The sequence below is a fragment of the Python bivittatus genome, unplaced genomic scaffold (genome assembly GCF_059951505.1).
Source record: "Python bivittatus isolate LINGU-HERP-01145 unplaced genomic scaffold, Pbiv_v1 ctg000580_np1212, whole genome shotgun sequence".
NCBI lineage: Eukaryota > Metazoa > Chordata > Lepidosauria > Squamata > Pythonidae > Python > Python bivittatus.
In genome coordinates, this window is record NW_028277087.1 from 11,283,362 (window position 1) to 11,344,309 (window position 60,948).

A 60,948-nucleotide genomic window follows, 5' to 3' on the forward strand; every position below is an offset into this window, starting at 1 on the left:
AAAACAATGCAAGCACAACCCGAAAGAAAAGCCCAGCCTTGCTTGCTTGAAATGCCCTATGGACAACCTTCAGGAGAAAAAAATATGTTTTCATGGTACCCTCAATCTCTGCTTCTTTGAATGGATAATTGGCCACTTCCCCAGCAGCTTCGGGCAGCAGCTGGGAAGGAGGAAGACCGTCCATTTCAAGCACACTCCTTGCAGCTTGAAGACCCTCACCAAGGTGTCCTAGACCCTCACCTAGATGTTCTTTGTTGCCCTTTTTTGTGGTGCTGGGCTGCCTATCTCAGTTGGGCTTCACTCCTACCCTGGGAGAACAATCTTTGGGCATGCCCAGCTGCGGAGCCTTGGCCAGTGTTCCCCAACTCGAAAGGCTCATAATCACAGCTGGGTCTGCCTCCTAGGTCACCCTCAGTGTTAGGTCCTTTGGGGGGCCTCCATAACAGTCCCCCTTCCTGGGTTCCTTCCACCTCTTATTTCGGAGGAATGATAGGAGCCTGTTTAATGGCCCTGGAGGAGAAGAGTTGAGTTGGGAAGTGGTAGTGTGGACTTTGTTCCTTGCAGAGGAATGATGTTGGGCCAGACTTCAGCAGGCCAAAGGCTAGTGGCCTGGCATTGCCATCTCATCCATAAGCATATTTTAGGGCCTGCCAGGTGAAGCCTGGGAGGAAACATTAGACTGGACTTTCTAGTCTTGCCTTCTTTCCCCTCCTTCATATGCAGAGTTGAGTAATCAAAGGTGTGGAAATCAACATTTAGGGACCTCCACCATGTGTGTGAGTCACTCCTGGTCCACTACACATCCCCTACAGTCCACCAATTTGTACATTTCAATACTTCTTTAGGGGTTTTGTGGTTGTTTAATAGTAATAATAATTAATTAATAAATATTGGACATTGTAATACCTGGAGACAGCAGAATAGAAGAGAAAGAACTGGAGAAAATCACAAAATATAAAGACCTGCAAATAGAAGTAGAATGACTATGGCAAAAGAAAGCAAAGATAGTACCAATAGTTCTAGGCACCTTAGGTGCAATCCCAAAACATCTGGAGCACCACTTGAAGACCACTGGCATTGACAGAATCACCATCAGTCAATTGCAAAATGCAGCTTTGGTTGGAACAGCTTACATCCTACAATGATACCTTTAACACCATCAAACAACATCCTTGGGAAGGACTCGATAGGTGGATAAAAATGCCAAATCCAGTCTAAACATCTGGCTGACTGTGCAACCAACCATAATAATTTATAACATTTATATGCCACCCAACTCCCAGTGACTGGGCAGTTTGGACATGGAAATACCAACCTCCTAGAACATCCATTCAGCCTTCCACAAGATCAATATTCCCACGCCCAATTTCCCAGCCAAAAGAGCCACAAGCCACGTATGGTTTCTTTTGCAGGCAAAAACAAATGGCAATGGAGTCATAGTCTTCAGGGATTGGACAGAAGAAGGGGTGTGGTCACAACAGACTTACATGGCCAATAGAAGCCAAGCAAATTTGGTAGAACAAGTAAGATTTTTGAGTGAAAGTAGAATTTTTAAGCAGTAATTGAAGGTGGCTGGGTGTGTAGGAAACTCAATTATTTAATTATGGGTTGTATTATGCAAAAGAGGGCTTAAAATTTGTAATCACACACAAATGATTTCCCATTTCAGGATCTCCTTCACCCCCAAAACAATTCAATGAAGGCTTTGATTGGATTTAAACTCTGCATTAAGCAAACTACCTGTTTCAACCATGAGCTTTTGAATAAACTATAATGATTTGGCTCATATATATTGTTAAGCCATGATTCACAGACCACCAATGACTAAACTCACAGTAGAACCCTGCTTGACTGATAAAGCACTAATTTAATAAAATTAAAATCAATTATAAATCAGAGGTGCATGACCTTATTCACTAGAGCTTTCTGGCTTAGCTGAGTTTATAGTTCAGCAAATCTCAGGTTGGTGACTCGCACTCCCATTACTACCAATAAGCGGAGCTCTCATGCTTCCTCTGTAGTAAGAGTTAACATTTTCAAGTAATAGTTACATTACTATCAATGTTTTTAGCTCTCATGCTCCCTCTGTTGTAAGAATACAAGCAACAGATAAACAGTTGCTTGATGAGGATCCTTGTGATATTAGCGAAACTACTACCAGTGTGGGGAATGACTCTATCCATTATTGGCCTTGTAACTGGTGTGTAGCACGTGTGGAGGTGTACCAGAATCACAGATTCTTTGTCCATTGTTTACTAATGGATTAATAATTAAAATGTTGTTCTTTAGGTTACGTACAAAAATACAATTGAAATGAAAAGTGATGGAGATGGAAGTAATTCTGAGTCAGCATTTAGCCTACGGGACTCAGAGATGGTTGTTCTAAATATTTGAGTTACTCATACAGTGAAACCTCATTTCTGCCCATTGAGATGAGATGTAATATATGAGGTATGTGGTCTACGTTTATTTTCTCCCTTGGATTCCAACTTAGGGACTGAGTGTTGGTAATGATGGCGTTATAAGGAAATGATCAGTTCTGATGAGGAAGATCTAGGCTTGCCTTTGGGAACCACAATAAAAGACACGGTTAAAAGCAAATTTAGCAAAAGGCTCTGGTCACGATCCTGGTGCAACAGGAAAGGCAAGTTGAAAAGTGGGGATTAAAATATTGTGGGCAGGTAAATTAAATAGACCTTTTTGAGCTGCTGATGGAGCATATGCTTGACATCCTATGTGGTACAATGAGGCTGGGGTCTGCTGTGTACGCTTGCAGAGTTTTCAGGATTGCCTTAAGGGTAACCTAACAAAGTAATAATAGGAGACTCTCTCCAGAGTTTTCAGTGGTCGCTTATTGGCTGCTCATAGAGATCTGAGTAGACTGCAGGCTTTTAACTGCTGTGCCACAGTAAAAGCTTTATAAATTTGCATTGGCCTTATGCTGCAGATAGGAAAGCTGAGGGAAAGTAGACAACGCTCCCTGAGTCATGTCTATAATTGGCCTTCTCCAACCTGAGAAATCATACAATATGTTTATTTGATCATGAAGATTCATTCACCAACTAGCAGCCCTTCAAATGTGCTACGTTTGCAACTCTATGCCAGAGAGCAGGTTGTCACAGGACCCCTGAAAACTGAAGACTGAACACTCACAGGTTGGGAAAGGCTATGTTGTACTGACATTTGAGATTTTAAACAGGCCTGTACACCAATAGTTTTTTCTTAATGTTAATTACTGTGATTGGCTGGATCTTCATTATAATATCCTACTGACTTTCCTTCAGTTGGCCTAGACTCACATTCTACAGTCTGGGATACTTTGGATATTTTGGGAAGGGGAAGGACTGCAACTCCCAGAATTGGCTTTTAGCCGTGCAAGCTGGGAATCTTGGGAGTTGTGGTCCTCACACATCTGAAAGACATCAGAAGCCTGGTCGACAAGATGGAGTCATACCTGGATTGTAATAATCAACAACTGTTCTCACTCACAGGCTGCCTAATCTGTTTCTGGTTCTTGTCTTTGCCTGTCACTGCCTTGTCCTGCAAAGCTTTCTCTCTGTGTCTCGCTCTACATCCCTCAATGTTTGCCATACAAGGCGATGGACGAGGGTCTCACCAGTTCCTATGGGACAGATCTAATTTCCACTGAGCTTCCAAACAGAGTTCCGCTTCTGTTGTCTGGCCCAGCGGCAACTGTTGTAGATGCAATGGACTGGCAAAGGCTGCTTCTGAAAGCCCATAATAGCAAGATGGAATTCTGAGCAGAAAAGCTATTTGAAGCAACTGGAAATGTGTTCGAAGATACTCCCAGTTTCTCATTTATAGGCCATTTGTCTAAGGACACCTTGGAAGACCTTTTCCTACATTTTTTCAAGGAAGTGGTTTCTGAAAGGAGACATCTTAGAACTTGGCCTGTTTCAGAAGCCAACAAGCATTTGGGCTGCTTACACTCAAAAGAGTTTTTTTTTAAGGAATAACTAATTTCTCCTGGGCTAATTCTGGTTCATAATTCTTGCCAACTATTCTCCATTATTTTACAGATATGCCACACAAGATGCAATGAAAATTCCCACGATGAAGTCTCACTATCAGTAGAAGGGAAAGACTGCTCTAAGTTATTACAGATACAGTCAATAGGTACTTCCTTTCTGTACAAAACTTTATCCAAAACGGGGGGAAGCAATCTATAGCTTTCAGTTGTGACTGCAGATGTGCGGGTTATAGTCCTCAGCAGTCCCAGCCTATGGTGAAATATGCCAGGAGCTAATAAGCAGCAGAATCAGCGCTAAACTGCAACAAAAACGGTAGTGCAATCTAGGCTCCGATGGTTTTCTAAGGACAGAAAAATAACCCTGTTAATATAGATAAAAAACACTGCAGATTAACATTTTTAATTCCAACAACAGTCAACTGTTTATCATACATCATATTTAGACCCTTTATCTTAGGACACACATGGAAAAGTCACCCGCCTTAGATACTAAGAGGGATCAACCACTTCCTCTTGCTGCTTTTGAAGACAGCAGCTGCCACAAATGTATGAAAATGGATAATTTTAGCAACTAATTTTAGTTGGCAGTAATTATTATATTCCTGGAAGGCTGATGGCAGTACCCCTTGAAATCCCCAGATATAGACATGAGACTGTGGAAAGTTGCTGCCCAAGTGTTATTCTGAATGTGACCAAAGGGAAAACTATTATGTGCAGGCCTGTAAAGTAATTGTACCAATTTTATTTGCTTTTAAGTAGATTTAAATATAAATGAAATAAAACTCAACTTCACCTTGACCTGACACACCACTAGTTTGGAACTGGGGCCTACAGCCAGGGCCTCCATGGGGGGGGGGGGAGTAGAAAATGTCAAAATGGCAGCTGCAACCATGTAATCCAAGCCCCATCCCTTTTTGTGTGTGTCAGAACACACACATCCCCCACCCTCAGTGGATGCTTCAGACTTGTGCTAAGCTGTGGTATCCCCCAGGAAACAATGGGTTCTCTGGCTGTCAGGAATTTTTAAAAAGAGGATAGACTAAACTGAAACCCTGAAGTAGCCGCCCAAACACAACAATACCATGGAAGAAGCTGGAAACACAGAGATTGTTCTTCTGAGGTCAGCTTGCTTTTATTTTATTCAGGAATTTAAGGAGGTATACATAATGATCCCTCCTGTTTTTCCTCACAATAAAATCCCTATGAGATAGTAACTGACCCAAAGTCACCCAATGAGCTTCCATGGCGGAAGGCAGAACAGAACTAGGTCTCCCTGCTCCTGGTCCAGCACCTTAATCACTACACCACCCTGGCTTTCTCCTTATTTCGATCCAGAGATTGTCATGACCACAAAGTTGTCATCCTAGAAGGATCTAGTTGTCTCATTCTGACCTGGGGTGCATACCCCGGATTTCTGAAAGTTAAGTTGCCTCCCCAAACCAGCCCTTCTTTTAACTGCTTGACAATGGCCGACAAGTTTTGTCTCCAGCCCCTGCATTCTCTTTTGCTCCTGCTGGAAAGTTAAAAATGGAAACAGTGCTTTTCTTTCTTTAAAGAAGCCAAGGCCCAAATAAGGTGATCCCTGAGTGCTAAAGATGCCTGGATTGACTGAGTTCCAACTTATCTCTTAGAAAGGTTGCCTGTGAAAGAACAGGGAGCCACCAGGGACACAGTCAGACTGTAGCACAGCCAGAAAGCTCACAGAGAACTTAAAGCTATCTTCAGTTGCCCAAGTGCCCATTTGTCTCCACGTTGCCTCCAAGTGAAGGCTAGCCTTCACTTTCTCTCTTCTACATAAAAGCACCTGAAGCCACCTTTACTTCAAACTACAAAGATGGAGGCCATAAAGAAGAAGATGCAGATGCTGAAACTGGACAAGGAGAACGCCATTGACCGAGCGGAACAAGCTGAGGCAGACAAGAAAGCGGCTGAGGACAAGTGCAAGCAGGTGAAGGGGCTGCATGTGATGTGAGCGACAGAGAAAAACGTTCTCATCATTTGCTGGGTATTCATGCAGTGTTTTCTGAATGTGCTGGATGTTGCAATAGTGGTATCTATTAGTTGTGGTGCAGTTACTGGAGTGAATACTTGGTGTTCCCTATAGCCCCTTTTCATTTTCTGAAAGCAGGACTTGTTCAGTTGTGTTAATTCCAGGCTAGAGACTGAAGGCTGAGGAAAGACAGATTCCCCTTTATTCAGCGGGGCTTACTCTCAGGTAAATGTGTTGTGTGTTTGCTGCATCCTCAGGAAGTTTGAGGCTGAGATCAAGTCATCCCTCATGTTCATCAGCACCAGATCATTCTTGGTAATTAGACAAACCTTGTCACAATCTTTAATTTTTAGGTATAACATACTTCCCACAGAGTACGGAATTATTTTGAAACATCCCAACTGACCCTACCCACCCTGCCCTCAGCTTCCCTAAACAAGTGTCTGAAAGGACTGAAGGGAGACTGAACAGCTGTCTCCTGTTTTATGTGAGGATGGATAAGGTCATGGCTGGATATAATGGAAGGAGGATTAAGAAGCGCTTATTGTAGCCTTCTGTAACAGAGGGAGAGCACAGTTTGCTCACTATCAGGGTTTAATGCTGACCTTTGGGGCCAGGGCTCTGGCATTGCTGGTGGGAGCTGTGTTACTTTCCCTCTACAATACAACTAAAATGTTGCTAGGATGAAGTTGTTGCTTCCTTCTCAACTCCGATGGCTGCTTCATCTGTTTCAACTATCAGCTCTGTGTGGCTTCTTGAGCCAAATGAACTATGAACTCACATAATTAGATCTGGATCCAGGCCTGATATATGTTTTCCTGTTGTAATGGATACAGCTGACATGAACAGGGGTTCAGGACAGGTAAACCACATCTCACAAAGTTATTCCTATGCACAGCATGAGGGTACAGGCACCACCAGGTAGGAGTTAGACATCTCTGGGCCCAAGAATGGGCTTCAGATGTGGTTCAGCCTCCTATTTTCTGTTTTTAGCAAAGGAGTAGTATGGTAGACAAGTTCACCTATTGCAAGAACAGATAATGTGATTTGTTTGATACTGGTTTACAACCCATTGTGGTTTGAACACCATGATTTACTTAGTATCTGGTACTTTCCATCTCAGCACTTAGCATTTGGCAAGATCCTAGCTATTCTGGCTTATTCACAAAGCTTGGTTATAATGAACCATGGCTTACAGCAACATATGAACATCTGAACCTAGCTAGTATATAAACTTATGAACATATGAACCTAGCTAGCATATGCCTCATTGTCTGAGAACTTTTGAAAAAGCATGATATATCTTTAGGGTGCCAATATCAACTTTGCTTCCTTCTTCATTGCTGGAGCAGTCTTGGAAGACATTGCTCCAACGTAGGGTTTGGACAAATTTCTAGAACAGCAGCTGATGAGAGAAGACTGTTTCTCTTTGTTGGAACCTGAAGTCTCATGAATAAAACTGACTAAGATATAGGGCCTTTAAGTAGCATTTTGATGATGGTACAAGCCCCAAACCTGAAAGTTCAATGAGGAGTACTTTTTTTGCCTTTCTCTAGGGGTCAAATTTTCCTAGTGCATCAGAAGACAGAGAGCAGGACAAAGCATTCTTTCCCAGCGCCCAGGAGCCAAAGAACAGCCCATCACATTATCGCCAGCCAGCCACTAGATAACAGAAATTCTCTTCAGAAGAGGGACAAATTGACACCCACAGCATGCTCAACATGATATAAATAGCTGCTTTCAGGAAGCAATATGGATTTATATGGAAAAGTAGAAGGAGAGTGGGTGCCATTAAGATAAGAAAGGAGCATATTTTGGCCACTCAGTCTTGGAAAAAGTGACCCTATAAGCAGCCAAATCAGTAGCTGGGTTCTTTGAGCTAATAAAGCTTTTGTTTGTTTAACCATGGCCTACAGAAAAAAACATGGTTAGATAGGCTCACCATGATTTACAACCCAAAATAGCTGATTGCATACAATATGCTAGGGCACAAACAAGTAAATCAGGTTATGGGTTAGTGCAATGGGTGAACCCAGCCTCAGCCATAAAAATAATTTACAGACAATGTAAATGCATGGGATTGTGCAATATGGTAATCCAAATCCAAATGAATCTTAGCTATCATATGATTTGTTTGGATTCGGATTAGCATATTGCATATGTGTGAATGTGTGAATTCAACCACTAATAATATTAAGGTATAATGTGGTTTGGTTTTGGTTTAGTATGATGTGAATTCATCAGCTGGTTAGCATCTGCAAACCAGATAATTATGGATTGTTCAATAAACCACAGTGGCTGGGGTTCACACAATATACTAACCCTAAACCAGTGTTGTCCAAACTTGGCCACTTTAAGATGAGTGGAATGTTGGCTGGGGAATTCTGGGAGTTGAAGTCCACTCATCTTAAAGTGGCCAAGTTTGGACAACACTGAACTAAGCAGTATCTGCTAATGGCTAACTTTGATCTCTGTGTAGGTAGAGGATGAGCTGGTGGCTTTGCAGAAGAAGTTGAAAGGAACAGAAGATGAGCTGGATAAGTACTCTGAAGCTCTGAAGGATGCACAAGAGAAATTGGAACAAGCTGAAAAGAAAGCTACAGACGTACGTATGGACTTTCCATGGGGACTTTTGGAGAGGGTTCGTGGGGAAAAGAGATCTGGGGGGCCAGTGAGGTAGAAGAAATGGCTACTCCACAATGGATAAACTCTGAATCTTCCAAGGACCTGTACCAGATTGTACCTACAACAATTTAATAGAAGATGGCAACTACCACAATTCCCATAATACAAACTGTAAGTTGCAGTGAGGCCAGAATACAGGTAATCCTCACTTAACAATGGTAATTGGGACGGGAATTTCTGTCACTAAGCAACACCGTCATAAAGCATAATGTCACATGACTGTGCTACTTAGTGATGGCAATTCCGGCAATTCTAGTAGCTGTTGTTAAGTGAACCTTGTGCCATTGCTAAGTGCAATGCTACATGGTTGCCCTTTGTGACCTCCTGCCAGCTTTCCCATTGACTTTACTTGTCAGAAACCGGCAGTGAAGGTTGCAAATGGCGATCACGTGACTGCGGGATGCTGCAATGTCATAATTGTAAGCCAGTCACCAAGTGCCTGAATTGCAATCATATGACTGCAGGGATGCTATGATGGCTGCAACTATGAGCACCTGTTGTAAGAAGCCCTCATTCAGTGCCATTGTAACTTTGAACAGTTGCTGAATGAGTGGTTGTTCAACAAGGACTACCTGTATGGTAATTCTCCCAAAAGTTGAGACCTGAGCAGGACATTGTTAAGGCTCAGTAAGACAGAGAGAAGGAATACAGAATTTCTAGAAAACAGCTATCTTGACCAGACCAGAACTGCATCAGCCAGGGCACACTACTGGTACAACATGCCAGTGTTAATTGGAGAAAGTACACACATTCCCCCCTTCAGATAGAAGAGGATATCTGTGGCTCATGGTTGAACTGTGGAGTTCTTGGTGCTCTCTAAGCTTGATTGTTTCCTTGCAGACGTTTCATTACCCACACTCTGTTGTATTGATGATGTTACCTAGTCAGGTAATGAAATGTCTACAAGCAAACAACCAAACTCAGAGAGCATCAAGAACTCCACATTCTCCCTGCTGATGCGCAAGCACTTTACTTCAAAAGCAATGAAACAAATACACTTTCCCACTATCCTGCTAAGATCTACACCCAAAATTACTTATTTGTCTAATTCATTTCAAAGCACAGATGACCAAATTGTGGCTTCCAAGCTTCTTTTTCTGCAGCTCCTTGCAACTGCACTATTGACATTTCATGGGGGGAAAAAACTGCTGCAAAATGGAAGGGTGACCTCCCACAAATTGGAGCAGAACAACCAAAATAGATGTGTGAACCAACAGAAAGCTTCAGCAGGGGAAGCAAGCAAGCTCCAGCTTCTCCATCCAAAACCACCCTGGAAATCCCAGCCCCACCCATTTACAGAGCCTTGTCCACTTTGGTCATTGGTCACAGAAACTGATATTGTAATTTGTTTTAAGCTTAACTCTTTAAAGCATTTGCACTTTGCTCCTCAGCCTAAAGGCTCTTGGAGCTGTTTCAAGAATCATAGGAGCCAAATGATCCCTGCCCTTGGCATATGGTGTAAAAAACTAGGCACAACCTGGAAGGAAATAAGATAGGGAGGGAAGAGGAAGGAAAAAAAAAAAGATTTTTCAGATACCAGTGACTTCTGTGTAGGAGACCCAGCTGGTTACAGTAACTGTGAGGGGAAGTGAGAGTTGCTGCCTACTTTCTCTTACAGCTTATTCTGTCTGAACTGAAGACTGCCAAAAGTCTTTGCTCTACTCCAACATGTTGCCTTCTAAAAATGTGTACAAGATGGAAAATTCTGTTTAGTGGGAGGATGGCCCCTCTTCCATGCTTTCTTTGCTACCCAAGGAACACTGCCTTGGTCCTGCTCTCTCCCTTTCATTAGCCACACAAAGCAGGCCAAATAAGCCCCCTTGAAGGCTCCATGTTGGGGGAGAAAAATCCACAGGAGGAGGTCTAAAATGGCTGGCAAAGAACTACTGTTCTAATAGTGGATCCATATATGACATTAAACAATGGCTTGTTTGAGCCAGGGTACGCCGAACCAAATCTTTATGATTTAGTTTAAATGTAGATGCTCCCTCAAGGTGAACTTGACTCCTGGTGACCATAGAGCCAATAAGGGAGGGACAAAAGGAAGATGTTCCATGATCCTCCTATACCAGCTCTGCAGCTCCAGTTAGGACTGTGTTCACACAACATGTTTAACCAGCTTAGTCCTAGTAGGCGTATTTGTAAGCTTCCTTTCTTTTGCAATTTAGTATGCTATAAAGATCTAGCCCATTTTGTTGACTTATGCTTCAGTGTACTATGCACTCTCAGGACCACTAGAAGCATGCTGTGCTAACACAAGCTATGGTTGCCTTTCCAGGTGGATTTGATCCTCCAGCTGGGTTGTTCTTGGTGTGCTTCCTAGGCATCCTTCCATGTGTGCTACTGAACACCACAGGGGGTTGGAGTAATCTTGTTTAGAGTTAACTCGAGGGTCACATATTTCCCTGATCTTTTCACATAGAGAGAGGGAGTGTAATGTACTCCTAATTAGGCAGAGCGCCCTCCGTTCGGGCAGAAACGTCTCTTTCCACAGTTGGGCCTTGAACGAGGCATGAGCTGAAAGCGAACTCTTGCTAGACCTGACGACGCGGAGACAGACAAAGCGCAGTCCGTCTCCAGTCTGGGACTCTCATATTCCCAAAATACCCAGCCGGCGCGGAGCCCCTCCCAGCACGTCCAGGTGGGGCAGTCTGGACTGCCTTATTTCTGCCGCTCAGCAGAGGTTGGCCGAGAGAGCCACAAAGGATGCGAGAAGACGCACAGCCGTTCCCCGCACGCTCAAGCCCCACCTCGCTCTTCCGAAGGGCTGCAGAGCGTGTTCCTTTTGGCTCGGCCAGCGGTGGCCACGTCACAGGCCCGCCCTCCAGCGGTGCTTACGTCAAGGCCCCTCCCCAGCTGCTTTCCTCCCGCCAGCACCGGAGCCGCATCCTGCCGCTGCCGTCGCGGCCCACGTGTAGCTGTTGCGCCCGTTGTAGGGACCGGAGCCGACCCGACCCGACGCCGCTAGGATGGCAGCCACTACAGGTTCGCTGGAGGCGGTGAAGCGCAAGATCCAGGCGCTGCAGCAGGAAGCCGATGAGGCCGAGGACCGCGCCCAAATCTTGCAACGCCAGCGCGACCAGGAGCGGGAACTGCGCGAGAAAGTGAGCATCGACGGCGGGGAAACCTCTCGGAACTCTCTCCTTCCGAGCGCCGTCCTCTTGCTCTGCCTCTCCTTCGCTTTCCGGCTTCTCTCCTCTCTTCCCACATCCTATCCCGGCCATACCGCCACCACAGCCTGGATATGCCTTTTGCCCGTATAAGGCAAGGCTGGAGGACGGGCGGACGAGGGTGGAGCCTGCCCGGCTACCGCTGGCTTCCACGTCTGCCAGGGCGGCACCGCCGCCTCTCTCTTTCTTCCGCCTTTCTCCTGCATCGCAGGGTCTGTCCAAGGCGCTTTATCACCCCCCCTCCCGTTCCCCCCCCCCCAGCGTTTGCCCCCGCAGCCCGAGCAAAAAGCGTCGACGTGGCTTGATTTCCCGCTCCCGCTAAATTAATTTAGGATCACGCTGCACCAGGCCTGGCAGAAAAAGGAAGCTTTTGGAGCGGGGCGCTTGCAATGAATGGTCCAAGCACACCCAGATCTGGCACCCGCCTGTTTCCCCCATGTCGCCTTCTCGGATGGGGTCACCCTCTCGGATGGGGTCGCCCTAAGGGCTGGGGGGGCTCTGAAGACGAGGACTTGGATGACTTGCCTGGAGAGGCTCTCAGTTATGGTCTGTCCCTTTTTGTCTGTCATCTTCCCTCTTTCCAAGCAGTAGGAAGCCCAGCAAAGGAAAAATAAAACAAACTAAATCTCTCTGCGTCGGTCCCTCTGCCTGCCCGCCTGCCCGCCTTCTTCATCTTCATCTGATCTGTCTTAACTTTTCGGTTCCATAGTGGCTTATGGAGAGGCGGCTCTTCCCAGCCTCTTGCCGGTTCCTTGATCTGCAGTTGGAACATTTACCAGATCCGATGGACCTTATGTAGACTGAGCTTATGCGCCAGGAAGGGAAAGATCTTCCTCTCCTTCTCTGAAACTGCTGTCCTTCTCCTCTTTCAACGTGCATTAATGATTCTTTCTGTGCCTGCAAGGTAGGACTGGCTTTTAACTCTCTGAGTGTTGAGTCTGCAGAGAAGTTTCTCTCAGGAGGCCTCATAGGAAGCTGACCGAAGTTGAGTTTCAAGAGGGGGGAGGCTGGCCGTTTTTGTTTTCACCTGTAACTTTCCAAGAGCTTTTCTCTTCATGCAGTTTTGTGTCACCTCACTTCTCTTCCCTGAGGTGTTTGCATTTTAGCAATGGAGAATTTCTCTCTTGTTCAGGCTGAAGGAGAGGTAGCTGCTCTTAATCGCCGGATCCAGCTGGTGGAAGAAGAGTTGGATCGTGCCCAAGAGCGCCTGGCCACAGCTCTGCAGAAGCTGGAGGAGGCAGAGAAAGCAGCTGACGAGAGTGAGAGGTAACAGAGTGCTGGTCTGGGCTGCATGGATGGGGAAGTGCTTAGTTTCACCTTTGGCAGCAGCTCTTCCAGCCACCAGCGCAGCTAGCTGTTTGTCAGTCACCAATGAAAAAGTCTTGGTCCTCATTCTGACTCCTTTAGATGACCAGTGGGGATCAGCAGTGCTTTATTTCAGTGAAGGATCATTTATTTAAAGTTCATATAATCAAATGAGGATATATTGCCCGGGTGTGCCCCTAGCCACCCTGACTATAAATATTCTGTAAAAATAAGGAACAAAGGATACTGCGGCAAACAGTGTAAGCTTAGATGTGCCTTGACATGCTCAGGACAAGGTCAGTATTTGATGCTGGGCTTCAAGGCAAAAGGCCAGAACTTCAGAGTCAAGGGGGGCTCCGAGCAACTCTCCAGTTTAGCTCTGATTGCATCTCTGATCCCAGTACCAGCCTTGTAAAGTTGCAGGGCACCCACTATTTTTTATAACTTTTTCTCCCCTGATTTAGAGTTAGATTACATGGATGCAGACAGACAGCTGCTAAGTTCTATCCCTGGCCCTGTTAGCCTGTTTTGCTTTTTCTTACTATGAGGCGGAAACTAGAGATTGACCATCCATGACCTGAAATTTGTATGTGGCTCCCAAATGCTCTGTACTGCTACAATATAGTGACAAAATGCTAGTAATCAGCAGTGTGATTTCCCCCCAACATTTAAGTATTAGAATGTCTTTCTCCCCAAAGTCTGGAAAAGCATAGAGGATAAATCTTGAGAATGCCAATCATGCCTTTCAAAGCTACGAGAAGAATGTGTACCATGAAAAGTCGGTCTACTTTGGCTTTAAATAGATCACTTAAACTTTTTTTTAAAACTAAGTCGAGAGGGTAATGTGTTCCTAAAAAGTTCAGAGGAATCCAAAGTGGCCCAATAAAAGTGACCTTTAAAAATAAGACAGCTTAATGAAACGAGCAAAGAATTACTTCCTTGTAAAAGGAAATCAGAGCTAGAGACATTTGTATACTAAGCTAACTTAATCCGGTACACTATCAGCTTTGCTCCTGGTTTAGCAAATCTGTATTGTTAGTCTTAAAGAGAGTCAGCTAAATTATCTTTTAAAAAAAAGCCATGACAAGTCCTGACAAGAGAGCTGAGGAATGAACAAGAACAAAGGTTTTATGTGGCTTGGTGTGGCTTGCTTTGGTGGTTGCTCCCAGTGCTTTCAAATTTTCATGGGAAATGTAAGAGGGCAGAGGAAGTTTTGCACATATTTGGTGGTACTGTACCTTGTTTAAGAATTTTTCAGGGAAAATTTTCACAGTGTTAGGAAGTTGCAGGAGATTAACTACTGTTGTCTTCTAATATACTGTTTCTCAACCTCAGTGACTTTAAGAAGGGTGGACTTCAACTCCCAGAATTCTCCTGCCAGCAGGAGTTAAAGTCCACGCATCGAAATGTTGCTGAGGTTGTGAAACATTGCTCTAATAATACAGCTAAAAGAATTATTAACAAAGTAAGGGAAGCCCAGCTTTTTGCATTCTGTTTGTTCTGGGTTGCATCTGTTGAAGCACGGTGCGGGCTGTATACGTTCTGCTCTGGGTCATGTAATGGAGGGGGGTGCTTACCACACAGCAAGTGTCAGCATCCCAAACCTCTGATCCCCTTGCCTTTCTCATAGGGATGCACTGGGGAAAGTTTTTTGAGGATTTTTTTTTTCAGAACCCAGCCTGACCTAGCCAGTTTTCAAACTCAATCTTCCTTTTGCTGGCTTCTCCCCCCAACCCCAGATTTAGTCCTGTCCTGCTCCATTTTCAGAGAGTTCTGCCAGAAAGACAGATGGATGACTCCTGACCCCTTTTATGCAGTTTCCTTTTCAATTCCTTTCATTCTGCTGTTGGAAAGATTAAAAAAAACCAGATGACTAGAGATTATATGGTAATGGTGACTATATATTAACAGCCGCTACAATTTTGATAATCACATTTTGTGGAGCAAATATTTTACTATCAGTTGATTAATAAAAAAAAGTATGAAATATAATTCTAATATTAGTAGCTATAACTTGTTTTGTGCTTAAAAAATGAAACTGAGAAAAAAAATCTAAGCTCTGTTTAGAGATTATTGGAATATGTATTGATCTGGTATAGCTTTCCCTGATGTGGCTGCTGTCCTGATAAGTGAACCTCAACGCCTAGAATTTAAAGGAAACATTTGATTTATACATAGGCTGATTTATACGTAGGGATAAAAAGTATTGTATACATTTTATAAAAAACACAAATGAGCACAGTAGTAGATTTTAGAAGCATTATGCACATGAGCGCTTATTTAAGCAGAAAAATGTAAGAAATACCAACAGCATATCATAATAAAGCATAGAGGGAGGTAGAGATGCAGGAAGCCATCACTATAAGGTTTGGAGCATGGGCAGACTAGCCAGGACTAGTTCCATTATATACACATAATTATGAAATATTTATAATATCTCCAGGGGAGATGGGCGGCATACAAATTAATTAATTAAATAAATAAATAAATAAATAAATATGCTTTGCACAGCATTTTTCCACTTGTTGAACAGAAAGTTGCTATCCATGCAGGACTGTGCTGCCTCATTGGTCTTAATGGATGTCCCAAATGTGGGTCCTGCCACACAACATCTGTAGAGAAGCACACTTTTCCAGAGGGTTTACAATATACTTTTGGGTCCTTCCTCAGAGGTATGAAGGTAATTGAAAACAGGGCTATGAAGGATGAGGAGAAAATGGAGATTCAAGAGATGCAGCTGAAGGAAGCCAAGCACATTGCTGAAGAAGCTGACCGCAAATATGAGGAGGTGAGGCAGCGATACTGGGAGGGAGGCTCTGCATCTGGGAACAAGGGTGGCTGGGCATGGCGTATGTTCCTGGGCATCTAGCATGCTGCAGGGCATTCTGACAGTCTGAACACCTTTGAAGGCTGGCAAGCACAGTTGCCCTTAAGAATCGAGGAAAAGGCTGTAAACTCAAAATGACAGTTGTCACTCCATGTCTTCCAGCCTGTTTTGGTGGAATCACAGCCCAGAGGTGAAGCTCCTGTTTTTCCTGCAGAAGGCCTTGGGTTCAGTTCCTCCAGTTTAAAACTGCCTCTGGCAGCATGTCTGGGAAATCCTTGCTCTGGTTGAAAGATCTGGAGCAACAGATAAAAGTTGGCTAGACGGGGTCACAAAGTGGGCACGGATTAAGTATTGGTATTGGTATTAAGTAGTTTCTCAAGATCTTGAGCTGTTGTTTCAAAGGTAGTTATAATTAACAAGGTGATAATTAACAAGGTGAGTTTCAACTGATGCCCCTAATTTTCATTTTATTTTGAGTAAATTCCTGTCCTTGTGAGCTCTGTGATTCACATGCTCTCTTCGGGATGGGTTCCAGTCTATGTTGCAAATTCAGAACTCAACATTTCAGTTTAAGCAGAAGAACAGCCCTAATACATCAGGCCCGAGCATTCTTTGTCACACAGTAACCAACCAGGATCATTGAGGAAGTTCAAGAACAGGATATAAGGATGATCAGCCTTTCACCCCTGCAGTTTGACTCTATGGTATTCGGGGGAAATGCCAGTTTCATTTAAATACCTGTTTGCTATTTTTGGAGTACAAAGGAGTGCAGATGTTGACCCTAATAGATGCTTTATGTCAGAACTATATTCTGTGGTGCATACATTGATGATTTTATGGTCTTTCTTCAGGTTGCCCGTAAACTTGTCATTCTGGAGGGGGAACTGGAAAGAGCTGAAGAACGAGCTGAGGTGTCTGAACTGTGAGTTGATCATTGCTTGTCAGAAATCTGATTAAATCAAGGAACTCATTAGTTACCTGCAGAGTAACTTCTAAAAGTGCTTGAGGGCATCCAGAATCACCTTTCCCAACCTGGGTTCTCTAGGTACCCTGCACTTGCTGTAGTTTCTGGACCACTCTTAAAGGCGAACCCCGTATAGAGCACTGCAGCTAATAATTAATGCTGTTGGACACAGGCTGATTGTGCCTCTCAGCCGACCATATAGAGTTTGAACTCTATTCAGAACATGTAAGTTACTCAATTGCCAGACCTGAGAGTTGTCTCCCTGTAGGACTATAGGTTTACTTGGTCGTTCTTCAGCTTGTTTGCTCTCATCTAGTCAACTATGGAGCCCAAGGGCTGGTCTTGGATGTATGTGGCCACAGCTGAGACTCTTGAGTTGTATGTTGTCAGCATCTGTCTCTCTCTGCACCTATCACTCACCCCATTCCTGAAGGACTCTGGCAGCATACAGCAAGGAAAAAATCATAATCATGCACAATCATAATCCCCCGAATTAATTATAGAAAGTGAACACCCCCATACAAGACCAGTAGGAGCTAAAGGATTCCTGAAACAATACAGCCTTGACTTCCTTAAGGAGTACTCACAAGATGAGGACTGCACATATTTTGGGGGTGAGAGACTTCTGTAAAGTAGGGGCTGCCACAGAGAAGGCTGTCATCTAGCCCATACCTCCACCCTATGAAGTTCATGAGAGGAGAGGAACTTTCAACAGGCCCACTGTCAATGACCAGATGGGCAGATTATGTTCCAGTGCCTCCTGGCTTCAAATCCCCTAATAATGGTACCAGCTGCTTTATATAGGTATATTAAGACTTACAGTACCCTACGCCTAATTATTAAATGATCAAGACACCAAACATAGTTCCCCCAGTACTGGGCTCTGAAATTGACTCTGCTTTTAGAGCAGACCACTGTCACATAATGTCTCTCACTCCAGCCTTAAAGGCCCAATCCAGGAGGTCCTCAATTTTCATGATCTCAAAGATTGCTGAGAGATCTCCCTCTTCCATTCTCCCAGTAGCAGTCACCTACCAGGATGACCAGGGCTGATTCCATTCCCAAATCATTCTAATCCAGAATAGGTTCAGGTAATCCCTAACCTCTAAGAGTATGTCTTCTTTTAATGCACACTGAAATCTCATATTTTCACTCAGGACCTTTGGGGTGGCTGTTACATGGGAATGATTTTTAATTTTCCCCACACCCCATCTCTTGAAAACGTTTTATGTTTTCATTATGTTTTGAGATGTTTACATATAAGAATGCTGGATGCAAATGAACTACAAAATAAGTGAAGCAATAGACCTATAAAGAGGTTCCCAAAGCTGGGGAAAGCAAAGGCTTCTGATGGCAATGATATTTTCATTTAAATAATAGAAGAGGAAGAGCTGACTGTGGTGGTTTCTCTTGCTTTGTGTAGGAAGTGCAGTGACCTGGAAGAAGAACTCAAGAATGTCACTAACAACCTGAAGTCCCTTGAGGCTCAGTCAGAGAAGGTTGGTGGTTCCTAACCTTTTGAGGATTAGGAATTGGCTTTCAGATTTTTTTAAAAAGATGCAAGAATAGGTGGGATGGATAGACCTCTGGATCTTATAATGAACCACCAAGGTGATTTCCTTTCCCCTGTATTCAGCTTTAGTAGCCTGGAGCTTTATCCTCTCTGCTGAGACCTATTAAGAAGAGGATGACCAGTAGCAAGGTGGATGGACTCAGTTACAGTGGTGATGGGTGCACCACTGGAAGACTTGAAGAGCCAGGTTAGGGATAGATCATCATGGAGAAGAACTAGCTATGTGGTCACTAAAAGTTAACACCAGCTTGATGGCACATAACCAGTTGATCAGTCTCTAGTGGGGCCTCAACTTTTTGAGGGGAGATACTAGTAGATGAATAAAAATATAAAAAATAGTAAATAATATCTACTGGTTGTTTGCCTATTGTAAAATACATCAACAGGCCATTCATTTGATGCTGTTTCCTCCTCATCACTTCAGGGTAATAAAGCAGCAGGGAGAAACATTTTCCTTGCCCATGCAGCTGACATCATTAGTACAATTTCACGCAAGGCTGTTTTGATCTTTGCTTTGAAACCAAACAATCAATGCCTGGAAAATATCATTTGGAGGATGAGTTGGCAGGTTTTCTGTGCAAGGAGGTTTAGTGAAAGCCAATATACAGAGGTTGAATGTTGAACCAGGTTCAAATCTAGGGTCAGCCATGGAAGGTCACCGAATCACTGTCACTTGCCCCAGTGAACCGGTGGAATGGAAATACAGTTAGAGAAGAGAGTGCTATATATATATATATATTATTAGCTGCTTTCAGAGTTGGATAGCATCTTAAAGCCAGGGGAATGCACTTAGAAAAAAATCTCAGCCACTGAGGTTATGTCAGTCTTGTCCTTGGAAATAGCAAGGCTGTTTTATGGGAGATTGATTGATTGATTGATTGATTGATTATGTGCCATGAAGTCAGTGTTTACTTTTAGTGATGAGATAGATAGATGTTCTCCAGGGTGTCTTCCAACAGTACACTCTTTGCCACTATAATTGCATCCATCCATCTTGCTGCTGGTTGTTCTCTTTCCTTCTACCTTTCCCAACATTATTCTCCAGAAAGCTAAGTCTTTGCATAAGGCGTCCAAAGTAGGATTATTTGAATCTGGTCATTTGTGCCTTGAGTGAGAACTCTGGGATATTATGGGACATTAGGTACATTTAAAAACTTTTGTTTGTTTTTAGTAATGGTTTAATGCATCTATTTTGCTTCTTTAAGTGAAACAGGAAAATAATGTTGCTGAAATTTAGTGGTGCAATATGGGTGGTGCAAGGGGCTCAGTAAAAGTTGGGTTGGAGACAGTGTGTGTCCCTGGGCTTTGCATTGACCACTCTATCTCAGAAGAAGTCCAGTATATAAATGAGAAATGAGATGGTTTCAGTTGCTATTTTTTCTGCAATCTCCCCCCTCCCTCCTCTTACAAAAGAATGATTAATGTTGACCTTGTTTTCACAGTACTCTGAAAAAGAGGACAAGTATGAAGAGGAAATCAAACTTCTGACTGACAAGCTTAAGGAGGTGAGTGAGGCCAGTGATCATATTGGGTTGGAGATGGAAGGAGGAAAATTGATGTTTGATCAGTAGTACAACCTTTTCATTGCTTTAATGTCTGTTCTTAGGCTGAAACACGAGCTGAGTTTGCAGAAAGAACAGTCGCTAAACTGGAAAAGACCATTGATGATTTGGAAGGTATGGGATAAAGCTTTTGAAGTTTGGGATAGAAAGCTCTTACAGGGCACTGTTTGCATTATTGCATTTTGGAAAAATGGCTTCTAGAAGACTTTTTCCTATCCTAGAGAGCCTAATGACAATCTCATTCAAGGTCTCAGTGTAATTTAACACAGTACCTGAGGATAAGAATAACTAAGATTTAGTTAAATCTCCACATTTCTCACCCTTGTCATGAATTTGATTGGTTGGTCTTTAGGTGAACAAAGCCCTTTCTTTGCAATTTGCGTAGAATTATTGTAATAATGTAATTGAAGATCTAAGAGCTCATGGTGGCATATATAGTACTGAATAGGGGAGTGCAAAATGTTTTGAATTAAAACTGTTTTGAATGCAAATTGCCCTGTTCCAAGGCCAAAATAGCTGTCCCAAGTCTAAAATATCCTAATTTGATCATTTGGAAATGTTTTATGTTGAAACAACCCTTTGGGGCATAAAACATTTCCAGAGAGATTATGGCAGATCAGTGTAAGCAGTTCAAATTCAGAATGTTTTTCACATTCTTAATATTGAACATTCAATCTTTGAACCTTCTGAACCTTCTGTTGCTGAAATCTTTCAAAGCTTATCTTGCATTTCTGTGTGAAGTATCTGTAGTGCTTCGTTTCTGTGTTTAATATTTCTTTCTTTCCCTTTCTCCATCTCTTCCGCCTTTCCTTGCTCTGTGGCAACACCACCTCTGAACTTGCCTATGCTCCTGTTACTTCGGCATTTCATCCTGCCTTTCTTGCCATCCTTTGCCCTGCAGATGAGCTGTATGCTCAAAAGTTGAAGTACAAAGCCATCAGTGAGGAATTGGACCACGCGCTCAATGATATGACTTCCTTGTAGATAAATACAGTGGGGCTTTCTGTCCTGCTAGATATTCCTACTAAGAATCTTTTACTTTCTTTGCCTCTGTGCGTTTTCACAAGTCTTTTTCTGTAAAAATGGGCTTCAATTAAAAAATATATATATCTGGAATGTTCTCTCATTTGCTTTCTTTTTCTGTTTCTAAAGTATAAGGCATCTGTTCCTTGTTTGCTGTATAAAATGATAGTCTGTTTAAGTTAAGCTTGATCACTAATTCAGCAGAACAGTACAGAGTTGGAGATTATTTATGTAACTTTCTCCTAAGAATATTCATTTTCCATTTGGATCTTATATCACTCCAATCAATGAGGTCAGGCGATTTCTGGGGATAGATCTTATACTTTTTCAGATATAAGATCTATCCCCAACTAACTCCTACACTGAGCAGTAGGTTGGGCTTAGATGACCTTTGAGCCCCTTGCAACTCTATGACTCTTGCTGAACTCTTAAATCTTTCACTAATCCAGTTCCTTTAATAAAGGGTTGTGAAACCTTTGCTCCTCCAGATGTTGCTGAGCCAGACATCCTGGGTGTTTCTTAGTTGAATTTCATGATCCCAGAACAGGTTTCTCTCCTTCATCTGGGATTTTAGATGAATGTATTAGGCATAAGAATAGCATAAATTTGAGGGAAAGTGTAATTGGAGGAGTACAGCTATGTTTTTAAACAGATGCAACTAAAATTGGTCAGATTAGAACCAGTCCTGTTCTTTGAAATTGTTTTTCTTACTATCTTTCCCATTCTCACCAGAAAAACTTGCCCAAGCGAAAGAAGAGAACTTGACTCTACACCGAACGCTGGATCAAACCCTCAGTGAACTGGGCAGCATATAAATCTCTGGGGGAAGCACCCCAACTCTGAAGGTCAAGAAAACCCTATCAGTCATGTTTGGAATGGCAGCTTCTTTTCTGAACCCACCTCTCTTTCTTTCTTTAACATCATGCAAAGAGCAAATATGGGACCAAATCTTTTCTTCCCCACCTTTAAATATTAAGGCTTTAGGCACAAACTGAATGTAGGCTTTTGTTCTTACCCTGTCCCACATTGTGAAACTGGAAAAGTTGTCTACTTGTATCTTTTTTTATGTGGGCCCTCCCAAAGGTGCTAGGCACATTCAGTACTGGAAAAACACAATCCACGTGATGTGTTCTGTATACAATTGCTTATTGCCAGTAGTGTGGTTTTCATGGCAGTTTGCAGTGCAAAACACATTTGCCCTATGATGATGTGGGTGGATTCTCTGTGGTAGTATTTTTTCCTCGGTTTCATTAAGCAATGCCACAGAATCTTTTCTGCCCTAGATTCCTGGGCATGAATGTGAATAAGGGATATTTCCTTGCAAAAATGTAACAAAAGACAAAGTAGCCTGCACATTCCATAGGAAGTTCAAGGCTGGAAACACATTTCTATTAGTACAACTGGAAAAGGGAGAGTTCTCCCCGCCCCCCTGCCATCCTTGCATATGCCCTCAGTATCTCCTCCAGAGCAGATAGGGGACAGGGGCACAGTAAGGGGGAGACACAGGGCTAAACTGTTCTCTTGTGTGAATGGGCTTTCATTTGCATAGCACTGGATTCCACGGTGGGTGCCTTAATTATAAAGGCTACAACTGTTTTTCTAGTTTACAGCAATGTTCCAAATAATATCCTTTTGGTTCATCTCCTTGAAGATTTCAGATGCAGGGAAAAAACCCCCCACATTTTCCTATTGGTCTACTTCAGTGTGCTCTGATAGGAAAAGAGTTGCTTGTGTTTTTTACTTCTGTATTTATTAAATTCTGCAAGGTGGGGAAAAATTACCCAAATCAATCTGTATTAAATCTTTCTGGCTCCTGTAAGTGTATCCTGTAACATGATTTTTGATCTAATAATAATTTTTTAAAGTACATATTCCTTGATGTGGGCATTCTTAAATAAATACTAAAATGACATTCAAGGATGAAAGCGGCACTGCTAAACGGGATAGAAGAGAGGAGGGAAGAGAAGGATGTCTGATGTGAGGCTGCTGTTCAGCTGCTGAACAGAACATGAACAGGAGGGGAAGAGCATGTAAAGGAGACCCGTTCAGTAGCCAGTTTTTGAGTTATGGCTTCAGTGGCTAAAACCAGCACCTTGTACTGAATCTGGAAAAGATGTATTTAAAAAGTGTGCAGCTCCAGGCAGTAACTGGGAGCACCATTTTGTAGCAATTGGCATAATCACTGCTTTGCAAGAGCAGACCTAGAGAGAATGTGTGGAAATACTGAACAGTGTAATGAAAGAATGATATGCATTAGGGGCAATGCCTAATTTTACAAGATGTGACTGGCAACTCGAACACACAAATAGGCAATCTTTGTTTCTACTGCAATAAAAATTCTGGGCCACTCAGTTCAGCCTTTTAGAATCATGAACCTCATGTCTAAAACAGCTTGCACACCCAAATTTTAATTAGAATATTACCTCCTTTGTTTTAATGTGTCCCATCCATTTCTTCACAGTAGATAATCAGCAGTCCAGGACCACCATCAGAGAATCAGAAGTGTGCAATGGTGATTCATATCAAAATACTGAAAGGACCAGGCTCTAGTACAACGCACAAAATTAGAACCTTCATCTCTCAGCACAGGACACTGAGTGGGGGCAAGTGAGTAGACAAGTTCTACTTGAAAGCCAGGCTGACAACTTTCAGATTCACCCCAACGCTTTTCAGACTGCATTACTGATGCATGCTTTAGGGCTGTGCAGCACTTTGGATGGTGCAGAAATGAGAATGCAACACCTGTCTGAAACACCAAGTAGGTGTGTCTTTTCCTAGGAAAAGGAATGGCTGCTTATTGCAGACAGGTACTACTTTTACACTCTCGCAGACCCTAAAGTGGGACACAGCCCTAATGCACTTCTATACCGTATGCCAAGAGGAGAATCCTAAATAGGATCCACAGGCCTGAGTCTAAAACCAATTGTAGGAAGATAAACATTAACAAGGCCATAAAGTTCACAAAAACTACAAAACCAGAAGAAGCACATACATTTCCTGAGATACAATCTGAGCTTACATTTCACTTTAGAACCAAGATGATGTTTATCCTGCCTGTACATGGAGCAGGCTTCAAGTGGTAAGAATTAAAACAGTCTGTTTCAAAGTAGCCAGCTTATTTACAGTTTCAATTAATTTCATTTTTCTGTAGTGGTATTTAACTTTCAAATATGTATAGGCTCACTCTTAAAATATGTGCTTTTGATAATTTTATTTAGACAAATTTTCATTATTAAAGGCAAATCACTATCCGGGGAATGCGGTGGTCCTTCCAAGAGATGAAGCTGGGAATCGTTAGAATTCACTGTCTTTTACAAGTAATATTTCATAGGAAGTGTTTACATAATGGGACTGCATACGAAGAGGCTGGAGAAGATGGTACAGCCATCAGGTTGGGGTGTTTAGAAATGAGGGAAATACGCTGGATGAATGTTTTGGCTGCTGTAATTATTCCCTTAGCATGTACTTGTAGTACTCTTCTACACTGCAGCAATCAAGTTAGAAAACAGGTACGCAGAGTAACTCTCACCCCAAGCATTTAATTGTCCTTCTCATGCTGCTTTCAGCAACAGAATCCCGCACAAAACTTAAGTGTTTTGTATTTGTCTGATCGTGTTTATAATTAGTTAAGGACTAATGTGTCCTTTTAAGTTCTTAAATATGCAATAATATAGTAGAAATAACTGATGCAGATCTTAAACAGCTAACTGCCAGTTACCTGAAGTCAAGGAACAGATACCATGTATCTCTTTAAAAGCAAAAGCTTGACCAAGAATAAGAAGTTACAAGAAAACAGCAATTCTGCCAAATGAATTCCAGCTCAAAACAACTGTCTGTGCTTATTCCGGAAACAAAAAAAGATTCTGTAAGAAGAAATGTTGAGGGAAAAGATGCTCATTTAGTCCAGCTGACTTTGGGGATGTCATAATGCTCTGTCAAAGTATCCAAATGTCTATTAAAATCCTAGGAAAGAAAAGAATATAAATTGGAAGCAACAACTCATTACTTTACAAATACAGAGTACAAATATCCTTTCAGAGTTCAGACTCAGCAGAGATCCATTTAAACAAAAAATTGTACCTAAAATCCCCCTGATTTCAATGGATCTAGTTTGTATGTATTCAGCCTAAATTAATTCAAAATAAGAAACTTTAAACACATTAGACACAATTTTCCTAACAGCCTAATCACAAGGATGTACATTTGGAAGGAAGAGGGAGAAAAGAGCCCAGAAAATAATGCGATGCTAAGTGTAGACTGGGACTGGGAGAGATCCACAACACCCAATAGGCATGGAAATTACTACTACTACTACTACTACTACTACTATTATTATTATTATTATTATTAATTTGACTTGTCCCTGCCCATCTCCCCACAACGGGGGACTCTGGGCAGCTTACAACAAACTAAAATCAGCAATACATAATTAAAAGATTATAAAACCAAAGTTACAAAGAGAAAGATAAAAAGGCTAAAAAATCCAAGAGGCCGATAGAGGCCACACCAGGCTGCTAAGGGGCCAGCCAACCCCATATACAAGAAATAGTTACATGTCTCAAGGTCTCTGGTGTAAAATACAGAGTATGTGGAACGTATCTATTCTGTATGTGCAAACCCCACTGAAGAACCTATCTCACTTGGCATGAAGTGAAGGGAGTGAGAATTGATGGTTGCCCAAGCTCTACTGAACAACTTGTCTTTGCCCCCTCCTGCAAATATTAAGTTGGCCCTTTCTTAAATTTTTGGAAGCTGGTTAAGAATTGCTCTTCTGCTGAGATTTCAAGGAGGAAAAGGGGATACAATGGGGCAATTGTATCTCATGCCAGTTTTTAGTTGTGTGATTTTTATTGCTGGTTGTGAATTGTTTTAATGGTGGTGGATTTGGATTATGAAACTCAGTCCTTTGATTGGGGCCACATATGAATTTTAGTAAATCAATACATTTCAAAAGGAATAGATCAGACAAAAGGTGAGGGGAGTAGTGGTATTAAATGAAAGTGCACATCTGTGTAGAGATCCAGCAATATGAGCACAAGGCCCCAAACAAGAGCACTGGGTAAGAATACAAGGAAGAGAAAGCAACAATGATATTAATATGGGAGTGTGCTACAGACACAGAAAATCTAGATAATGCCTTTCTGGACCAGATTAGAAAACTTTCAGGGAAATAAAACATGGTAGATTCAATTATCCACACTTTTGAAAAAACCCATATAGCCAAGACTGCAAAGTACCCAAAATTATTCAATGGTTTTGCTGACTTTAATTTTCCAGAAGGTTGAAAACAAAGGGACTGGCTTACCTAGATCTAATCCTAACCAGAAGGGAAGAGCTGGCTGAAGATGTGCATTCTTCAAAAATCTGACAGCTCTTTATAAGATGGGACAGACTTCAGTTTTATTCCAGAAGTTAAGTCAGTAAATGATGAGTTTAAATTAAATTCATTTTAAAGCAGACTTTGGTTGGACATCAGTTCCTAATAGTAAGAGCTGTTCAATAATGGAACAGATTGCCTAAGGTAGATTCTCCTTACTTGGAGACATTTAAACAATGATTGGATGGCCATCTCTTAGCAATGTTGTAGTAGTGCAATTCCTGCTCTGGACTGGAGTTTGGACTAAATGATCTCTAAGGTCTTTCTTACATTCTGTGTTTTCTCTAATGACTAATGTCCAAGAAAGAATGGCCTGCCAGAGAAACCACTCAGGTTGTTTTATAATACAGAAGGATGTGAGGAGAGATTGAGGGGAAAAATTGGTTAGCTTTCTTCTGCAAATAGTTTAGATTTAACAGCAGTTTATAGTATAAGAGATAAAATTTTAAGTTTAAATCTATCTACAGTTCTCATCCATGTTTCCTCCTCCTTAAAGGCATCTTAGGTTGGGCTCATACAGAATGCTAAGCCATAACATACTTTTGTTTGCCATTATGCAGGAACATGTAGCTCGCAAAGCAATAACTTACCTCTACTCTCTGCTTGTGGGTTTTGGATGCTTTTTTCAAGATTCGTTCTATTTGCTATAGAATAAAAAGAGAGTATTGGTTATTGTCATTCTGCCAAGGAACATTTTTGCTAGCTCTGTCCACATTCTATAGCACTTGATGCCTTTGCCTTTCACCCAAACTTTCTCTATAGTGGCCCTTTTTTCTCTCAGACACTGACCCGCTTTTCCTGCATCTTTTCATAGGCCAACTGTGCTGGGGTACGTTTATCCAGGGCCCGCTTCTTCTCCTCTTCTTCCTCCTGCTTCTTGCTGCTCACAATCTGGTCTACAATCTTGTTTCTTTCTTTGTCTTTCTTCTTCTTTCTAAAAAGAGCCAATTATCATAAAGCCCATTGTAAAATTCTTTCATAAAGCATGATATGAAAAAGAAGACAACTTTTTACATCTATATCTATACCCTGCTTTGTTTTTTATTTGGACTTTCTTGTTAGAGAAAAGAACACATTCAAGCAACAGCACAAAGAAACCCTGATCTGTATAGTGGAGATCAGGATTTTAAAACAGTTTGCTAGTTATGAATCACATCTCCACTTCTATTCTTAATTTTTGGGAGGGGGATTAAGTATTTTCAACCCACAATAAAACTGGAGCTTGACAGAGAAGGCATAACTACATGTTGGATTTCTGTGCTGTGTGAAATCAGTGCACAGCAGCCAAATCATTTTTCCCACAGACCCCACCAACTTTTCAGACGCATTGCCTCCTTGCCCCTTTAATGTGTGGGTGGCTATGCAAGACCAAGCCTTTCCAACAATGGGCCTTAAGTGCAGTTTCCTTTCGAGGCAGCCTCACCCTGCTTTCCCATAGCTGGTGAAGAGCTTTTGGGGCAACAGCCAAATTAATCGCTCCTCCTCCTGTCCTTCTCAGTGTTCTCTTGTTGCTGTGGTCGTGAGGACTCTTGTTTTGTTAGGCCTTCCTTAAGGAATCTCTTACAGATAACAGACTGTATGATTTCCTTTCGGCTAACGCCAAAAGAAGCCCTGCCTTCCCAAAAGAAAGAGTCTAGAACAATTAAAAACAAGAAGACTGAACAAAACAAGAGTCTCCGCGGCCGCCTCCAGATCAACTTCTGCCCTCGGAGGCTCCCCTCACCGTTTACCCGCAGACGCGTCGCCGGTGCCCCCCTTCAGACGGAGAGGGCCCCGCTGGACAGCTTCGTAGTCTGACATCCCCCCGCTCCTTTCAGCGCGTCAATATCCCCCTTCCTCTCTCTCAGGGCTACGGAGGAAAAGGCTACCAAACTATTTCCGGGTTAAAGGAACAACCACTAGAAACCTCGGAATGAGTAAGTGGGCGGGTCCCTAAGCCGGCGAACGGCTGTTCTACCCATAGAGAATTATGCTAGAGCGCCTTCAGAAGCGAATTGGGTTTCGCGATCGGCCAGATGAACGCTGTCAAGGGAAGCGAAAGAGAAACTTAGTGGAGCTGCGAGCAGGCCTGAGGGAGTCTTTGTATGAGATCGTAAGAGTCAGGGAGCCTGAGCTAAGATATGGAGCACAGAATGGTCTGATCTATTCTAAAACAGATGCCAAAACCTCTCCCGTTAATCAACAGGCAAATTAGACTGTTATTTTAAGGACTGCGACCGGAAGTACTCCTAGGTAACGGAGGGAGATCATTTTTTTGGTATTTTTTAAGCAGAAGTATTGGGAGAGAATATTAAATCTTTAGTATAATTAGTAATTTGTCCTTCATAGAAGGAAGTTGATACATCCTTTGCTGTATCTCTCCAAAAAAAAAGGTCCTGATTATCTTTGGACCAGCTTTCCCCATATTTAGGCTGTCAGAGATCAGGATCCTATTTTCTTAGATAACTTGCTGTTCATTTGAAGGCTGGGTTCAAAAAGGTCTGGACATCTATTCCTGAGGAAGGGAGTACAGGTTTCATCAAATAACTTACACATCCACTCCTCCGATACTGCCAGAGCTGTGTGGGAAAATGCATAGGAAGCAGATCTGGCCCTGTTGAAAATAGTTTCAGGCATGGAGGCCAAGAGCAGAAGTCTTGCAAGCAGATTGGCTCCAACATATAAGTGGGTCTCCCAGAGATACAGAAGTTATACTGGAATCCAGAATACATTGAAGACCAGTTGCAAGATCAGGTTTCTATTGTGGTAGTGTACGTGAACAGGGTCAATACTCAACACCGAGTTTGTGCTTGGGAATTTCAGCAGCACAATTCCCCCCAAAAAGGCTGATCACAAGTTACTTCCTCAAAGGAGAAAGCAACTATTTGTAAGTCAGACAAGAGTCTAATGCCAAAGAAGAATTGCAAGATTAGCACAGACAGGCCAAGGTGCATTAAGCAGAGTGAACTGGGGTTGTCAAACCTGCTGGGAACCTTTTTATGGTTGCAAGGGCTTGTAGTTCACAGCTACCCATTCCAAAATCAGACAAACATTTTGTCTAATAGTCAAATAATACTCTCCTTGCATCAATCTCCTGTACTTGAGAAGGAAGTCCAAGAAGAAAGGAATTTGACCTTTACACATAAGAACATACACTGATTTCTCTAAAAAAATAATTTATTTTTATTTTGAGACATTGTGCAACTTCTATCATGGGAGTGTGTAGAATGAGTGCCAAGAACAGACTAATTTGTTTTCCTGACTCCAAGAGGGAGGGTGAGTAATCTGCTACAAATGTCAGTGCTTCATTCAGTCTTACAGGCTACGCCCATAGTCCTTCACAGATTGGGAAGGCAGAGAAAAATCATTTAGAATTATCTTGATCATTACTTTTTCTACTAGCCATGATACAGTTAACAAACCACATCCCCAGAGAGAAAAAGAAAAGCCTGTTTCGAAATTTCCTGTATCTGATTTCTTGATCTACATGCCCCCACATTTATCACGTGGCAGCGGTGGTAGAAAGAGAGAATGCTTCTCTATCACAGAAGGGACAATCATGAAAAGGAGCCACTTTTCCCCATTGCATTAGACTGGTGTGGGATCAGATCCAGAGAAGAAAGAAGCCCATGCAAATGGGCAAGTCCAAAAGGGTTGAGCAGTAGCTCATGTTAAGGCCATGCCCCTCACAGAAGGGCACATCGGAAAAAACTGCTTTTCTTTGGCTGATCTGGGATGATCTTCATTCCTGGGCTATTGCCCTGAGGGCTATTGCCTTCCTAAAAAGGTAAAGAATGGCAAGATTCAGTTACTAGGAAAATTTAAAAGCCGTTTTCCTAAACTTAAAACCCATTAGCAAAGAGAATACAGTGGAAGTTCTATTCTACTACTGTAATACCAGTTATGCCAGCAGAACTAGCCAGAACTGATGAAATAATGCTGGGGTACTGTTGGAACATGCATATAATGTTAAGCTGACAGCGATGCTATGCAACAGAATATCCAAAAAGCAGCAGAATCACACACGGGATATAGGATAATTATACACAGTAATTATGAAATCAGTTGTACAAAGAAAAAAAGTAAAAAGACACATTGCTTCTGCACCTTCTTGGAATCACGAACTCCTTCAAACAATATATGACTCCATTTATGAACTCTGTTATACAGGATCACTATGTGTTGTCTAATAGTAAAGTTTTCCCAGAAGTAACAGAGTTTGCCCTGGGTAGGCCATTACAGGAGAAGGGAAAGCTGCACATTGGCAAAAGTCCCTTCTAACCCATTGGCTCCAAGGCCCGGGGGGCTAAATTGTTGGGTGCCTTGGACGTGGACTGTTGCAACAGGACTGTGCTGACATCATACATCCATGACATTAGTGAACAGCCCTGGTGTATATTGCTGAGACCTAGTTGGGCACTGATAGGGATGTGATCCTATAAACTGGCCTTCCTGGATTTTAGGTTTTAGAGCAGTTGTGAGGTGAAGGCCAGGGAAGAGGGCTTGCTGCAATTATTCAGAAACGCTGTAGTGGCCAGTAGCTCTGAAAGTCGCCAGTTGTAAATGTCTGCATATGAGGCTGGGCTTAGAGAATGCTGTTGGTGCAGGAGTTCTTGTCCATGTCTTGGAGCTGATGCTGGAGTCCATGAGGCTTCAATCTCTTATTCCCTAGGAGGAGTCTAGGCCAGCTTGTGATTTCATGACCTCCATAGAAACTATATGAGCTTATCACAAATACCTATGGCTCTGTCTCACTCAGGTGGATGCATGCTGGATCTATTTTTTACTTTGAAGCAGATGGTGCATAGTCTGAATACAGAGAACACTATCCTTTACCATGGTGAGACCACTTTCTGCTCAAACTGGTTATGAAACCCTGGATCATTAAGATGATCCATCCCAAACACTTGATGGATCTGAATTGTTTCAAAGCGTACTTAGGGGTTTTCCTGACAGTTTGATGAGCAGTTCCATCTTGCACCTGGAACACAGAGATTGCCAGAATGCTTGACAAGGTTGCTCATGCAAGGCCTTTCCTAGTCACCCATTCTGCACTGCTCTCTGATTTACAGAAAAGCTGTAGGAGATAAAGCAAGTGAACAGATGTCTGAAGTGATGATGGCATAAGACTAAGCATTAATTTGACCAGGCACCGGTATGTGCTCCCATCTGAGCCTATATGGTGGCAATAAGAGTAGCAAAGCATCTGTTATTTTCAACATTTGTTTTGTCAGGAGGTCTCCAGCTCAGCAGCCTGTTCAGGATGACCAAGACCCTTTTAGGGAAATGTGGTGGAATAACATTCCAACAAACCATCCAGATGAGTTTGTGGGTTTCATTGATCCATATATTTACTTTGATCTAGATGCCAACTGGGCAAAGCTAAGTGAGATGAGAGGGGTGAAGTCATGCAATATGACCTGGGATTCTACTGAGCTTATGGAACCCTAAAAAGTGGGTGTGGTGCTTTCTGCTATGACCCCCGTCACCTGTAGGCTTGATCTGTTCTGCTCCTTTCTCTCTTGGGCTAATGGCCAGGTAAGTGCAGCTGGAGCTTAACCATGATTTACAAAACCACAATGATGGGCTCACACAGTATGCTAAATCCAAACAAAATAAACCACTTTATGGTTTAAGGTGATGTGTGAATCCAGTCAGTGAGTCAAACTATCATGGAATATATTAATACTTAATACTCATGAAAGAAAGTATCTGCCACAGTTCATACTCTTTCCCCAAGAGAACACTATTATAGTGAAAGTGCTCACCAGTTTCTTGTCAATTTTTGCTTTGATGTCTCTGGCAAGTGTAAAAAATGCCTAAAATGAAAACAAGAAATACAAAAACGCATGACTGAAAAATGCTTTCCTGCTACAAGCTGCATCCCACATTGCTTTTGAACTCTTAAAAGCTATACTTTATTTATATAAAGAAAACCAAAATTAACTCAAACACAAAACAGATTATTCAAAATGAGCAAGGACATAGAAAACATTTGGCCATTCATTCGTAGACAGACAGCAATGTATGACCATAAACAACTGGGATGTGCAGCAGCTACAATTGCCAGAATCCCCAGTTGGCATAGTCAAGGCCCATTATGCAGTTACATATTTGGACAGCATTAGCTATATACTGTTTTTGTTATGTGACCATAGTATGTGCAGTAAGATTGCTAGGTCTTTGGGATTAAAATTACAGAATGTGTAAATGAGGTCAAGCAACATGCTTTCCAGAAGGCTGGTGTAACAAACAAGAAGAGGGGTCTAATTTCGAAAGACTTGAACAGTTCTCAGGAGTGCACTTGGCATCTGAGTGGCTGATGGCTATGCTCGAAGAACTGAGTATGGCCAAGGTAAAGAGGTAAGTGGGTTTTAAAAAATAACACTAAATGTGATTTAAATATAATTCATGTAATTATTCCAAACCATCCCCCCTTTCTGCTATATTAATATTATGGTTCATTGGAAGCCACTGAGTCCAGCCCCTTCTTAGCATTGGAATCCAAATCAGAGCATCCCCACAGAATCACATTCGAGCTATTAATGCTAGAAAAACCATTTGCCATTTGGACTAAAGACAACAGTGGTTTTACAAGATGAAGAGCCAATACTTACATTATCTATATTAATATTTGCCTTTGCACTGGTCTCCATGAATTTAATTCCATAGCTAATAGCCAGCTGAAGAAAAAGAGACCTCAGATTAATTGCATAAGACAGTATTTGAACATTAAAGTGCCCCTCTCTGTTGCTTCTTGGGAAACACAAAATCCTAACATGGTAGGAATACAAAATCCTATATACACAATCTGATGTGGGTGTATTAGCTTCAGTCCAACAGGTAGACTTCTGTTTCATTTAAAAATGCCTTTCACAAAAGCTAGAAACTGCTTCCATATTTGTAGTAATGACTACATTTCTAACAACAGAGAAAGGCCAAAGGCCTTTGAGGGTTCAAAGGTTAAGAAAGAAAAACAGTCATCCAAGTTGGGCCAACTATGCTAATTTAATGTTCATTTCTGCCTTACAACATGCCCCATTTGGCTAAATGTTCAAAGTGCTCAGTTCATCTCCACCCATATGCCATGTTCAGTTCAATGTCTAGACTAGGAACAAAAGGTATCAGAGAGAGGAGCTTATGTTGCAAAACAAAGATAGATTAGGATTTTTAACTCAAGTAGATGATATGAAATATCTGAAGTATTCTGGAGCTGCTATAGTCTTTTCGATGCTTATGATTTATGTATAATTAAACGTGAATTGGCATTTGGGTTTTTACTGCCAGCATGGCTGTTCTAATGTTTTGTTGTTTTCTGTTAGCCTAATACAACTTCAAATTAAATACAGAACCTCCTAAATTATACTGTCTGTTTCTCCACATCTGAAATATTTCCAGCTGCTCCCCTTTGAAGAAAAGTAGACAAAATCCAAAGCCCACAGTTCAGAACTGGGTAATCTTTACTGCTTTTTTAATGATCCCCTGAATTTCTAGATTCCAGGACCAACCTCACCTTTTCACCTTGCTCTCGGGAAACCTGCCGCTTGTAGTTCATGTCACATTTATTTCCAAGGATCATTTTTTCTACATCTGGAGATGCATGCTAAGAGAAAGAAAGTATCTTGAACTAGCTTATGACACAATTATCACAACATGGGTGGCATTTATGTACTATTTCTCCCCCACTGCTCAAGGAAGAATTGCCAGTGCATTCATCTGCTTTGTCATAAAGCTTTACATAATCCTAAAGTTATTTTAAAGGCCAACTAGTTCACTTCTTTGCTTCATATACCCATTTCATCCATGCTACTAATTTACAAAAGGAATCCAATTATAGGGAATGTTTTCACAATCAGATCTAGATTTCTCACAGCATGTGGTGCTATGCAGTCTTATTTAGATTGCAAAATATTAATAATGTTCCACAATACAGTTTTCTACAGTGATCAAAGAGACGTTATTAGGGAGAAAGTGCTTCAACCAGTTTAGGAACAAATAGGAAACTGCCCTATGACAAGAAAGATTATATGTCCATCTAGCTTTCAACAACCTGACGATATTCCAATGCTTTAGGTTCACATCTCCAAAATTCCAAATGAACTATTGGCTCTACTGGTTGTTAATTAATCTTATCTGTTGATGCAAGAAGTTGAACCTTGAACAATATAAACTTTACCACCTAGGGTTAATGTCTCCTAGATATCAGGAGACAAATACAGGGTTTCCCCCCTCCATTTTTAATACCTGTGACAAATAACTCAAAATCTGACACATTTTAAAAAAGCAGTTTTTGTTCACTTTAATAGAGAAAACATACCTCTTCGATGTTTCTGACCCAGTTCTGAATATTTTCAAATGATTTCTCATTGGTAATATCATACACCAGCATGATGCCCTAAAAAACGAGACAGAAAAGTACCCTGTTGCTTCTTTAATTTTTTTAGGGACTTGACAAGAAATGTAAATGAGATAACTGATGTAACTTAGCTGATAGCACTGAGAAAGCTTTTCCAAGGAATAGTTTGGTAGAAAGGAGTAGGAGACTGATCTGACTAGTGACTTGATGGGGGTGAGGGAGGGTAGGCAGATGAGAATTGTGTGGAAAGCATTCAACTTTGAGATTTAAATCTGATGCAAAAGGGAATAGGGAATCAGTGCTGAAACATAAAAAAAGAAATGATGCTATGGTAAGCAAAAAAGTAAGCTGAACTCTAAGCTATTAGAAAAGATGGAGGAAAAGACAAAAAACTAACAAGGCTTTAACATTGACTATAACCAAGGTTAAAAATATGAAGTAGCAGCAGAACATCTTAACAGATTGGAGGGGACTTTGAGGGAATCTATCCAGTGTTAACTCTCATCAATACAGTAGAGAATTGAACCTACCATTGCTCCTCTGTAATAAGCGGTTGTGATTGTCCGGAAACGTTCTTGCCCAGCTGTGTCCCTAGAGGAATGGGACAAAATATTGTTTCAAGGGGCTTTATAAATAATACTGCCTTTACACTACAGCACTATTTAATAAATCTTTGATGTCAGAAAGTGGAAGACAGAGATTTCTGCTCTATCATTATCCCAGCTTGAATTATTTTTAGGATGAAGGGCAAGGTGGAAGCTTGACAGCATCTGGGCCATTGGATACTCTGCTCATTCATAATCTTTGGACTATGAAGAGGCAGACCTCCCTAGGTACAGAAGTGGGATAAGTACAAAGGAACCAGTGAATAAATGGACAATAAGGCCTGTGGGAATACAGTAATGTCAGAACAGCAGGTTGGCTCATCAAAGACTCCTTTTGATTGTTCAATTGTGTCTAGATCCATGGCCTTAGCAGAAAGTATACAGTAATAAGATTCATAATACAAGCACTTGATGAGAAGGATGAGACAACTACAAAACAATGTCCAGTCAAAAAACCAACAATTTATCAGAAGGCAAATGGATCAGATTGCTCCCCTCCTGCCCATCCCAGGATATATCTACTACTTCAATTTGCCTTTATTTTTTCTTGGCAGGTTCAGACCAGTCTGCAGCCAACCACCATTTTTTTTAAACTTTCTAAGAACTTATATGGAATCAAAGATATTCTATATAAATATAGTGGCTAGAATTTGGCATTTTGTTTGAAGCATGCCATGTGGCATAAGAAGACCATCCCTGCTTTAGAGCAATCTTCCCCGATGTGGTGCTCTTCAAACTGTGTTGTTGTAAGCTCACCACATCTAGAAGCTGAGGATGGCTACATTAGATTTTGATAGAGCAAAATTGATAGCCCCTGAGCCGTCCCTACCATATCTGCAGCTTAATTTTCTTGCCATCGAGTTCAATTGTCCTGATTTTGAAATCAATACCTACAAAAGAAGATTATTTAGAAACACATTATGACATTTGTTAGTTTTCAAGGAATCAGAGCATCCTCTTGTTCTTTTTTACAGATGAAGATGATGGATGAATTACAGAAATTTAAGAGAAACTCTAGAGTAGCAGATCAATACAGTATCTCATCTACAGAAACTTAAAAACAAGGGCTCCACTATTGCTGCTTAATCATTGATAGTTAAAGGATGCTGCTTGTCATCCAGGACACAACATAAAGCCATCAAAAGTAGTACCATTTGACAGCCCTCACTACGAATTTGTTCAGTCATCTTTCAAACCTCATCTGACAGCAGCAAACTATGCTTTATACAAAGCAGTTCTGTGATAGATTGGGATAAGAGACTATTCAGTGAATGAAGACTTGAAAGCAGGATTTCTCTGATCTAATCTAACATTATATCTGTCACAATCCCATTGTTTTGTTTTGTTTTGTGCCTTTAATAGCTACTCCTTTCTCTTTTTCTTTCCCTCTAAAAACTGCAAAGGTAGATTACAATTTACCACCAATTTTTTGCCTAGCAAAGTGGTTCGAACTTCCACCTAGCAAGTCTTTTAAAAATAATTTACTACGTTTTTGTTACAAGCTTCCTCTACCAAATGACCAGTACGGAAGGCCTCTCTCCCATCTGAGCCATCCTCACAATCACCCCGAGAAAGCCAAACTCAGGGAGTTTTGACTGTTGGTGTGGGAACCCGGGTTACCCTGCTAGCTCATTGCACACGAGAACCGCTCCCTCCTTCATCTCCGCAACGTCTGAGGAGACGCTGCCTCTCGCCGCTCCCGCTGCTGAACAGCGGCCTGTTTCGCGCCCTCGCCCCTCACTTGCACTACGGGAGATGGGAGGGGGCGGTTGCCGTGGTAACGCAGACCGGAAGGGGCTGAGGTCGTGAGGGAGCAAGAGGAGTTGTCATAGCAACAGTGGCGTTAGGTGGGGTACTCCTATTGCCAGGCGGTGACGCACCGATTGTGGAGATGAAGGTGGCGTTGAAGGCGTCCTCGCTGAAGCGGAAGAGCGCGCACGTCTTGCCCACGCCGGAATCGCCGATCAGCAGCAGCTTGAAGAGGTAGTCGTACGTCTTCGCCATGTTCTTCGGCCCGGCGGCTCTATGGGGTTTGCTACCGGCCAGCAAAGCTGTCCATCTTCATGGAGGTGGAATTTCATTGGTCACTGCGCCTGAGATGTCATCGGGTGTCCGCCCTCCTCCAGCTTGGAGCCGGAAAAATTGGACTGAAAATCCCATTGGTCGGCAGACGCTCTTGACTGCAGCGGCGTCTGCCATTGGGTAATATGTCCTCACGGGCCGGCGGGCTCCAACATTGGCTGAATGGCCTTGCGTTCGTTATCATAGAGCTATATCTTGGAGGGAAGTTCGGCGGTACAAGCGTTCTGATCAATTACAGTACTCGCGTGGGATAGATGCCGCTCTAGGCACTACCCGCTCTCTATCTTCAGGCCTCGTAATTTTACAACGGAAGTGCAAGTGAAACGGATGTGAGCTCGGGAGGCGTTTGGGCGGACCGAGAGGCGCTGGGTTCGGCAGTTCTGGGGCTGCTCCTGTGCGGGCAGGTGGAGGATCGCCGTCATGTCGGCTAGCGCCGTCTATGTGTTGGATCTCAAGGGCAAGGTGTGTAAGGAGGGATGGGGCTTCCGTGAAACTTCCAGCCGTAGGGGCAGTCTACCAGCTGTAGAGTATAAATGTTTTCAGAGAGGTAGCTGCCTTGGTCTGTTGTATGAAAAATAGTAAAGGGTATTGTAAAGACTAACGGCTAAGGATGGTGTAAGGTTTTGCTTTAGTAGAAACATTAAATGCTAATTATGATTTAAAATAGTATGTTCAGGGAGAACTTCAAACAGGGTGGAGTACCAGAAAGTCACCATATGTCCACCTTTTCTTTGTCATCCCATTGGCTCCCTCATTAAGTCCCTTAATGCACCCCAGATCTAGCTTTGAATATCTGTCAATGGTCATTGATTGTCCACTGTTGAGAGAAGGAGGAAAGGCGAAATAAGCCACAAGTTAAGACTAAAATCTGTTTAATATTATTCTTGTTTTTGTATTTATATTTTGCTGCTCAATAAAAGGGAATTAAGCAGGGGCGGAGGCGGTATCTGTTTCTTTCTCCTTCTCTGAGGTTAGAGTTAAACCACTAATGGCAGAAAAACAGGGCTTCTTCTGGCATCCAGTTCACTGCTTCTAATAAAAGGAGCATAGTCTATCAAAACCTTCAACATGCATAGCTATTATCTTTGGTAATGCAGATACAGTTATTACCTGTATCTTATTTTCAGTATAATCCTGGAATTTTCACATCTGTTGAACTTGCTGAGCAGTGAACCAATTGTGAGAAGAGTATGGAAATAGGATGCCAAGACCTGTGGCCCAGAAGTTACTTGTGACTAGAAGCCCACTGTTCTTAGGGAGTGTACATACTATGTATCTAAATTAAATTAGCTTCTGGCTGTTATTTTTCCTTATTGAAACCAGTAGCTACTTAAGTCTAGAGGATTCATTTTGTATCAAGAAACAGTGAGGTTCTGGTACTGTATACTATTACTGAAAAGTGGTTTCTTTTGCAGCACATACAGACTTGTCTGAAATAAAGTTCATAAATTTTACTGTCTAAAAAACTGCTAATAGATTTTTCCCCACACCTACCACTTTAGGTTCTCATCTGTAGAAATTACCGTGGAGATGTGGATATGTCAGAAGTAGAGCATTTTATGCCTATCCTTATGGAGAAGGAAGAAGAAGGGACTCTCTCACCTATTCTGGCTCATGGAGGTGTTCGCTTCATGTGGATTAAACACAACAATTTATATTGTATCTTTTGCCAAAATAAGTTTTGGTGAGCTGGCACCTTGATCTAGGACTCCAGATGACTAAAGGAGGCAATTTCTAAGGAATCTCTTTAGCTAAACTTTCCACTTCAGACTTAATCTTAAAAGAGGCTGAAGTTAATAACTAAATTAATCAAAGGAAAGGCAACCAGTTTTCCTCATTATCCACATGCTAATCTGTACTTTGTTCTCATACACTTTTTACTTGTTGTTTGCTTTTTTCCAACAAATGCTTTCAGGCAGAAAAACGTTGTATGATTATATTGGAGAATGGCTGATCAGTTTTGAATTCTTTTGGTCACCCTGCACTAAATCTGGCCAGGAAAAAAGAAAAATAATTACATCAGCCTTTAAATTTCAGAATTGAAAGAAACTTCAAAAATAATCTACTCCAATCCCTGCTCAGGCAGAAAATTCCCTATTGCTGCATCCTTGGTAAACGGTCATTCATCTGCTTCTGTTCTAGTGAAGAAAAGTTGACTGCCTTCTATTGTTGAATATTTCATACTATGAAGAGAACATGAAAAGCAATTCTAAAGGTCTGTCTTCACTAAGATCTGTCTTCACAATGGCCAGTCAAACATAAATGAGAAGCACAGAAGCAGGAAATTCATATTAATGCTTTGTCAAATTTTCCCTGTAATTTGAATCCATTAGTTTTGACCCTATCCTTTGAAAACATTTGCTTATGTGACAATCCTTTAGATAGTTGAAGATTGCTTTCATATCACCTTAATTGTCTCCAGGCTAAACATATGCAGCTCCATATGTCTAGCCTGGTATCCATCTGGTATTCAGCCTCCTAATATTTTTTTTTTGCCTTTCTTTAGACTCTGTTCAGTTTGTTAATATCTTTTTTAAAATAGCCTGGAATTGAGCATATTATTCCAGTTTGGTCTCTCCAAAATAATACATTATGTCTATTTCTCATAATTTAGACACTGCACTTTTGTTGATTTAGCTTAGAAATGCACTATTACTTTAGTGAATGGTTTTCTAAAGTTAGGATATGTACTATAAAATCTTTTGACACAAGTTATTTAACAATTTGCAGGGCATTAAATAGGATGTTTATTTAAAAGGAAGCCAGTAAAATCTAAAATATAGATAAATAAAAAACAAATAGTTTGGAAATATGAATATCAATAAGCTCCTGAATATGATATCCCAGTGGTTGCCACTTCAAAGAAGAATGCCTGTGTCTCTCTCGTGTTCTCATTTCTATACAAGGTAGTTCAGGTGAGTGTGGCATTGATTCTGACATGACTCAAATTCTGAGGTTTTGTTTGGGGTTTATTTTCTAGAGTGTCTCAAACTTGACTAATAAATGACTAGAGTGGGGGAATATATTATACATTGATTGCATTCTCCTTTGCCCCTAGCCCTTTTTTTCAAAAGTTGACATTTGAAAACTAAGGAGTAATTGTGATTACATTAACAACTTTTCCTTTGAAAATAATTTGATAATGAAATTGGAATGCTACTGTTTGGGAATGTTGCATTGTTGTCTTGACCTTTTTATTTCAGGTCTTTTCTGAATATTTCAAGGAACTGGAAGAAGAGAGCATTCGGGATAATTTTGTGATCATTTATGAACTGCTAGATGAATTGATGGATTTTGGCTATCCCCAGACCACAGACAGTAAAATTTTACAAGAGTAAGTATGTGGTTTGGAGCTAAAAGACTCACATTTTCTGTATGTTTAATAAACCCAATTCAGGATAGCTAAAACTGTCTTGTTTTTGCTGGCATAATCTTAGTTTAAACAAATCTCTAGGGTAAAATATGCAGATATTCATGCTTTGAACATCTTGCCTGTGCTGATATAGATACATAACACAAGAAGGCCACAAGCTGGAAACCGGAGCCCCACGCCCTCCTGCCACTGTTACAAATGCCGTGTCTTGGCGTTCTGAAGGGATCAAGTACCGTAAAAATGAAGTCTTCCTGGATGTCATAGAATCTGTTAATCTTTTGGTATGCCTATGATTACAAATATTAAAATCATTAATATTGATAAATCTGTCCTAACTGCTATTCTAAAGGCAGGAAGAATGGTATAGGTGTGAGAAAGAGAGAGAGAGAGAAGTATCTGAAAGTGGGGGCCTGTTCAAAAGAGCCTCTCCAGATCTTACAGTCCAGACAAATTTATCATTCTACTGTTTTGACCTGGTTGGCAGCAGCTTTCCAGACTTTTAGTTAAGATTTCTTTTCCCAGCCCAGAATCACTCGGTGTTTAAACAAGAGCTCATTTCTAATCACTGTCCTAGAGTTCAGGTTTCAAAAAGGTCCAGCAAGATTCTTTGAGTCTCTTAATTTTAATAGTTATATGTTTTGTTGGGATGAAACACTGAACAATTGTAAGAGAATGACAAAGAGAATCCCAGTTATATAGAATCTCAAAGATTGATTGGAGCTTATTTTGTCTGCTTATTCACAGAGATCTTGTATCTATATTATCCTTGGCAGACAGTCCACCCAGGCTTTGCTTAAGTACCACCAACAAAAAAGACTCCATTATCCCTCCAGGCAGTTTATTCCTATGTCTAAACTGTTACAGTGTCTGCTTTTTGTATTCCTGCCTGGGGAGGTACAAAACAAACTTCTGAGTCTTCTGAGTAAGAGTGCCATAGAATTTGATCACTGCTTTTAGCAGAAGGAGACATTTGATGGTGCACTACAAAGCTCCAGCAATGGTGGACTTTTCCTTTGCTGGAAGTATTTAGTGTGAAGACTCCTAACTGATGATCAACTTCTGGATCCATTTCATATGTGCTGTTGCAAAACCAGATGCCTTGCATCCTCTGCTTATGATACATTTAATATCGGAGTGTCACTTCACATTTATCACCACTGAATTTCATTTTGTTAGTTTTGCCTCAGCGTTTTGAGTTTGTCAGTATTTTGAAATATGGACACTCCCCCTTCCTCCGCTCAATTTCAGGTTAGTGCCAATGGGAATGTTCTGCGCAGTGAAATTGTTGGCTCCATCAAAATGAGGGTTTTCTTGTCTGGAATGCCAGAGCTTCGCCTTGGCTTGAATGACAAAGTCCTCTTTGATAATACTGGCCGTGAGTATGTCTGCTTGTTATGGGTTACTTACTTGCCTCTCTTCTTCCCTGTCCTTGCAACCTAATTTTAAGTAATTGTCTGTGTATTTTTTAAAGGATGTAATGAATGCTTTAAGATGATGCAAGGCTTAAGACACCTATTTGGCCCCTTAAACCTTTCCCTCTAAAAGAAAAAAAAAGTGCTGAATTGTGGCTATGCTTGCTCCGTGGGGTGCTGGGAGGGTTTCTGGAGGCTGCAAATGGGGTACTAAGCATGTGGGCTGTGGGTTGCTAATCTCTCATATACAATAGCAATGTCATTCCCAGAGTCATTGTACTAGAATGGACCTTATGACATCATCACTTTGAAGTACTCTGTACAAATTGGAATTCTTCCAGAAACATTTTGTCTTAACCAATTTAATTCTGTCTTCCTGTTAATGTCTTCATTATGAAACTTAGAGAGAGATTCTCAACGTTTACAGTACCATAACCTCTTAAAATCATAAATGAATCTGTGAGTAAAATAAAATAATAAATAAAACTGCTGTGATTGCCAGGCAGTTTTGACATAGTGCTATGTTAGCCATGTCTCGCAACCAGCCTTGGGCCTTTTCTCTGCTTTGCCTGGGGGAGTCCCCTGTGGACTTGTCCAAGCACAGCAGGAGTGAGTTTTGACACCACTCCTGCTTTGCCTGCTCAAAAAACTGCCACCATTCTCCGAATTGGTCATGACTGATCAGTGCATCATCAGTCCCAGTATGAGAAGCCCTGGCTTACAGGGGGCAGGGTTGGCGGCAGTGAGTATAAATTCTGTCCTTTACTGTGATGTATCTGTTTTCTGCATGTGGATCGGGCAGGGGTACTCTTATGAGCTGGGATTCTCTGCCCCTGATCTATGCATGCTTTTCCTTTCTCCTCCTATAGCTGTGATTGATTACTGTTCTTTAGGAAGTTGGCCTAGGGTGATCTCAGCACAGAGCTACTCCTATAGCTTCCCTTTGTTGCTGGTACACTTTCCAAGCCAGGGCCTTCTCTTCTATCTCCCTGACAGGCGGCAAGAGCAAATCTGTGGAACTGGAAGATGTGAAATTCCACCAGTGTGTTCGTCTCTCTCGTTTCGAAAATGATAGGACTATTTCATTTATCCCACCTGATGGGGAGTTTGAGCTCATGTCCTATCGCCTTAATACCCATGTATGTGTGTTTTAATCTTGGGCTACAAACAGAATCCCCCCCCCTTTTTTTGCTCTTTCTTTTTAAGAGCTTGTGGCTTTAAGTCTTCATTTAGGCCAGATCTGATGACATCTGTTAAATACCTGGTGGGTGAAATGGGTGGAATCAATCAATCACTGCATGTTACATTGCTGCTATATATGATAGTAATAGAAGTGAAGAGATCCCAGAAAGGAAGTGCTGTAGTTTTGGGTTGCTTGCAGACCAGCCAAGAGCCAAATCATACTATGGGATTGGTAGCGGTGGGCGCCTTGGGGCTTTCCTCTTCTCTAAAAATAAAGTAGAAACTGATGAATCTTCTGGCACTTGGGAAGCCAGTGATACAGTAATGGTTTATCTTGTCATCTGCAGGTAAAGCCTCTGATCTGGATTGAATCAGTTATAGAAAAGCACTCCCACAGCCGCATAGAGTACATGATTAAGGTGAGCGGAACCCAGAAAACTTTTTTGGCTTTTTGTGGTCCATTGTGCAAAGCAAGACCTTTGGGTTTTGTTCCCAAAGGTTCTTGAGAGAAGGTAGCAGCCTGTTAAAGCACTTGGAAGGCAAGGGCTACACGTGCAGTGAAATCTCAGTGATTTCAAAGGGCTCATGATATCCATTCTTTGCTATATTTCCCCACTGAGCAGTCAGTAAATGTTGAAAGTACATGGTGTTAAGCAAAGGTGAGCAACCACAGGCTGCGTGTGGCCTTGGAGCACCCTTTACATGGTTAAATTATGATGGTGCACAAAAAACCCCCACCAAAAATAATAAAAAAGTAGACCCAAAATTTCTAGCCCTGCCTTTTTTGGTGGAAACCAAAAAGCCCACGCCTTTTAATTTAGTTCAAACTAAGCACAATTTATCCTGAGCTAGGCCTCTTGGAACAGCGCTGGGGGGGGCGGGGGTGACACCATAAAGAAATTAGAAATTACGCTTTGCAGATTACTCAGTCTGTTTGGGATTGTACTTTCAACACTGCAGTGCTGAGTAAATTGATCAGTTAGGGACAAGGGCCCACTGCAAGCTTGGTGTTTAAAACTTTCATATAACAATCTTGAAATCTTTTTAGGCCAAGAGTCAGTTCAAGCGCAGATCCACAGCCAATAATGTGGAGATTCACATTCCTGTTCCAAATGATGCTGATTCACCAAAATTCAAAACCACAGTTGGGAGCGTCAAGTGGGTTCCTGAGAACAGCGCCATTGTGTGGTCCATCAAGTCTTTTCCTGTAAGCTCATTGAACATGAATATATCTGGGGAAAAGGCCAAAGATATAAAAAAGGAGGCCTGTGTATTCTCTCTTTAAAGGAACGTTGTGTAGATAGTTCTTAAGCAGCTACTCTGCAGCTGCCTAATCGTTCAGAGCTGATTTCATTAGCTAGTTTCAAAGGGGCTTTGCCAGTTTAGTTTAGTTTAGTTCACTTGTATTGATCCCATTGAATCCTGTCTATCACTCTGGATAGAATTGCACAGATTTTGTTGAATGGATGGTCTTTGTTCAGCTTTTTGGTGCGAGAGGCCCTGAGAGGTGGGGAAAATGAATTCTGACTCTCTGCTGACTTGCAGGGAGGGAAGGAGTACTTGATGCGGGCCCATTTTGGGCTCCCAAGTGTAGAAGCTGAGGACAAAGAAGGGAAACCTCCCATCAGTGTGAAGTTTGAAATCCCATATTTCACCACATCTGGAATCCAGGTAAGCAGGCTATTCTTGTGTGTGCCTTGCTACCCTACATGGGATTACAATGATCTTGTCTACTCTCCATATGCTTCATGCTTCTCATTATCCTTTATCAGCCTGACCCCTATGAATGTGGGAAGCAAATGGACTTCTTCAGACTGAGTCTGAAGATTTGCTTGTGTTTCTTCTCTAGGTTCGCTATTTAAAAATAATTGAGAAGAGTGGCTACCAGGCATTGCCTTGGGTCCGCTACATTACCCAGAATGGAGGTATGTGAAAAGACACTTTGCCTATTAGGTAACTTCAGTGGCCCTGCACCCACAAAATGATTCTGGAAGAACAGAGGTGCCTCACCTAGTGTGTGTCACATGGTGAATGGATGGTTTCCATGTGCTTGGGATAAGAATGAGGACCAGATGGGGCCTGAACCTGGTTAAGTAACCAAGAGTTGTTAGCATGTGTTCCTCCTGGGATAAAGGTTGGGATGGTTAGTATATAGTTGAGCATAGTTTTTAGAATTAGATGATACTATGTAAAAACCATGGGGAAAGTGAGTAAGGTCAAGGGTGGCATGGTGATTAGAGTATTGGAGTAGGAGTAGGGAGACCGTGTTCAATTACTTACTTGATCAGGGAATCTTCTGGGTGGCTTTGGAGCAGTTACTCTTTCTCAGCCTACCCTAATAGTTGTGCTGTAAAGATAAAATGAGAGGCAGTTTTTCACATGCCACCTTGATTTCCACAGAAGAAAGGTGGGGTGCAATGGTAAGAAATGAAGAAGTTAAAAAATGGAGTGGAAGGGCTCTCTGTTTGTAGGTTGGTAGCTTCTCATAACTGAGTTCATTAAATTTTCTTTTCATTCTAGATTATCAGCTTCGAACACAATAATGTCAACTCAATTACTGCGGCCAAGAAAGTAATGAATTTCCCTGTTGAGAAACATGTTTGGTGCTTGAAGGTCTGGGCCAAGGTTGTCTTGCTGGTTGGAAGTGGAATCAGGCCGTGTCCCATATCCAGCTGTGCTTGGACCAGTGTTTAGTGCAGACCTCATGAATGTTTTTTCTTGTACACCCCATTCAGTGTTGTTTATGTTAGGAGTAGCTGTTGCCTTGAAACAAGGCCAGGAGCCAATCTTGGGAAAACTTGGCTGGTCTTATTTCTTTGCTTCAGAAATTGAGGTACATTAGTCCTTCTTTCTGATGTTTTGTATTAGCTGAGCTCCTCTTGCCAACCATATGCCGCCTGCTGCATCTTAATTCTAGTTTAACTCTGGTGACATCTTGAAATCAGTTTTGATTGCATTGCTGGTCTGTTTTTGCAAATGAATGATCTACAGCGGAGGCCCCAGATGACAGAGTTTACAAAATACAACTCATTTCACTGATGGCGCTCAGCTCAAGGAAGAGAAAATGAAGTTGGTGTCACAAGGTGTTCTTATGTGAGGGCAGGGTACTCCTAATGGATGTCTGACCTTGCCCAGTTCTGAATCATGTAGCTGAGAAGAACATCCTATTCATATATCTTTTTCAAGCAGCAGCTGAGATGACCAACATGCAAGTTAAGTCTTTTTGTGGGATCTGTAAGATGATCTGCTCCTCCATGAACAAAAATCACCTGTATATAGAAAACTTACCATGACACTGAGAAGGGTTCTAGCTTTTTTTGTCTTCATTCCTTGGAAACTTTCTGTGCATGGAGGGTCTTGCTTGGGAAGCATTCTACCAGCCCTCGCTAAGCTTTTAAATGGCACAGTCATCCAGGTGCTGCAGTATCTGATGTTTGTGAGAATGAGGCCATAATCATGGTGGTTCCTGTGAGAACTCCCAAGCTGGTAAAACAGATGCACAATGTTCTTGTGAGTGCCATGCCTCCCCTAGCCCAGCCCCTTCTGGGTGTATTGGGACTGGAATTCCCAGAACTACCAGCCATCTTGCCCCTTGCGGTTCCAACACGGCCTTTCCCCATCGGTTCCAACACATATCAGGAAAGGCTGTTCTAGCTGAACAAGCAAGTGCCCCCCAATGGATTTGGGTCAGGGATTCTGCTGCTTCCTTCATTCCACTTTTAGAGCAATCCGCCTTTGAGGTCTGCTCAGTGGCCAGTTGGCCTCTTCTGATAGAACACAAAATGTTACACATGCTGTTAAGCAACATATCTGTTTGCAATTTGGCTTTTTCCTTTTTTTTCTTCCAAAGAGTTGTGGGCTTCAATGTCATGATATATTTGCAAAGGCTACCTTAAGTGCTTGCTTTTTACAGAGTGGACTGGGAGAAGCAATAAGCGTGAATTTAGAAAGGTGATGTCCTAGACAACTTTGTGGCTAAGACCCTTTAGTTCCTGGAAAAACAGCCCCCAGTCCATTACTCTTAACAATGAAAAATCACTTGGTAGTTGAACAAATGCAGCAGTAATGGATTGATGGCACTTCTTACTCATGTATAGGTATGTTTTCCCCCTATAGTTGCACTTAAAAGGGGTGTGTTTGTGGTGGGGACCTCCTGGAGTTGCTAAACTGCAACTTCCAGCAGTCTTAGTGGCAGTAACTGTGAGGAATCAGCAGCACCTGCAGGATCTTGCTGTTTTTGTCAGAATGACGAAAGCGGTGTCCGTGTAGGATCACAGGTGCCACCCCTTTGGGATCTGTATGTGATGTCATGAAGCTCATAGGAAAGGGGCAGGGCTTGCACTGTGATGCCACAGCACTGCTTTCATCAGCCTGACCCATCTGCAAATGCTGCTGTAAGGAATGTTGGAAGTTGGAGTTCAGGGACTGGAAGGCTGCAGAACCCCTATCCATGAGAAATACACAACATAAGGATTGGTCAGGACTAGATGGGCTTACTTGCCAAAGTTAGATCTAAGACACTGTCATTTACCTGTTCCCTCCAGCTGCCAGAAATGTCAACATCATGCCTTTAACAGGGGCATTGTATTTGTTGCCTAAAAATCTGTTTAAAATAAATGAAATGATCAGAATTTTAGAAGGTCTTGGTTTTTTCTGCATTTTTTTTTTTATGGTGGGAATGAGAAATTAAGATGGGAAGATTAGGATTGTAAACCCAGTTCTGAGGATCTGGGAGTTTGGAATTTATCTTTTCTTCAGCAAAACCCTATGTAGTCTAGGAATGCTGTTTCCCTCAGGCTTCTGCTTGTCTGAATTTGGTGCCATCAAGCATGGTAGGGCCAGCAGTTTTAATCAAATGTATTTTTATTCCACGCTTGCTCCAAGGAACACGATTTGCTCCTTTCTCACTTTAATAGTTCTGTGTGGTAAAGAAAGTCAGGAAGAAGATAGCAGAAAAACACTTCTGTATTGTTCCCAGGAAAACAGAATGATGTGCTCATGTAGTCACCAGGAGTTTAGGTAGTGATAGATCTTGTCACCCAGATGTTTCATACCAGCCTGTGGACTGGTCTACCTTATTTCAGTCCTTCATTCTAACAAACCTGCAATACAAGTGATGTTATAATTTCTTGGTGACTGATGATTATCTGTTTAGAAAATGTTCTGTTTATTGTTTAAGCTTAAGTTGCACTAGACAAAATGGTCCATGCAACCACAGACATCAAAAAGGAACAAATAAAAGAGTACAATGGTTTAAAATGAAAGATTGATAAAACTGATGAAGGAACATGAGAAGTTCTGAATGTGGGACAGACCATTATTTGGTGGTGCCAGGTGAGGACCTTGACAAAAATTAGATGTGGTAGAAGTGAAAGAAAAGTAGTCAAATTACTGCAGGAATGGTTATTGCAAAAAAATGAGAGAAGTATCGTCTAATGTGGTCGGAACAAAACGTAAAGAATGTAGTCAGAGAGCAAGGAACAGTTAAGTTTTGAATGGGCAGAGAAAATGTAAAGCAATTTTGATGGGAATAAAAAAGTATAATCCTGTGAGTACTGATCTGAAAATTAGTATGTCAAATGTGTTCGATATGGAAAACAGAGTCAATGATTGCAAGTTACACATAAGTGGTAAAAATCTAGCACAAACAGTGCAACCTCTCATGCAAGAGACCAAATTTCTGTTGTGACTTGTGAAATATGTTATATATACAAATGAATGCTGTAATGTTAGGGAAGGTGCAGCTGATCAAATAAAATCTCTTTTTTTAAAAGGGGAAAAAACTGCATATGGGGTTATATTACCAAATTATCCTAGCCCCCCCCCTTTTTTTTTTGCAAAAATTACAACGTTCAGACACGAGACATATTTTATTCTTATCCAGGCCTCTTTACAGTATTACTAATTATGAACACTAGTAAGGCTTGTTACTTAAACCGGAAAACACCTATTATACAAAGGGCCGAAGGCATGCAAAGTTTGGCTTGTAACTGTAACCGCGCAAGTGATTACCGAGTAATTTGTACAATTCACGATACATGTTGCAGTAAAAACTTGTCATTTCTCTGGTTAAATCCTTCCATGAACCAGGAAGATCAAAGTTGTAATTGTAAAGGCCTCTCTGCTCCTTGAAGGAAAATAACGGAGTGTGACTGTGTGGCAGGTATGTGGTAACCCCCCCCCCCCGCTTCTTCCTCTCTCGCAGCTTCTTTCCACCCAGAATACGTGCAGCGAAATGCTGGAGAGGTTTTTTGTTTTTTTTTAGATTTTCTTTTTATCGCGCCTTTCTTATGTCTGTAAATAACTCAAGGCGGCGAACCTACCTAACACTCCTTCCTTCTCCTATTTTCCCCACAACCACCACCCTGTGAGGTGAGTTGGGCTGAGAGAGAGATTGGCCCAAAGTCACCCAGCCGGCTTTCATACTGAAGGCAGGACTTTCCTCCCTCGTGGAGGGAAACCGCTCGAAGATTAACATTTTTTAACCAAATTACACAAAACACCCTTCCCGTCTCAAAAGAAAGACCGGAGCTGAAGAACATGTGTACGCTTGTGTCTAATCTAGGATGAGATGAAGCGCAACGGTTTGTGTTCCCGCCCCAAAGAGTTACATCTGTGAGATGGGCGGCTAAATCCATCTGTCCGTCCGTCTATCATCTTCGTTTGCAAAGCAGATGCCCGCCCGCTGAAGCGATGAACGCCGCAGCCATTTCCGCGGAGTGGATGATTCTCACGCCCTCCCCGCGCCTCTTTTTCTGCCTTCCTCCCGTCCCGCCTTTGCGCGCCCTCTTCTCAGCTCCGGCGCCAGTCTCGCGGGATCGCCTTTCCTGCGCTATATAAACCCGGCGGCCACCTCCTGCGTTCTTTTCTCGCCCTGGTGCGGTCGGCGGCGCGATCTCTTCGCTGCAGCTGCGGGGCCTCTGCTGAATGCCTCAGGCCACGGCGGGAGAGAGGAGCATGGCGGGGGGCAAGAAGAAGCTGGTGGGCGAAGAGGAAGAAGCCCCTGACCTCCTGCGGAAAGCAGGCCGGGGAAGGGAGCGCGGAGGCCTTGCCCGTGAAGGGTATGCTCACCGCGCAGGGTGGGGGTTGAAACGCCCGTGTCCTTTCTCGGCCCCTTAAACTTTGCGCCTCTAAAGCGATCTGTGCTTTAAGATGGTCAACACAGGGGGGCAGAGCGCTCTCTCACGGAAACCTGGGGCGGGGTTGGGCCTCTGCTTTCGGATCCTGTCGTGAGAAACACGTTCTGGTCTTTCGGTATCTTTAAGGGCAAGTCCCGGGTCTTACTACTGGATTGTCGGCGGGAGGCGGGAAGGGTACCAATTTACCTTGTTAGTCTCAACTTCTGCTGTATTCCTGTGTAGAAAATGCGAGTTGATGTACGACTCTTAATTACCGGTGTTGTTATGATCAATTCTTCATAAATTGCCGAAGACGGGAGAAAATTTGAGGTTGAGGTGACTGAATTTATTACATCTTGACCTGCTCTTCCCCCCCCCCCCGAAAAAGTTCAGATAGGCCTGGTTAGGAGAGTTGCCAGCACAGGTCTGTGATGACTATATTAACTGGCTGGCTTGAGCTCTTTACAGCAATATTAGTTGGCTCTTTTTCATTCTGTTCCAGGCACAGACCCAAGGAATAGCTTATCTGCTTACAAGAATGGCCTTCTGCAAGGAAGTTGTAGATGTTTTGTAGAAGTTATTCCATTGAATGGGATGAATGAAATGGCTGAAGTAATAGCTGTTCTGTTTGTTAGCAAATAATGGTAAGTTTTATTCCACTCTCTATAATGTAGATAAATTATCTCTCTTAATCTCACTATATACCTAATGAACCTCTTGGTTGCATTCTGGCTACCAGCCACCTCAGAAACTTTTACTTTCCTGTGATGCATCCAATTTCTCTATTGCCAAAGTAATAAAGTACCTGCTTATAAACCCATCCATTGGCTTCTGTTTTATTTTGGATTCACCAAAAGGTTCTTGTCTTCACTTTCAGATTCTCAGTGAGGAAAGGCTCCATCTTCTTTTCTCCTAGATTTGCTGACTTTTGATCTAGAATTTGGTGGACATGTTCCTTTCCTCTACCAGATCTCAAAGCATTATATCAGTAGAGGGTGCTTTTAAAAAAATCTCCACAAAATCCCAGATACGAAAAAACAAAAACCTGCAATTTATCCAGTACCACATTTCTGAAAATTATCACCTCCAGAGTTACCAACTTGAGTCAGTTCATTAAAGCTACTACATATGGATGGACCTGTGTCTGGAATTCATCTCCCCCTTTTAGCTTTGCCCTCTTAAGGCTGATTGTGCTTTAAGTGGCCAGTACAGAGGGGTAAAATAATTCTCTCTTAAACCCAGAGGTAAGGGTGCAACTTTTCTCTGGATCCTGTCGGGAGGAACAAAGAGAAAAAACAATCTTTGCTAAATATCTCTTATGCTAGAAGACATTGTTACTCAAGAATTGCCAGTGCTGATATAACAGCAACTATAGCTTTTTATTATACACCATAATGTGAGTTTTGGGTTTTAAAGTAATCAGTAGTTTTGTGCTTCATAGTTTTTTTGTAAAGCCGATCAACTTTTTCTTGGCAGATGATTTTTTTTCTTTTAAAGCAGATGCCTCATGTTTTATCAGTATTAGTAGAATTATTTCTGAAAAAAAGTATTTGTGTTATTTCTCTTATTTATATTCTGCTAGAGTCCAAAGACTCTTGAGTACTATGAACTTTACTATGAAAATTGAGAGCCAGTTTGGTGTAGTGGTTAAGCTACTGGGTTAGAAACTGGGAGACTGTGAGCTGGGTGATCCTGGGCCAGTCATTCTTTCTTAGCCCAACCCACCTCACAGACTGGTGGTTTGAGGGAAAATAGGAGGCAGGAGCATTATCTATGCAGCCTTAAATTGTACAAAATAAAGATGGGATATACATTCAGTAATAAAATTGATCTGTTACTTTGTGGCAAAATAATATACATGCTTACTGGCTGGTTTCACACAATATCCTAAACCCCAATAAACAATTCCTATTTTATGCAATGTACAATTATGGAATAACATAATGGCCTGGTTCACATAAACTAAGATGGTGACTGGGCTTTCTAACATACTGACCCCCAGACTTGAAGACACCATTTTTAACCATCAAAATGTATCCTGGATGGAAAGGACTTAGGAGATGGAAAACTCAGGGAACATAAATAATTATGTTTATTGCTTAATATTTGGCTCCTGGCTTTTTGGATGGCTTTCCCTCTATATTAAACTTGATTCCAGTGAGTAAAATATCTATGCTGGGCAATGGTAGAGGGGTATGATGAGTCATAAGTATTCATGATTGCTTCAGTTGTAACATGCACTTGTATGTGGCTATTGGCACCATGAATAATCTGAACCTATTTTTTCTTGATTTTTCACAGGAAGGAAAGACACAGTATCCATAAGGTGACTTGTGGCTGACTTCGCTGATGAATGTTCTTGTTGCAGTGTCTAATTTAGTCTGGAGAGATCTGGCTTCAAATTCAAACCTGACCATGAATTTTCCTGGGTATTGGCCTCATAGGGTTGTGAGAAAAAAAATACTGGGGTTTTCTTTGTAGATAAATTGACTTGGATCTTTTTTCATCCTTTAGATTTCAGAAATGTAGGCATAAAGAGATGCTCGCCACCTGTTTCCTCAACCCAGGCCCTTCTTTTCTGATAAAATTGGTCTGGGAGGGACTGCCCCCGTGACAATGGAAGGTGAATCGGTGCCTCCTTGTGAGAGGCCTTCTCTCTCTCTCATCTTTTAAAAAGGAGTTGATTATAAGACTTCTGTTGACTATCCTGTTAACTTAAGTACCTGTCCTTTGGAACAGCCTCCCCCTGGCTCTTTTCTTAGGTGTTAGGGTCAGGACATCAATGGACCCCAGTAGATACCTTGGTGAGAGTTCTTTGGTTACAATGATTATTCTTAATTGTATTCTGTACTGTATTTTATTTATGCCTTTTATTAATATGGTTTTTATGTATTGTTTCTTAGCTGCCCAGAGTTATTTGTTTAAGACGGGTGGCCATATAATCTTCCCAAATAAATAACAAACAAACCTCTGTAGTTAGTCTGCTTTTACACGTTCTATTTTGGGGCAAAGATGGCAGTGGCCTTTTAACTCTAGTTCTATTTGGAAGATGCTGATTATCTGGATCCATTTAATCAGGCTAGGCTATGATAACAAGGCTGCTTTGATTACCTTGGTGGATGGCCTGTGCCAGAAATTGGGTGAATGGGGAAGAGGGAGATGCAGCTGTGTTGGTTAGTCTCGACCTCTTAGTATCTTTTGATACCATTCATGTAGTATTCTTATAGACTGGCAGGATTTGGCCTTGGGGGCACCCTTCTATAATGGTTCAGGTCCATCTGTGTTCAGAAAGTTGTGCTGGGAGGCAGTTTTGTGGTATGTAATCTGATGGCCAGATCCTATGGTAAGGGTAAGAAAAGGAAAAATATGCAAGGAGAGATTGACTTGTTTTTTCTGAAAGGGATAAACCATTTGTTATTTCAGTGGAATGGTTCTACAAGTCAACCACCATGTGAAAAAACTGTCCCTTTAAATATAGACATGTTCTGTGATGTAACATGATGTTTATTAGGGCTAACTAGAGATCAGGATTTGAAGTGCACGAGTGCATATGGCAACATTTTGGAACACCTTAAGCAAGACACGTCTTGGGATTGCACATCAACTGTAGAGGGCAGCCAAGAATTAAGAAATGATCCAGCACATGGCTCAATTCTAATTAAACTAGAATATATGCGCTTGTCACTCAGCAACTCAATAGCAATTTCTGCTGTCCCAAGAGGAAGCTGGAGGTGAACCACAACATGGTGAAGTAAGCATTAACTGAGGTATAACACTAAATTCAGTCATGCTGCAAGAGATTTTTGGATCATACTGGAAGCTCATACACACTGGTCCCCCACCATTCATGCACATAAACACAGAATTCTAGAATTTCTCAGATAGGAGCCATGCATTTAAAAAAGTTTTTATTGTAAAAAGTAAATCCCCTTTCCATTCCAAATTCTAATAAGGGATATAGAAAATACAATTAGGATCATTCCATTAACCAAATGCCCCTGTGATGGCATCAGCCTATAAAATGGAAGTACAATTGTACTTAGAAGTCTGAGAAACTGGTCAGGTCCATTCTTCCCATTACCAGATTCTAAACACATTGGCATCAGGATAATCCCACCCCATCCCCATGCTATGCAAAATAGCTCTATTTCTGCACCATATGCTTCACAAATTCTATCAGTGCTCTTTAGGTGTAGTGAGGTGGCGAGGCAATCATCTTAGCAACTGTTCACTGGCTTAGGTCTCTCAACCGTGCAGCTTTCATCTAGGCAGAAAGACGATGGCTGCCTTTCTTTTCAGGTCTGCCCTCAGAAAGTGGGAAGGATAGCAAGGAGGAGCAGCAGCAAATTTGGGTTAAAATTCTCACACTAAAATGTATGGCTTCATAAACCCAATCGCTCTTGCACAATCCCACCTCTAAGCAAGAAGACACATTGGTAAAATCAGAATCAAACACTCTCTGAGCTGGATTAGTAGCTCAAACAGATTTATAGATACACACTAAATATTTCTCATAAAACTTGCATATAAATAAGAAAAAGCCCAATATTTTTATTATTAAAAATAAAGCTGCCCTTTAAATTGTACAAAAAGCAATTAAAAGTCTGGAAAAAAGTATCCTGCATGTGGTGAGCTTCAGTAGCAAAAGAATGTGTCAGGAGCATTTCCAAACACAAACAGCTAGACTGCCTCCGAAGAACATGTACAGCAGGTTCTTCACTTCATGGGTGATTTCAAAGCCAAAACCTTCGCCAATCACTACATGCCAGGAAGAGCCAAATTTCTTGTCCATTGTCTCTTTGATCATCTTGGCAGCACTCTGAAGGAAAAGTTCAACATGGAAGGAAACAGAAGCCAAAAGAGAAAGGTAACAAGTTACTGAAATGGAACACTTTGTCTCACAAAAAAAAAAAAAAAAAAACCAGTAGAACAAAAGCTTTCATGGACTGTTTCAGCAGGTAGCAACACCTGGGCAGAGTTGGGCTTGCAAGCTAAGCAGGCTAGGGAATACAGGACTGTAGACTAGATGAGGAAGTCCAAAAAACATTTCCAGAAAAAGGCAATGGCAAGCCACATTTGTACTGTTGCCTGAAAACTGCATGGCTGCATGGCCATCCCGGAAGTCAGGAGCTGAATCTGATCAGAGGTGTGTTTTTTTTGAGGGAGTGCACAAAGAGACCCTGAGCTGTAGGTAAACATGTCCACATCTGGTCACTTACCAAACAGCTGATAAGAGAAAACTAGCATACTTATAGCCAGGATATTTAACATAAGTACCAAAAGGTCTTTATCCTACTAGCTCTATTCATCAGTTGAAATACTGGGAACACAAACCCCCACTTCCTGACATTGCTCAAATGACATTCCCTCCTGCAGAGACTTGCACAAATGTCTGTAGGAGGAAAGCCTTCCACGTGGTTAATGAGGAAACTACCACAGCTTCCCTCCAGCAGCCATTTGTGCTAGAGTGCCTGCAGGAGTCAATGTCATCTGAGTGACATGGGTAGGGAGCAGGGCTTATCTAAAGCATTTGCATGATGAACACTCTTCTGGATGCTTGAATGGAGCTTAGCAGGCATTTTTCTGCCCTGACCAAAAACTGAATCCAGTTCCTCTAATGGAAACAACTATGTGCCAACTGAGGGGGCTAAGTACATACAATACTGCTTGCTGAGCTATAAAAAAATTACCACAGTTAACATTAATCTTAGTGTGCAGTGCTACATTCTAAGCATGAAGGCACCACGTTGGGGAAAACTGCTCTATCGTCACTTAGGAGTCTTAAATAATCTTTTATAGAAAGAGATTTAGCATCAAAGGCAGAGTTAAGAAGGCATTCATACAAACTATGATTGCTTTTTAATATATATAAATGACATCAGAGTCTATAGTCTAGATTATATTTATAACTTGCTTTTGGGCCTTTTGGCTGACTTTATAAGAATGAAGATTTCTTGCCTCCTCTATTATCCTTTCCTTTTTGGAAGAGGGATTCAAAATAAATAACTGGACCATATGTGGGATATCACCAAATACAGAGGTTTTAGAGTTAGTACCTCATTGTTGGTGGCATATTTCTCACATGCAGTGACACATAATTCCATGGCCTCGACTCGCATTTCCTCTGGCATGTCTGAATGCTGGGAAAAAATTACAAACAAGGAGGATCTCAGTCAATATTAAGGCAGGATTAGTTAATGCATAACATTAAATCACAACTAGATGCTAGGACGTTAAGTGAAGAATGGAGGGATTCAAATCTCTTCCAGTAAATTTGCTTTTATTCATTACAGAGAATTAAGCGCCAAGAATACCAGTCTACAGATTTTTTCCCCAGAGATCTTTGTCTATGCAATACACTCCACTTCCAGATAAAATTCTCCTTTTCCATATGCCTCAAATGTTATTGCAGTTCTTTTTATACTGATTTATATTCTTATTGTTATCTCTGACATTCATGCACCCTTACTTTTCTAGCATTCACATCTCCTTTTACACTTCTTGCTTGCTTGGAATCATATTTCTTTCATCCCTCCCAGTTTGTGCAATGTGTACAGTATGTACTATGAGGCCCTGATAAGTGCCTTCTATTTTTTTCTCATCTTATGCCTGATTTTTTAAATATAATTTTATTGAAAGTTTTAACAACAACAATAAGAACTAAAACAGAATGAAAAAGAAAAAGAAGGAAGAAAAAAACTAAAAGCACAGAAAGAAAAAAAGAAAAATAGAAAAAAAATAAAGATATAAAGAAATGGCTTCTGATCTTCACAGCAGTTATAAGTACAATTTTATTTTAGCCTCTCTCTCTAAAGTTACATGACTTTCTTCTTTCTATAATCTATCCTGTCTAATCATCAAAACCATAAATGCATAAAGTGCATTTTTTCTTTTTTACACAAAAAGTTCATAAAAGGTTTCCAATCACCAATAAATGTAGATACTGTATTGTCTTTTCTCTAATCAAGTCAATTCAGCCATTTCAGCAAATTCTGTCATCTTCACCAACCATTCCGTCATTGTAGGTATTGCCAAATCTTTCCATCTTTGTGCATACAGTAATCGTAAGCCGGATTATTTGACAACTTTACCAAAAGACTTGGAATGAATCTCTTAGACTAGCTTTAGAGTGATCCACATTTCATCATTCAAACATGGAGGGAAAGCAGGATGTCCTTGATTAGAAAACTTCACATGCATTATGTAACACATACAAAGAAGTATCAGCTTGCTTGGGCCCATAGCAAAGACTTCTGCTTCATCACAGATATGCTATAAAAACATGGTATGATACAAAACAACCTTGAAAGAAGATGATGCTTACTAAGCTATGAGTGACAGAAATGCACATTTTGATCAAGGCTGCTCTTTATACCTTGGGCAATCTGATTTTCATAGATAAACTGATAACTCTTCAGTCACTATGGCAACTAGTTCTCTCCACCCTTCCTCTCATTCTTCTGGTTAGATTTTGTGGCAAATTAAGATGTTACAAAGACATTATATTTCTGTATCTTCTGATTCAGAATATATCATATCTCTTAGCTTCCATTCTTACCCTAATCAGTGGGAAGCTGTGAAGTCTCTTATAATCTGCTTCTTCTTTTTTCCCCTCCCCGGTGTCTGCCATTGTCTGTCCACTGTGACCCCAAGAGGGGTCAGAATATCTTGAAGGAAACCAATCACGTGTAGGCTAGCACTGTGAATTCAGGTCAGTTTTTGGAGAAATACCTTATGCTATATAGAAAAAAAAAGAAAAAGAATGAAAAAATAATATAGCATTATAGTTAGGCGTTGAGGGTATAATACAGCCAAGTTCTTTTAAGAGAATAAAAATAAAAACAGTAATTTATATGACAATTATATTTGTCTACAGTCTTTTTAGATTTTTAGAATTGTTTTAGATTTTTTTTAATTCCACCTTTCTTATTTTTATAAATAACTCAAGGTGTCGAACATACCTAATACTACTTGCTAATATTATTAAAATATGCATGCTTCATATGGTAACAATAATGAAAAACCTGAACTACAGTGACTGTGATGATCCTTGTTTGACTAAATTACTGCCATTTGTTTAAACTTCATATTGAGAGCCATAGTTTCAGAAGCAGCAACTCCTGTGTATTTTTCCACTCTTTCAGACAAGTCTCTCTTTCCCCCCGTGGAATTAACAGCTAATCAATCATCCAATCTTGTGTACTCATATATATTTTAAAGGTTTAAAGGGTTTTATAAGGAGAAGAAAATCCCTTGCTGGAGATTCTACAAAAGAGCTATCTTTACAGTAAGCAACCCTGAGCTAGAGGGGACACTGCTCTATTTCAGTATAAGCCAGTTTCAAATATTGTACAGTATTACCAAATCACCAAGACATTACTCTGCAGCTCCATAAAAATAATGGAAGATATGGATGAGGAAGAATTAATATCTGGGCGCAATACTGGGTGATATTCTTTAGAAGGTAGTCAATGTGCTGCATTTCTTCTAAAGAATATCACACAATATCACTCAGTCTGGTGTTTCCAGGCAACATGGATACTCAGTACACTTGGCATATCATATATTTGAAGTTAAATCTCTGAACTTTCATTGCAAATTGTAAAAAGCAACTACTAAAGGATGAGCAGTAAAACGAATCAAAATACAAATAAAGTATAATTCTGCCTTCTTGGAAGACAAGATTTAAGAGACCTCAAAGACTGGAAAGAAATGCCATCCTACTATCCAAATGCCTGGACACTTGGGCAAATAACCTTCCTTTTCTAATAAAAATTATGCAACAGATATGATTTTTGCATATTACAGGATTTTGGGGCTTACCTTGTTTATATGTAACTCTTTTTGTAGGACTTTTAAATAATGATCTTTTTAATATTGTAACTGCAAAACATTGTTGCCTTATATCTTTGTATCATCCTTACTTTCTTGCTATGTTGCTGTTTCTGAAATATTCTTTCAGCCAACTATTTCAATAATCTTGAGACATTAAAACTGCATTGTCTCCAAGTAAGTTAACTACTGACCACCCCAGTGCACATTTTGGATTCTCAGGCACTATGGTTTCACCATGAAAATCACATGACACCAAGTACTGATTGTAGCAAAAACCATACTGTGTGTGGTTTATTAGCTTCCAACCATTCAGCTATTTTAAAATCCAGAGCCAGAGGTAAGTTTTGGCTCATCTGTGTATTTAGATGATATGCCTCCATTATGCAATTACTTCTCATAGTAACTTTTGAGCTGACTACCACATGGAATCAGAATCAACCCAGTGTCCTATTGAGGAACGATCAAAAGCGCCATTTGGGCCACTGATTCCGGATCACCTTACTTTGGAATGGTGACTTGCCAAATATTAAGAGAAAAATTTAAAATATTCTGTTGTCCACTTCGCTGCTAAGGAGAATGGTTCCTTATCACGACACATACCAAGTAAGAAATCCCGCTATTTTATTCATAAAAGAGTACATCTCCAAACCCAGAAAGCTTTCCACCTACGCGAGGGCTACCTGCAGCTACTCACTTCGTGTGCAAACACACTCTGCACATGCTCAAAGGTATCACACTGCTCCCCCCCGATTCAAGGCCGACGGGACAGTAAATCATCTCCAGAGTACAAACCCACTTCAGATCCAGACCTAAGCGAAGGCATTTCGGTACCTTAAGTGAAAATCCAAATTTCCTCCCACGCACCTCAGAAAGGAGCGGTGAGGAAGAACCGCAGCCGGTTGAAACAATTATTCGGCTGCCTCTCCTTTGCCCGGGCGAGCCGCTTCATCCTCCTGAGCCCTGCTCAGATACTCGCCTCGCCCGGATCATACACGGGCTGGAATGTGGGACAGTCCCACCCAGTCGCTAAGGAGAAAAGAGCACTCCACGACCCGGCTAAAGGCAAGGATAGGCGGCACTATCCGGGGGACCAGACCCGCCAAACGAAAGGCGAGGGGCCGGTGAACGCCACCCGGTCCAAGGAGGAAGCGAGAGGCAGCTCCGTCCACGCCGGGAGCCCAAAACGAACACTCGGTGGTACATCTCACCTGCGTCACCTCGACCCCGAGCCCCAAAAGCCAGCCTCCTTGCCGTTGTTAAGGAAAGAAACGTGCTTGTCTTAGCAACCGACGCCGGAAGTTCCGCCTTCCACTTTGCCATTGGGCAGATGTAAAAGGTGGCGAGCATGGACAGGGTCCAAATGTTGTCGATTATGCAAAAGGGTCCTTAGTCACCTCCACAGTTTCATCGGGACATGCAGCGATGGGTGTCCAGAATCTGCCTGATGAGATTAGTAGAATAAGTTTGAGAGGTAGAGAAGTTTCTCTTCGTTTCTTAAGCTACGCTGTACAAAACTGTACCAGAGTTTCGCATTATTGC

General features: G+C 41.6%; 5 protein-coding genes, 1 long non-coding RNA gene and 2 other non-coding genes across 13 annotated transcripts; 5 read left to right on the plus strand and 3 right to left on the minus strand.

Annotated features, from left to right (window-relative positions):
* Window positions 1-5,643: 5,643 nt before the first annotated feature.
* Window positions 5,644-22,909, plus strand: TPM4 (tropomyosin 4). Of its 4 annotated transcripts, none has more exons than XM_007433133.4 (9): window positions 5,644-5,939; window positions 8,461-8,586; window positions 12,969-13,102; window positions 15,812-15,929; window positions 16,820-16,890; window positions 18,356-18,431; window positions 19,948-20,010; window positions 20,112-20,181; window positions 21,823-22,909. In XM_007433133.4, the coding sequence occupies exons 1-9, from the start codon at window positions 5,826-5,828 to the stop codon at window positions 21,903-21,905; spliced, it is 855 nt and encodes a 284-aa protein (XP_007433195.1). In that variant the 5' UTR covers window positions 5,644-5,825; the 3' UTR covers window positions 21,906-22,909. The 4 variants fall into 4 exon arrangements, with proteins under 4 accessions (XP_007433195.1, XP_007433194.1, XP_088005722.1 ...); XM_007433132.4 differs by lacking the exon at window positions 21,823-22,909 and adding an exon at window positions 20,969-21,183 and having other exon boundaries at window positions 5,646-5,939; XM_088149596.1 differs by lacking the exons at window positions 5,644-5,939; window positions 8,461-8,586 and adding an exon at window positions 10,770-11,770.
* Window positions 22,910-24,284: 1,375 nt separating this feature from the next.
* FAM32A (family with sequence similarity 32 member A) lies at window positions 24,285-28,344 on the minus strand. The gene is made up of 4 exons (XM_007433136.3): window positions 28,191-28,344; window positions 27,257-27,401; window positions 27,058-27,111; window positions 24,285-25,053 (listed from the first exon to the last, which is right to left on the minus strand). The coding sequence occupies exons 1-4, from the start codon at window positions 28,265-28,267 to the stop codon at window positions 24,985-24,987; spliced, it is 345 nt and encodes a 114-aa protein (XP_007433198.1). The 5' UTR covers window positions 28,268-28,344; the 3' UTR covers window positions 24,285-24,984.
* A 1,272-nt stretch (window positions 28,345-29,616) lies between these two features.
* On the minus strand, window positions 29,617-37,451 carry RAB8A (RAB8A, member RAS oncogene family). Its single transcript, XM_007433137.4, has 8 exons — window positions 37,288-37,451; window positions 36,237-36,297; window positions 35,333-35,393; window positions 34,764-34,841; window positions 33,960-34,049; window positions 33,064-33,129; window positions 32,215-32,265; window positions 29,617-30,225 (listed from the first exon to the last, which is right to left on the minus strand). The coding sequence occupies exons 1-8, from the start codon at window positions 37,409-37,411 to the stop codon at window positions 30,133-30,135; spliced, it is 624 nt and encodes a 207-aa protein (XP_007433199.1). The 5' UTR covers window positions 37,412-37,451; the 3' UTR covers window positions 29,617-30,132.
* Window positions 37,452-37,620: 169 nt separating this feature from the next.
* On the plus strand, window positions 37,621-48,715 carry AP1M1 (adaptor related protein complex 1 subunit mu 1). The gene is made up of 12 exons (XM_007433138.3): window positions 37,621-37,951; window positions 38,992-39,148; window positions 40,337-40,404; window positions 40,693-40,823; window positions 40,996-41,143; window positions 42,111-42,237; window positions 43,271-43,413; window positions 43,804-43,875; window positions 44,505-44,663; window positions 45,002-45,127; window positions 45,306-45,381; window positions 45,977-48,715. Exons 1-12 carry the CDS (start codon window positions 37,910-37,912, stop codon window positions 45,997-45,999), a joined length of 1,272 nt encoding a protein of 423 aa, XP_007433200.1. The 5' UTR covers window positions 37,621-37,909; the 3' UTR covers window positions 46,000-48,715.
* A 1,588-nt stretch (window positions 48,716-50,303) lies between these two features.
* LOC103051190 (uncharacterized) lies at window positions 50,304-53,545 on the plus strand. The gene is made up of 3 exons (XR_456302.4): window positions 50,304-50,517; window positions 51,077-51,218; window positions 52,876-53,545. It is a non-coding gene; the product is annotated as an uncharacterized LOC103051190 (long non-coding RNA).
* On the plus strand, window positions 50,579-50,698 carry LOC112541236 (small nucleolar RNA SNORA26). The gene has a single exon (XR_003085268.1). It is a non-coding gene; the product is annotated as a small nucleolar RNA SNORA26 (small nucleolar RNA).
* Window positions 51,745-51,862, plus strand: LOC112541235 (small nucleolar RNA SNORA26). The gene has a single exon (XR_003085267.1). It is a non-coding gene; the product is annotated as a small nucleolar RNA SNORA26 (small nucleolar RNA).
* An 895-nt stretch (window positions 53,546-54,440) lies between the features above and the next one.
* Window positions 54,441-60,747, minus strand: DNAL4 (dynein axonemal light chain 4). 3 transcript variants are annotated; one of them, XM_007433141.4, is made up of 4 exons: window positions 60,618-60,747; window positions 58,133-58,311; window positions 56,631-56,714; window positions 54,441-55,393 (listed from the first exon to the last, which is right to left on the minus strand). In XM_007433141.4, exons 2-4 carry the CDS (start codon window positions 58,202-58,204, stop codon window positions 55,229-55,231), a joined length of 321 nt encoding a protein of 106 aa, XP_007433203.1. In that variant the 5' UTR covers window positions 58,205-58,311; window positions 60,618-60,747; the 3' UTR covers window positions 54,441-55,228. The 3 variants fall into 3 exon arrangements, with proteins under 3 accessions (XP_007433203.1, XP_007433204.1, XP_025025539.1); XM_007433142.3 differs by lacking the exon at window positions 60,618-60,747 and adding an exon at window positions 60,274-60,607; XM_025169771.2 differs by lacking the exon at window positions 60,618-60,747 and adding an exon at window positions 60,241-60,607.
* Between the last annotated feature and the right edge of the window lie 201 nt (window positions 60,748-60,948).

Excerpts from the sequence above, each read along its gene's own strand:
- DNAL4 (XM_007433141.4), bottom strand. The coding sequence starts at position 58,204 with ATGGCAGACACCGGGGAGGGGAAAAAAGAAGAAGCAGATTATAAGAGA. Across the intron at positions 56,715-58,132 it reads ACAGCTTCCCACTGATTAGG|CATTCAGACATGCCAGAGGA; the intron begins GTAAGAATGGAA and ends ATTTTTTCCCAG. Across the intron at positions 55,394-56,630 it reads AATATGCCACCAACAATGAG|AGTGCTGCCAAGATGATCAA; the intron begins GTACTAACTCTA and ends CTTTTCCTTCAG.
- FAM32A (XM_007433136.3), bottom strand. The coding sequence starts at position 28,267 with ATGTCAGACTACGAAGCTGTCCAGCGGGGCCCTCTCCGTCTGAAGGGG. Across the intron at positions 27,112-27,256 it reads AAAAGATGCAGGAAAAGCGG|CAAATAGAACGAATCTTGAA; the intron begins GTCAGTGTCTGA and ends TTTATTCTATAG. Across the intron at positions 25,054-27,057 it reads CCCACAAGCAGAGAGTAGAG|GATTTTAATAGACATTTGGA; the intron begins GTAAGTTATTGC and ends TTTCTTTCCTAG.
- TPM4 (XM_007433133.4), top strand. The coding sequence starts at position 5,826 with ATGGAGGCCATAAAGAAGAAGATGCAGATGCTGAAACTGGACAAGGAG. Across the intron at positions 5,940-8,460 it reads CTGAGGACAAGTGCAAGCAG|GTAGAGGATGAGCTGGTGGC; the intron begins GTGAAGGGGCTG and ends ATCTCTGTGTAG. Across the intron at positions 18,432-19,947 it reads TTGAGGCTCAGTCAGAGAAG|TACTCTGAAAAAGAGGACAA; the intron begins GTTGGTGGTTCC and ends TTGTTTTCACAG.
- RAB8A (XM_007433137.4), bottom strand. The coding sequence starts at position 37,411 with ATGGCGAAGACGTACGACTACCTCTTCAAGCTGCTGCTGATCGGCGAT. Across the intron at positions 34,842-35,332 it reads CTTATTACAGAGGAGCAATG|GGCATCATGCTGGTGTATGA; the intron begins GTAGGTTCAATT and ends CTCGTTTTTTAG. Across the intron at positions 32,266-33,063 it reads CAAATATTAATATAGATAAT|GCATTTTTTACACTTGCCAG; the intron begins GTAAGTATTGGC and ends TTTTCATTTTAG.
- AP1M1 (XM_007433138.3), top strand. The coding sequence starts at position 37,910 with ATGTCGGCTAGCGCCGTCTATGTGTTGGATCTCAAGGGCAAG. Across the intron at positions 40,824-40,995 it reads GACAGTAAAATTTTACAAGA|ATACATAACACAAGAAGGCC; the intron begins GTAAGTATGTGG and ends GTGCTGATATAG. Across the intron at positions 45,382-45,976 it reads CTACATTACCCAGAATGGAG|ATTATCAGCTTCGAACACAA; the intron begins GTATGTGAAAAG and ends TTTTCATTCTAG.